The following is a 72,089-nucleotide window of genomic DNA, read 5'->3' as shown; positions in this document are numbered from 1 at the left end:
GCAGCGGTTGAGCACTGGGTTGCGATGCTGCCCGCAGCCTCTGCAGCACCAGTTCAATCCCTGGCCACCAGGTGAGGGTCCCACATGGCACACAGACCTCTCCTGCCACCCGCTGCTCCCCTCAGCAGTGTACTTCATCAGTCTGCCTGCTCTGCTCTCCACTCTGACTCTGGTGAATTCTCTCATGCTCCTGCACTTCTGACTATATCCAGTGCTTGTATAAATAAATAAATCTTAAAAAAAAAATCCTCTATGATACAGGAAAAAATGCTTTCAGTGCTAATCACAGAATACTACATAACAGTATCTATTTTAGTAGATGGTTAGGAAATGTTAAATAAATTATAAATAAATTATACAGTTCTAAGACTTCCTAACTCTTCAAATTCTTAAAAACCCATAAATTTTTATCATTTTTTTAATGAGTTAACATTGGCTTACAATACTGCATGCGATTCAGAGGCACAGGATTACACCTCAAATGTATGTCACCACATCACACCCACCACCAAGGTGCCCACAGTTCTCTACCATAGTCCATTGCCTCCCCTCCCCCTCTTGTAGCCTCAATACCATAGTCAGAATTCTAAGGAAAAACTTGCAGTTAATGAATCTTCTCATGGTTTTACCATGCTTCCTTTACCTGTCATAACAGCAGAAATTTGTTAATGAACCCAATAAACTTCATTTATTACTTGAATCATATTCAGATATTGTGTTAGAGACTGAAGGTGTAAATTGAATCAGAGGCTAATAGGTACTACAGTCAAGTCTTTTTCTGTGTGTAGAAGAATCGGGGTATAGGCCAGAGGTGCAGGAATTGACAGTATTTCCCAGAAACAGAGTGGGGAGCAGAACAGGTAGATTCACTGAAATATACTGGTAAGGGGAGCAGTGGGTGAGACAGAAGAGGTCTGCTGCACCATGTGGTTTAGCTCCCTGGTAGGATATGGAGATCAGGCAGTGGAGATAATACTGAGACTTAACCCCTAGGTTACCAGAGAGGCCCTACAGTCTAGTCTCATGTCAGTCACTGTGGTAGGCAACTGATGGCTTTACCTCTAACATTCCTGGGCCAAGTGAAGTAGGTGGTTATTCCCACTTAAGACATGAGTCAAGTAAGATTCAGAGAGTTTACATTATTTATTACACTCAGCTAATAACTGTAACTATAAGAATCAAGGTTCAAACCCAGATCTCTCTGGTGGAAGATAACATGTTCTGTTCCCTAATCTGGACAGACTGCTCTAGTTCTGAGTATGTTCTGGAAATAGACATCAACCCCTCTGCATATCCAGGTATCATAATAGAGTAAAAAAGCATCTGTACTACAGAATGGGGTCATTATTGCCACTGATACACAACAGCAATGGGTAAATAACTTCAGGCAATGCACACTGTTAGCATGGATGAATAACAAAAATGCCTAAATTCTTATCTTTTTTTCCAATTGCTTACAATTTATTCACAAAATAAGAATGGTTTCACCAGCTCACTGATAGAGTTTTGTAGTGCAAGTTGTCCTAGATAGTGAGGTGATGAAGACTCCATTAGTAATTCTAAGGATTTGTGTTTCAATTCCACATGAATGAAGCCTGACTCAAATGAGTCTTTGTTATTTCCTATCCATCTATTTCAACTTAGTTATATTCAGTGAGTCATTGCTGAGTCACTATGGTAATCCTAGTATGATGAGAATCACAGTGCAGTGACATGAAGGCTACCTTCAAGGAGGTTACTGTGAGGGGGGGACACAGTAATAGGTGTATAATAAAAATCAGTAAATACTAAACCTCTAACATGAAACTTCATACATCCATGTACATACTTCTCTGACAGATTTAAATATTCAGTGAACATGGTGGTACTCTGGGGGTTCCATTTCCTACCCTCAAAGCACCTCTAGTTCAATAAATACCTGAGTATGTGGTGTTTACACTAGAGTAATATAGTGGAAGGTACAGGTGCTGGCAGGAATGATCAAAGGAGCTTCAAGGAGGTGGTAGAGTTCACAAGATAAAATTTAAAGTATGGGGTACTTCTCTACTACCCCCTAGGAACATGTCTAGGGGGAAAATCTGCTGAGATTTCAAGAACCAATGATCAGCTATTATACTGCTATGAGCTACAGGTTTTTATAAGGGTACCATTGTGTGCAAGCTCTGAGATGTAATCTGAACAAAATAACTCAATGACACAGCTTCAATCAAAAGTGGGTTGAAACAATTAAAAGTTAGTAATCTCACATCCCTTTGATGCATAAAAATATATCCCTCTAGTAAAAGTAGAAACTATTTTATCACATCTATGTGAAAATACATCCATCCCCTAAGCATCCCAAAACACATGCCTCGAGAGACATATGTAATGCCATTGATAATATAAACTCCCATATGTGCAAAGGAGAACAGGATGCTTTGTATTTCTTTGCTATTTTACATGCATAACAACATGCTCTTTTCTATCCTTTAGTTTAAGTCTTCATTGAAAAATCATTTTAAAAGTACTTTAAACAAATCCAAAAAGCAAATTGAAAACAGAAAAAGAATGTATACAATGAAAGATACCGACATTCTCCCTATACATGAAAATTAGAATGCAATTATATCATAGACAAAATAAAATATTTGCTTTCAGTGCATAGGCCATATAATTTGGAGTTAGATGGTAAATTGGTAGAATTTGCAGTCTTAAAGTACCCTAGGACCATGAGTTCAAATTTTAATCTCGCTATTCAAAGACCAGTAATTAAACAGTAAAATCCTGTAACTCACTGGAAGGTAGTGCTGTGTATATAAAATGTAATGCAATGTAGCTTCAATAGCTACATAGCTTATTACAAACCCCAAAGGCCATTTGAACACATGTATTAGTCGACTTTGCTGCAGTAAGGAACAACTCCAAATCTCAGTGGTTTAGAAGTTTATCAGAAGATTGAAGTTTACCTGTGCTGGCTCTACTTCAGAAGCTTTCTCATTCTAGTTGACAAAATAGCCCTTACTTGTGATATGCCTTTCTTTTTTGGCAAGTGGGAGAAGCACAAAAGATAGCAGAAATATGTGATGTCTCTGAAAGACTTTGGGTCTGCCCTCTACACTTCTCACATTCCATTGGCCCACCAAATTATTTGGCCAGCTAACAATGAGATAGAAAAATAAACTCTGCCCAAAAGACTTTTTATGACAGAGTGGGATATATAATACTCTAACGGTTTTGATAAAAAGGTTTCAGGCACTCTACTGCAATAAATATAAGTATTTGCTGATTCATTAAATATTTCAAAATATGCTATTATTGATTTTTGTCATGTTAACTGGTAAGTCAATAGATTATTTGCTCCTACATAAATGAATAGGCTGTGTATGAGATATATTAGAGGTAATGAAGGCAAAGAAGTAGAGGGAAACAGTAAATAAACATACAATCCTTGTGTTGTAGACCAACAACTTGACTCATGTAAATTACCTTTAACAAAAAGCTTAATAATTAGTGTCTTGTTTTAGCCAGCAGAACTAAGAGAAAAAATTCTCCATAGTGGAGTTTAAGGCATTCCAACTTGTTAACATTCAAGTCACAATGATATTGGGGGGGAAAAAAACACAATCATTTAAATATCGTCTTTAAATGTTTAGTAAATGTTTGGTTTTGTTTAGTAAATAAATGCAAACCTCCTTATCCCCATATTTTTTGGACTTTCTCCACTTATGACTATTCATGGACAATTTAGATCTGCAAATTTTAACCATTTAACTTCCTGAGAAAGGAAATTGAAACAACAAAAGCAAATGTGTCCCCAACTCACGTATGGAAGTAGTTATTTCAGGTTAATTATTATCAAGAACTGTGCAAGACTAAGAATGCGATTAAACATTAGCCTGTGAGATATTTAACAGTGGGGTTCTACAATAAAAACAGAATATTGTTCTTTCTAGGTATTTTTTTCTAAATGGTCCCAAACTACACATGAGAATGAAACTAATGTCTAAATAATTAAATGATAATGTCATTATTATTCAATGTAGAAATACACTTGAGAATCAAATTGAATCCGTTTTTTTCCCCTTGTGGCACAATAACAATTCATGTTCAACCTTACTTAATATATTCCTTGGTTAACAGAAAAATCAGTCTGTATACTCATTGGCTTTTATAAAAGAGAACAAGGTCTATGTAACTCAGGGACAAAGCAGTGGGGAAAAAAAGCAATAGTTCTGGGCTAAACGTGAGTTAGGCCAAGAACAGAATCTCTATACCTTTGTTCTAAACTCCTTTCTCTCTCCCATCCATTTGGTTTTCAATTCCCTCATCCTTGTTGTTACCTCTCCATAAGTATTTGTACGTTCACACAAATTCCATTGTACGCTGAAAAGCTCCATTCCTTTTCAATATTCGTACAGCACTCACTAAGTGTCAGGCTTAGTCCTAAGTACATTCTATGCATGAACTCATTTCATATTCACACAATTCTAAAATAAATAATCTTAATATTGCAATTTTACAAATGAAGGAACAGTCACAGACCGGATGGATAACTTTGCTAAGGTGAACCCAGGCATACAGACATGGCATTTCTTATCACAAGAGATACATAAGAGGAAGACTCTCATACCTCCAATCCTTGTCTCCTAATCCTCTCTGTTATTATTCAGTTAGCAATTTCCAAATGCCATCAAGCAATATTCAAACCTGCAGAAAGATAAGATCAGTTTTTAAACAGAATTCATGCACAAAACCTGGGAGAACACTACCCTGATAAGGAAATGGATTTAGCAAGATATCTTCATACCCCCTGTCCAAGGATTGCTGAGTCTCCCTAATCTGTTATCCCTTGGCTGACACTAAAGAGATTAGTCAGGTTCTCCATACTTTTCTATTATGTTTGTGTCATTTATTTGATGCCAAATTTCCATCCATGATTGAGAGATAAAGCAAATCCTAAAAAGATCTGCTACAAACTCCCTTTTCCTATATGCAGCTACCAAAAGTTGTTATGGTAGAAAAACAACATAGGTCTCTGGTTTTAAACCACAGGATTTTAAAATGCAAGAAGTCAGAGGGGGAAATGCTAAAAAAAATTAGGGAAATTAAAAAAAAAAAAACTCTCCTAAAAATAAATGAGGCCCTTTAACAAAATAAATCAAGTAATATGCACAAAAATCTCTTCCCAAGTATCTTATTCTTTTTGATGCTCTTATAAATGGGATAGTTTTCTTAATTTATTTGCCTTACATTTGGTTGTTAGTACATAGAAATGAAACTTATTTTTGAATTTGATTTTGTATGTGGCAATTTTACTCAATTTATTAGTTTTAAGAGTTTCTTGGTAGAGTCTTTAAGGTTTTCCATATGCAATAACATGCCATATAAAATACAGTTTTATTTCTGACTTTTCAATTTGAATGTCCTTTATTTCTTTTTCTTATCTAATCACCTTGTTAAGGACTTTGATTACTATGTTGAATGAATGTGGTATGAGTAGGCATCATTGCCTTATTCCTGATCTTAGAGAAAAGATTTCAGCTTTCACCACTGAATATGACATTAGCTGCAGTGTAGTTATATATGCCTTTATTACATTGAAGAACATTCTCTCTATATCCAGTTTGTTGAGAATTTACATTATGAAGGGAAGCTGATTTTTGACAACTTTTTTCTCCATGAAAATATAAGTAAAACTATTGTATATGCATTTTAGAATAAATCAATATAAAACATAAAATGTCAATCAGAAGACAGAAGTTTCTCGATTATGGTAAGCTAAGCTACTATCTCTGGGTCCCTCCCCCCAAACCAAAACAACTAAATATAATGGAAATAAGGAATAATGCTTTTTCAATTTATCTTAAAAGATCAAAGGATGCACAGAGTATTGAGAACAAAAAGGCTGAAATAGAAGTAAAACTAACTCAGAGAGTTAAGTGAGGCTACTTTTGCTCAAGTTGACAAACTCTGGCTTTCTGGTCTGTCTGGGTCCACAGATGAACGTAAGTCAGTAACTGCCCAGGATGGGAGGCTAATAAGGGACTCTCTCACTAACAGAGCTGAAACTTCACATCACTACACCCTTAGTTAAAGATGAACAAGAAATAAAGCTGTATCACTTTCCCAATCCTATGTAAATTTGTCTCAACTCTGTGTGGGAGAGTACAGCATATCTGTGAGTAACTACAAGCTTATCTTCTGCATGAACTGCAATACAAAATCTCATACATTCCAAGAAAAATTTTTAAAAGTAATGTCTCATGCCATGAAACTAACTTATTAGCCATCAGACAAAAGACAATAAAACCCCTCCCTGATGCTATTTAACTCCTTGTGTGTGTGCTGAAAGAATTATTGCACATAATAATAATAAAAAGCATACCAATAAGACTGTAAGAGCAAGACATAGCAGTAGTGAAAGAAAAAATCAGACCCATGAAAGCATTAGATATTGGAATACTGAAATGAGACATTGGGATTATCAGACAAAGATTATAAATGATTGTGTTATGATGTTTAAAGAAGTAAAAGATAAGCTTAAGCATTTGCTAGGAACAAACAGCTATTTTTTAATAATACAACAAATGTGGAAAAGCATGAAGTCAATAAATGAAAAAGAAAATAAGTAAATTTTAAAACTCAAAAGTGTAAACACATATCAGACATAACTAAAGATAGAATCAGTGAACTGGAGGGTAGGTCAAAAGTAATCATCTGCAATGTGAGAGAAAGAAAAATAATGAAAAAGAAGTCACGAGGCATGGAAAATGTATGGAATAAAAAAATCAGATATATATTTAACTGTAATCTCAGAAGGTAAAGAGATAGCATATCTGACAGAAACAACAGCTAAATAAAGTGTCAGAATTTCTTATATATATTCTTATATCTTATATAATTATAAAGATTAATCCATAAATTTGGGACTCACAGGCCATTTACAGCAGAATAAATAAAACAAATCCACACCCACACACATTGTAAAATTGCAAAGATCAAAAAAGGTAAAAGATAAGAATTAAAATCAATTGACAACAAAAAAAAGTAGATTGTCTTAAAAGGAGCTCATTAAAACCAGAAGTCAGTGGAACAACATTCTTAATGTGATTGAAGTAATGATTCACAATCAAAATCTATGACAATAATATCTTTTAAGAATGAGAGAGTTAATGTATTTTCAGACACCATCCACACCCACCCAAAAAATATACACAGATATTTAACACCAAAAACCCACAGTAAAATAAATTCTAATTGACTTATTTCTTCTAGGACAAAAGTTAACTTAGATAGAAAGGATGGAGATGATAAGTAGCAAAGACGGAGGAACATGTGGAGTAATTCTAAATAAATACACACTAGAACAATAATAATGTTTTATATTTAAAAATGCAAATACAGAAATAAAATACATAACAATAATAACCTAAGTCAGGGGAGGCATAATGAAGTTAAATGTTCTAAGAACTTTGTTTTGTCACATAAAAGGTGAAGGCAATGATTAACTTTTGACTTTGAAAAGTTAAAAATCTATGTTGTAATTTCCAGAATAAGCACTGAAAGATGTATGACCTACAAGCTTGTAAAAGGAAAAAATGCAATTAACACAAACAAAATAAAGGAAGGAAAGAAAAATATAGAAAAAGTAGGACAGATAACACAGATAAATTGCAGTTATAAATCCAGTTATTATAATATATTAGTAATAACATTAAACTCAGTATTCTAGTTACAAACAAATACCATAGAGCTCAGTTTATACACACATATATATTTACATATCCACACATAATACATTTGTGTACAGAAATGTATACATTTCAAATACAGAAAATTTGAAAGTTAAGCCATGTGAGCAATATCCAAAAGCAGGCTATTGTGACTGTATTAGTATCAATCAAACAATACTTTGCATTATAAGGAAGAGTCTAGGGCTAGGTACTTAAGTTGAACAAGCTATAGATAAGATGCATGGACTAAGATATAAAGCTATGTCTCAAACAAACATTAACTCCAATCAAACTGTAAGTTCTTCAAGGGCAAAATACATGGTTTCTTTGCATAGCACTAATATTTACATAGCACAGTTTCAGGCTCTACATGCATACTCAAAAATATTTATTGATTAACCAACTGAAAAATCTCAAAGAAAATACACAGCAACTCGTATCAGTCTTCAATCTCCCATTTCTTTGTTCCTCCATCAATTCTGCCACTCTACAATTCATTTTTGCTGATTCAGTTTGACTTCAACAGCCAAATTTACATTGTTAAAAACTCTACCCTTCTAAATGTCCAGTGTAGCTGGGCCTGGTTTATATAGTCATCTTGCCAAAGATAGTTTATATGTTGAATTGGAGTGCATTAGAATTCACAAGGATTTTAATTTTTAAAAAATCAGGAAAAATATTAACTTGGTTAAGGGGAAAGCAAAATAGAGCACAATTTTACCAACCCAATTAAAAGACACAGATTTTGTATTTTTCTTACATTCGGAATTTTATGAAAGTTCATGTTTGCTAATATCCAAACACATACACATCCACATATCATTTTTAAATTTAGAACTTTTTTTTTCCTTTGAGAACTTTCTTATGTATCTATCCACAAGTAAGTCATCAATGAAATTCACTCAATGCTATTTAGTAAAGCAATTTGATGTTGAATTTAACTCTCCAATAATTTTTGGATTTTTTTTAATAGAGGTGTGTTTGGCAGAGGGACCATATGGATCAAAGGCATTCAAATGCTCAAAATCCATTTTGAAATGTGTAGGAAAGTTCAAATTCTTAAAAAATAAAGATTGGGTCAAAAATTCCAAAGTTGATTGTTTAAGCTTTATTTTACTAAGTAAATTGGTTATTTCCAGGTTAAGATCAACTTTGGAGTATGTGACAAAATACATTTTTGTAACAAAAAAAAAAATTCTTGCACATGGCAAACCAGATGCCTGGTGGACAGAGCTGTACTCCAGAGTACAACAGTAAAGCCTTTCAACTTCCTTCACATGTTTCGATATTACTTGTGATGTCCATGAAGACTAGAGAAATCGGGAAAATATAAAGCTTCCCTTTCCTTCTAAGTGAAGGCACATGCTCTGTTACTTCCTTTCCTCAAATCCCTTAATACAACATTCTCCTTTTTGTTTCATTTATCATTTCTTCCAGAAGATAATTTTTAAATTTTGATTGGTTAGAGTATCTAACCTTTAAATTTGAAAGAGAAAAGTTATCCTTTATTCATGGAGCATGAAGATGTCTAGCCCACACCCTTTGACATCAGAAATACATTCCTCCAAAGACTGGTGAGAAAGGAATTAGAAAGCAGACTATTCATAGGAGAACCAAATAAGGCATCAGGGTAAAAAAAAAAATATGAAACACAATAAAAAAAAAAAGACAACTATAAACCAGAGACATCCTGGGGGGCGGGCAGGGAGGAAGGGACTGGAGGGAGGGAGGAGCATGGGGGACTGTGGTGATGGTGCACGGGTGAGCTGGTGAAGGAAATTCTATGTGGACTACACCTGAGTGGGGGAAGCAAACATTGTTTAAAAATGAACAACGATGTAAAATACATATAAATAAATAAAATATAATTTTTTAAAAAATCAGACTATTCACGTAGCTATGGGAGACATAAAACTATTGACCCAGGAGTCAGGAGATCTAGACTAAGAGATGACTTTGACACAGCTACATGAACTTCTATAGACAAAATATGACATAAAAATAACCCATGATGCTTTATCTCATAATTGTAGTAATCAATAGAGATAATGACTTTTCAAGCGCATAGTGCTACCCAAATGTTGCCATTCTCAACACACTGGTTATCTACCAGATATCTACCTCTTTCTAAATATCTTCAATATTTATGTTAGAATTTAAAAAAAAAATCTTTCCGACTATGAATGTAGTCACTTCTTGGCATCCAGTGTTTCTTCATTTCAAGCTATAAGCCCTTCTTGATGTAATCATGATAGGTATAGCAATACCATCTGGTCTCCTTGCTCAGCTGGAATGCTCTTAGACAAAGAAGTGAGATGCCCATTATGAGCTAAAAGAGTTCATGAGTCACTGAGTAATGATTCTGGGACATCCTTGAGATCATGGAAAGATCAACTACCTGCCTGCAATTTTCACGTTTACTTGGGATATGATGACATGCAGATTAAAGAATCAGAGTCACATCTAGAACTGGAGAAAGTCACATGCTCTGACTTATAGTCAGGTTTATGCCTCAGCAATCATTCTCTCAATCTCTACAGTCAACAAAACCTCAAAGTGGAAAACGACAGTCTCCATAGCAGCTGTCAGGTCACTTCTCTGGAACACTAAGTAGTTCAAAGAATCAGGTTCCTGGCAAATGCTAAAAAGAAGTTGAAGATATTTTTATAAATATATCTGATTGCATTGGCTAATCAGAATTTTCATATAACAGCAGTTTGATTAGCTATATCATCACTTAAAAAATAAAAATCTAAGAGGAATTAAAAAATATGCACGACAGGGCCTCCCCGGTGGCGCAGCGGTTGAGCGCTGGGTTGCGAAGCTGCCCGCGGCCTCTGCGGCACCGGTTCGATCCCCGGCTGCTCCCCGGCCACCAGAGGAGGGTCCCACATGGCGTGCAGACCTCTCCTGCCGCCCGCTGCTCCCCTCAGCAGTGTACTTCGGTCCTTCTGCCTGCTCTGCTCCCCGCTCTGGCTCTGGTGAATTCTCTCACCCTCCCGCGCTTCTGACTGTACCCAGTGCATGTATAAACAAAACAAACAAACAAACCAGCAAACAAATAAATAAAGCATGCCTCTATAAAAAAAAAAAAAAAAAAAAAATTAAAAAAAAAAAAAATATGCACGACAAATCCCATATACTTTACTGCTTGGACTTATACCATGGTTCTAATGAACTTACCACACACACGGACATAGTGAGTGCCATTTTGGTCAGTCAATGAGAACACAAATATCGTTTTTTTGATTGCCAAGTAATGAGATGTAGCTAGGGAATACAATGACAATGGGTACAATGAATAACACGTGAATAACTGGATTAGAATAGAAATACCCCACACATATACCTTTAGAAGACCAGTGGGGGAGGGGGCGGAGCAACATGGCGGCGAGGAGACGCTGCGAGTAAGATCTCCCATTAAAAAAAGTTAATAGGGAGGAAAAGCGGCAGGTCCCAGTGAGAACTGGGACACGGAAGATAAACGGGTGACTCCAGCAAACTGCCCGAAGAAGAAAGTGGCCATAAAAGAGGACTAGAAGGGAGGGAAGCTCAGAACCCTGCTCCCCTCCCCCGCCCACAGAGGCGACACTCTCCGACCGGCAGAGAGGAGGAAACAACAAACCAAAACGGCCCACAAGAACAAACGACGCAGCAAGCGGGACTGTGAGTGGAAAGGAACTATTGCAGCCACCACACCCCGTGAACGGGAGCTGAGGCGAACCCTGCAGGATCCGCCACAGCGGTGAGCGAACGGCTCCTGGCGCCATTAGAGAAGAACAAAGACCCCGGGAGACGCGCACACAGCCCAGGCTGCCGGACATTTCTTAAGACTGCTTGAAAAGGGCAGAAGGTTTCTGGAGGACCCAGTGGCCAGCCGGGAAGTTATTCCACGCCAGGCCCCTTCCGACCAGCAGTCTGAGCCCACAGAGGGAGCAGGCACCCACGTCCGGGGCAGACCGGGTGCGCAGAAGAGTGTGCCTGAAACCGGAGGCGCAGGGACTGCATCCCACTTCGCCATTTGAGAACAGGGACATTTCTTCAGTAAAAACTGCCTAAAACCAGCAGAAAGCTCCCCCAGAAGACAGAGATGGCTCCTGGAAGAGCCAGAGGGGAGCGGAGAAGTTCACCCAAGATGTCAGTCAGTCCGAGCAACACAGTGTCCCAACGCATACGACAAATTAGAAAACAGACAGTAGGGAGTAGAAGAACCACACGCAACCTAAAAACTCCTCAGGAAAGAAGCACACCACAAAAAGAAAACCACTCCCCAGATTGCAACGACAGCAACTTGGAAGAACTTCTGAGCCTTCCAGAAAGAGAATTTAAAATTGCCATGATTAAAAAAGTGATAGATCAGAAGAAGGAAATTGAGTCCCTAAAGAGGGAAGTAAGAGAAATGCAGGAGATCAAAGAATTAATGGAGGAACTAAAGAACTCTGGGAAAAGCAATGAAAGCAGAATAGATAAAATGGAAGAACGAATAAGTAATCTTGAAGACACAGAAATAAAAAGAACCAAAACAGAAAAGGAAAGAGAAGTACGAAGGAAAAAGAATGAAGAAAGACTTCGGGAACTATCTGACTCCATGAGGAAAGGAAATATAAGAGTTATAGGAATTCCAGAAGGAGAGGAGAGAGATGTAGGAACAGAGAAAATATTCATGGATATAATTGAAGAGAACTTCCCAAATGAGAAGAAGGAGCTGAAAATTGATATACAAGAAGCAAGAAGAACACCAAACTTCCACGACGAAAGGAAAAACACAGCAAGACACATAATAGTAAAGCTCCCAAGAATCCAGGACAAGGAAAAAATAATGAAGCTGACAAGAGGGAAGAAACAGATAACATTCAAAGGAAAACCAATCAGGCTGACATCAGACTTCTCTGAAGAAACACTACGGGCAAGGAGAGAGTGGAGGGACATAGTCAACAGACTCCAAGAAAACAGATGCCAACCAAGAATACTCTATCCCGCAAAGCTCTCTTTCCTCCATGAAGAAAGAATATGGACCTTCCCAGACAAAGAGAAACTCCGGAATTTCATTGCGACTAAACCCCCACTCCAAAAAATACTACAAGGAATCCTAAAGCCAGAACCTCAGAGGGACGAATAACAACGAAAGAAGACCAAAAAAGAAAAAAAAAAGTTATTAAAAGAATAAATAAATAAAGGAAAGACAAACATAATGGCAAATACAGATGCTAACATATCAATATTAACTCTAAATGTAAATGGACTAAACTCTTCAATAAAAAGACACAGAGTTGCAGCCTGGATTAAGAAACAAAACCCAACCTTTTGCTGTCTCCAGGAAACACATTTAGCTACAAAAGATAAAAATAGGCTCAAAGTCAAAGGATGGAAAACAATCCTACAAGCAAATGGGCCAAAAAAGAAAGCAGGAACAGCTATACTTATATCAGATAAAACAGACTTCAAACTCAAAAAAATAAAAAGAGACCCCAATGGTCACTACATTATGATTAAGGGGACAATACTTCAAGAAGAAATAACACTCATTAACATATACTCACCAAACGAAAGAGCACCAAAATATATCAGACAACTGTTGTCCTCTCTGAAAACAGACATCAGAGAAAACACATATGTAGTGGGAGACTTCAACACACCACTATCAACAATGGATAGATCAACAAGACAAAAAATAAGTAAAGAAACTAAAGCTCTAAATAAGGACCTAGAGCATTTGGGCTTAACAGACATCTATAGAACACTAAACCCAAAAAAAACGGAGTACACATTTTTCTCAAGCGCACACGGATCATTCTCCAGGATCGATCACATACTGGGGCACAAGACAAACATCAACAGATACACCAAGATTGAAATCATACCAACCATCTTTTCTGACCACGAAGGCATCAAACTAGAAATAAATCATAAAAAGAAGGCAAGGAACTATCCTACCTCATGGAGATTAAAAGCCACACTACTGGAAGACCACTGGACTAACGAGGAGATCAAAGAAGAAATTAAAAAATTCTTTGAATTGAATGACAAGGAGGACACCAATATCCTAAATGTATGGGATGCAGCAAAAGCAGTAATAAGAGGAAAATATATAGCAATAGAAGCTCACATCAAAAAACAAGAAAGAACTCAAAGAAACAACCTAATCTCGAAGCTCAAAGATCTAGAAAAAGAACAACAAAAAAACCCCAGAACCAGTAGAAGAAAAGAAATAATAAAAACCAAAGCAGAAATAAATGAAATTGAAACTAAAAAAACAATCCAAAAGATCAATGAAACCAAGAGCTGGTTCTTTGAAAAAATAAATAAAATAGACAAACCCCTAGCCAGGCTCACAAAGGAAAAAAGGGAGAAAGCACAAATACACAGAATCATAAATGAAAGAGGAGAAATCACAACGGACACAGCAGAAATCAAAAGAATAATCAGCAACTACTATGAACAGTTATATGGAAACAAGTTCAACAATCTAGAGGAGATGGACAAATTCCTACAACTCTACAATCACCCAAAGCTAGATAAAGAAGAAATAGAACACCTAAACAGACCAATTACAAGCAGCGAAATTGAAATGGTAATTAAAAACCTCCCCAAAAACAAAAGCCCAGGGCCTGATGGATTTACAAATGAATTCTACCAAACATTCAGAGACGAATTAGTGCCTATCCTTCACAAACTCTTCCAAAAAATTGAGAAGGAAGGGACAATACCAAACACGTTCTATGAAGCCAATATTACACTTATACCAAAACCGAATAAGGACAACACAAAAAAGGAAAACTATAGGCCAATCTCCCTAATGAACACTGATGCAAAAATCCTCAATAAAATTTTAGCTATCAGAATCCAACAATGTATCCATAAGATAATTCACCACGACCAAGTTGGATTCATTCCAGGGGCACAAGGATGGTTTAACATCCGAAAATCAATCAACGTTATCCAACACATCAACAAAAAGAAATATAAAAACCATATGATAATATCAATAGATGCTGAGAAAGCTTTCGACAAAGTGCAACACCCATTCATGATAAAAGCCCTTGAAATTCTTGGGATACAAGGAACATACCTCAACATCATAAAGGCCATCTATGACAAGCCAACAGCCAGTATCATTCTCAATGGTGAAAAGCTGAAAGCAATTCCATTAAGATCTGGAACAAGACAAGGATGTCCACTCTCACCACTGCTTTTCAATATAATACTGGAAGTCCTAGCCAGAGCAATAAGACAAGAGAAAGACATCCAAGGAATCCAAATAGGAAAAGAAGAAGTCAAACTATCACTATTTGCAGATGATATGATAATATACATAGAGAACCCCAAAAGTCCACAGAAAAACTAATTCAACTCATCAATCAGTTCAGTAAAGTGGCAGGATACAAAATCAACACGCAAAAGTCAGTAGCCTTCCTATACACAAACAATAAATCTGAAGAAGAAGAAATCAAAAAAACCATCCCTTTTTTTATCGAAACAAAAAAAAATCAAATATTTGGGAATAAATCTAACAAAAGAGGTAAAGGACCTATACAAAGAAAACTATAAAACACTGTTAAAAGAAATAGAAGAAGACACAAAGAAATGGAAAGACATCCCCTGCTCATGGATTGGAAGAATAAACATTATTAAAATGGCCATCCTACCAAAAGCAATATACAGATTCAATGCTATTCCAATCAAAATCTCAATGGCATTCTTCAAAGAAATAGAACAATTATTGATGAAATTCATATGGAATCACCAAAAACCCCGAATAGCCAAAGCTCTACTGAAAAAAAAAGAAGGAAATGGAGGCATCACACTCCCAGACTTCAAACTATACTACAAAGCCATAATCATCAAAACTGCATGGTATTGGAACAAGAACAGACATACAGACCAATGGAATCGAATAGAAAATCCAGAAATAAACCCACAGATTTATGGTCAACTAATCTTTGACAAAGGAGCAAAGACTATGCATTGGAGTAAAGAAAGTTTGTTCAATAAATGGTGCTGGGAAAACTGGGTCGCTACATGCAAAAGAATGAAGCTTGACCACTACCTCACACCATACACAAAAATCAACTCAAAATGGATTAAAGAACTAGACATAAGACCTGAAACCATAAAATACATAGAAGGAAATATAGGTGAAACACTACGTGATTTGCACATCAAAGACATCTTTACAGACACATCACCCAAAGCAGTGATAGTGAAGAGAAAGATAAACAGCTGGGACTACATCAAATTAAAGAGCTTCTGCACAGCAAAAGAGACAATAACAAAAACAAAGAGAAACCCCACCAACTGGGAGAACATTTTTGCACCCAACACTAATGATAAAGGACTGATCACAAAAATCTGCAAAGAGCTGATGAGACTCAGCAACAACAAAGAAAATAATCCAGTCAAAAAATGGGCAGAAGAGCTAAAAAGAAACTTCTCTGAAGAGGAAATGCAAATGGCCAACAGACATATGAAAAAATGTTCAACATCACTTGTCATCAGGGAAATGCAAATCAAAACTACCATGAGATACCATCTCACACCAGTGAGAATGGCACATATTAAAAAAACTAGCAACAACAAATGTTGGCGAGGATGTGGAGAAAAAGGAACTCTTGTGCACTGTTGGTGGGAGTGCAAACTGGTCCAACCACTATGGAGAGCTGTGTGGAGATTTCTGGACCTACTAAACATAGAGCTTCCATATGATCCAGCAATTCCACTCCTAGGTATTTACCCAAAGGACACAGAAACATCAATTCCAAAGAGCACCTGCACTCCTATGTTTATAGCAGCACTGTTTACAATAGCTAAGCTTTGGAAACAACCCAAATGCCCAAAAATAGATGACTGGATCAAGAAGATGTGGTACATATATACCATGGAATATTACTCAGCATTCAAAAAAGATAAACACATGCAATTTGCAGCAACATGGATGGCACTGGAAGGGATCATGCTCAGCGAAATAAGCCAAAAAGAAAAAGAAAAATACCGGATGGTCTCACTCATAGCAGGAATCTAGAAAACTTAAATAAGGGACCAGGAAAATGAATATAAGAAAGTGAAAATCAAAATCAACAAAAAACTATGAACCAGAGACACTTTTTGGGGGGTGGGGGGCGGGAGGGGAAGGATTGGGGTCAGAATGGGGCGTTTGAAATTGTATGGGGAATATAAAAATAAAATTTAATATTTAAAAAAAAATAAATAAATTAAAAAAAAAAAAAAAAAAAGAAGACCAGTGGGGAAGGTTTCTAAGAAGGACTGAAGGCTAAAATGAGAAAGGGGGGATAATAAGAGACGGAATGGAAGAATAAGACCAGAGTAAGGTTTAGAATATAGCTACTGCAAATTGACATTCACCTCAATCATAATAGCTCACATTAATATCATAGTTTATTTCTGTATAGCTACTTCTTGTACATTTCAGAAGACAAATTCATGTAGGGCTAATTCTTTGAGGGATATACACTATAACACTGTGTCATACTCAACATATAAATCTATGCATCCAATACTATTCTTACCATTTCCATTTCACAGATGGAGTTAAATTGCTTGGCTGCTCAGAAATGGACTAGGAATTTAAACCTAGGTTGAATGGTTCTTAATCCATCATCTTACGGAACCAGAGGTGAAGGACTGAAAGCAAACAAGGCAAAGTTGAGGGTGCCCACAAGTCTTTCATGTATTGGCAAAAGGTTTCAGATTGCAACCTGAACCTCCATGAGCATCTCTCATCTTTAGTCGTTTCTAGCAAAGAAATAAAGAATATTTTGACATGCGAGGTGATATCCCCTGCCAACTGGTTTAATGGAATAGATATGTCCAAGTATAATAAAACATGAATCTAATGAGAGAGCCCAAAATTCCTCATTCAGGTCTTTTGGACCATCCTCAGAAAGGGTAGAAGTTGCTTTAACCTAGGTTGATGCTTGACAGTTGGCCAGAGGGCTGTGTGAATGGAAGAACAGATTCAATGATTGAAAAGCAACAAATAAAAATACAGATGGAAAAGGCTAAACTTCTCAATATAACCTTCCAATCACCTCAAAAGTTTCCAGAACCTCCTGAAAAGCACAAAGCTGTGTGGGTCTTTCTGTTTCAGTCCTCACTAAAATAGGAAGCTTTTCCATTTTAATCTGAACCTTTTCCTAGACCCTTTCCTTGGTAACTATCAATATAACTAGATATTTCTACTCTTTCAGAATCATCTGTATAAGCAGTTTCATATGCACTCTGAATTTGTCTTCTGCCTGTGGGCAGTGTTGTTAAGTCTCCAGCAAACCCAATGAAATTAAAATGGTTGAGAATGTGAGTGCATTTAAGTTGTATTATTATTACTATTTCACAAAATTAAATTTTCATTAGCTCTGTTCTAGAAGAAAAGAAATTTTAATACAAACTCATCTGCATACACGGTCCAATTGATCTAGAATTTCAACCATGACTTGCAGAAGGTAACTTAACAAATGCCATGGAGCTCTGGGAGAGGGAGCTCTTTGAGTACTCACAAGAGCCATGTCTGTTTAATTCATAATCAATATGGTTGCCTCCTCACGGCTCCAGCAGTGCAAAAAACAGCACGTTCATTATGGGGTGGCTTCCTTTTAGGAAAATAAAATCTCCCTTTTGTTTCCTCTTTCTAGGTATCTAGGAAGAAGAACAGTATTGGCTGCATCAGTTTTCCTCTCTATATACCAAAAATGCATTTGTGAAAACAAGTATGCCCAAATACAGTAGTCTGTGCTTCCTGCCACAGGCTAGTGGCAAACCACAGACAGGTGTGCAAATGTAGAATGGTAGCGCTGCCATTGTGTAAAATATGACTCTTGAGGGAACAAAGAAACCCTTGTAGTAGTTTAGGCAATTAAAAAACAGCCTACATTTAAAGATGGAGCATGGCACAGCAGTCAAAATCAGAGACTGAAGCTTCATCTCTCTGCAGATAAGCAACTCAGTTATTTTCTGTAGATAGGTTAAGTTAGTTTAGATGGCAATTAAGTGAGGAGTTCAAAGTCAGACTTTTCATAAAAGTGGTATTGGAGAGGTTCCCACTCACTGCTAACAAAATCCCACAAATAGGTTCTGTTATTTATGGATTTAAAACTCAAAGAATTTGAATTTGGATTGGAAAAGCACATAAGATGAAATCTCATTATAACATAAATGTAAGGAACAATTTGATATTCATGTACTTTCTAAAATGGAAGCATTCTATAGAAATAGGCACCTTGTTCATGAAAAAATGTCAGAATATGCATTTTTTCAGGAAGGCACAAATGAAGTTTAGGTACTGAAACTGCAATTCTTAGGATGCTTAAGTAATTTATGAAGACAAGGCAAAATGCAAAACAAAAAATTATCTCAAAACATTCAAGAAAAATGGTAAAGTAAGACATTATAGAAGAATTATATATTTATTTGACCATCTAATACAGGTTTTTATTAAAGCACTGGTAATAAATAATTTAGACTTTATAAACCATTAGGTCTGTGGTATAACTCTTGAACCCAGTTCCTGTAGAGCGAAAGATGTCATAAACAATATGTAAACAAATGAGCGTGGCTATGTTGCAATAAAACTTTATTTACAAGAACAGGCAACTAGTCAGGTTTGGCCAATGGACTATAATTTGCTGATCCATGCCTTAGTATGATATAATTTTATAGCAACTGATCAGTATTATATTATCCCTATGATTACTGGGATGATTGAAATAGAGCATTGTCCAAGAGAACTTGATTGTACTGCTTTTAAATTCATCACAAATATCAGAACATAGAAAAGAATTTTCCATTCTTAACATGTTTGTGCTACTTAGACACTTATGCTATTTAATGTCACACTTTACATGTTTCATTAGCATATAAAAAACCACTACGTGGGGAAAAAATCCATTAAATGATTCAATGTGGAAAAATCAACCATTGTAGTTTATTTCTAAAAAGATACTACTAAACTTTATCTATTTACATTTAGCCAGGGACATATAGTTTTATTGCTTGCAGAACAGAGACACAGAGTCCAACTGACAAGGATGGTATTTAAGTTTTCCTTTAAAATGGCTTATAATCAGGCCACTTGAAGTTCACAGCAATAGAACAAAAGAGTAACTCAGAGGAGACAAGAGATACAGATAAAAGTAACAGCCACATTCTCTGTAAATTAAATCATTCAATTGTGATAAAGGAAGAAAGGCTTTCACAGGTAAATAACTAATAAAGTAGTGTCACAGACATAGACTGCATCCATATCACTATCCTGAATATGATAGGAATGCTCTAATAGTATGGCATTATAGCCACATGCACGTTCTTGGTGCAGATAGACATTTTCTAGGAAGGTAAAAAAAATAATACCTAGAAGAAAAACATTGTTTTGAATAGTTTCTAAATATTAGTTTCCTATTCTATTGCTATCAAAATAACAAAATGCATCTTATTGGCTAAAATTATTTTGCAATAGGAATTAATATATTTTTATTTCCAAACTGGCTAGGCTCCGCTCCCAGTCACTTAATTGGCGCTGTGTGTGTGCATTTGTGAGTACAGATTTCTTGTGATATTTATTTGAACTATAACACATACATCACAAAATTTCATTATTTGTTTTTACAAAAAGCAAATTTCCATGTTTTCTATCTCTTTTTTTCATTTCTATCTAATATAAACTGAGCTACTATTTTTCTAAAATTTTACTGAAATCATAGGCTGTTAGTACCTTGTTAACAACTTCATAAGGCCATATTTGAAGTTGAGTGGGATACTTTCTAAAATTATGCCAATTGGAAAAATCTACAATATCCAGGAAATATAATCTCCTATTTTATAGTAATTTACTTTGCATCCTAATATTTGTTGGTGACACATACTAACAGGGATTTTTCTACATAGCCTCATTGGTAGTGATCTATGTTATTTCTAGCAGCAGTGATAATGGAATGTTTTTAATTAGGCTCAAGTGAATTTGTATAATTTATAAATTATTTATCCAACTACTTCAGTCAGTTGACATGGGAATCTGGTCCTAAACTGAACTTTCCAATTCCTTGTACCTTCTGTTTTCTCTCTATTAGTCTCTGTATATCTCTTTTCCACCTTAATAAGAATAGAGGATAACCACTCACTGCTCTGTTCCAGTTACTCCATACTTATCTTGCCTCTCTTCCTTCTGCCCATCTTTCTGCCTAAACCTCAACTCTGAATCAGTTCTGTATTTTTTTCTGTTTTATCTGAAGCAAGATACCAGAAATTAGTGACTTCAAACAAAAAAATACATATTCTCTTATAGCTCTCATATCAGAAGTCCAAAATCAGTTTCACTGAGCTAAAATCAAGATGGCAGCAGAACAAGTTCTTTCTGGAGACACAGAGGGGAGAACCCATTTCCTTCCCTTGTCAACTTCCAGTGGCTGCCTACATTCTGGATTTGAGGGTCCCTTTCTCCAATGCATCCCTCCAATCTCTTTAATCAATAATCACACAACTTTACCCTTTGGGGTCAAATCTCCTTTTGCTTCCCTCATATAAAAACTCTGTACATTGCATTTAGAATCTACCATAATAATCCAGGATATCGCTCCATCTCAAGATCTTTAACTTAATCATACCTATAAAGTTCCGTTAGCCATATCAATGTAACATTCATCTGTCCCTATATATTTCAGAGAGTCATTGTTGTGCCCACTATGCCCCAAATATTCATATCCATCCCACATGCAAAATATATTTATCCTATTCTATCCCATCATTTACAAAGGTTTTAACCCACCCTTTTGGTCAAAGCCCAATACCTACTATTTCATTACCTACACAGGGGCTGCTGGAAGCATAAATGTATAGAATGGGATCACTAAAGATTCAAATTTTACCAAGTGGGCATGGGACCACCTGAGAGATCTCCATTTCCCTGCTCAGCTCGTCCTCTACTTTATTTTGTTGTTGTTAACAACTTAATTTTTTACAATAGTTTTATAGTCACAGCAAAATTGAGTGGAAAGTATAAATAATTCCCCTATACTTAGTGCCCCCACATATTCATAGCCTGTCCTGCTATCAAACCCTCTCCCCCCATCAGAATTGTACATCTGTTACAGTTCGCAAGCCTATAGTTTATGTTAGGGTTTGGACAAATATATACTCATTGATAGCATATCCATCATTATTTAATCATAAAGATATTTTCACTGGCCTAAAAATCCAGTGCCCCACCTCTTCATCTTTTCTCCCACTCTTCCCTGCCAGTCTGGCAAGCACTGATCTTTTCATTGTCTCCAATGTTTTGCCTTTTCAAGAATGTCATCTATTATTCTACCTGGAATCATACTGTATGATGAAGTCTTTTCATTTGACTTCTTTCACTTACTCATAAGTATTTAAGGTTTCCCTATGTGTTTTCTTGCTTGAAAGTTCATTTAATTTTAGCACTGAACAATATTCCATTGTCTGGATATACCATAGTTTTTCCATTCACCATGGATAAAAATATCATGGAAAAAAAAGTATGTTTACTTTTATAAGAAATGTCCAAACTATCTTCCACAGAGGTTTTATCATTTTGCATTCCCACAAGCAATGGGAGTTTATGTTACTCCACATCCTCATAGGAATCTGCTGTTGTCAGTTGTCAGTGTTCCAGATTTTGGCCATTCTATTGTAATAGGTGTACAGTAGTAGCAACTTGTTATCATTTACATTTCCCTGATGGCATATTTATGGAACATCTTTCATATGCTTATTTGTCACCTGTATATCTTCCCTGGCACAGTGTCTAATAAGTTCTTTAGCCCATGTTTAATTGGGTTGTGTTCTTTTCATTTTAAGAGTTGATATTTTTTTTTTAATAATAAATTTTATTTTTATATTCCCCATACAATTGCAGCCCCCCCATTCTGACCCCAATTTCTCCCCTCCCACCCCCGCCCCCTTAAAAGTGTCTCTGGTTCGTAGTTTTTCGTTGATTTTGATTTTCACTTTCTTATGGTTATTCGTTTTCCTGGTCCCTTATTTAAGTTTTCTAGATTCCTGCTATGAGTGAGACCATCCGGTATTTTTCTTTTTCTTTTTGGCTTATTTCGCTGAGCATGATCCCTTCCAGCGCCATCCATGTTGCTGCAAATTGCATGTGTTTATCTTTTTTGAATGCTGAGTAATATTCCATGGTGTATATAAACCACATCTTCTTGATCCAGTCATCTATTTTTGGGCATTTGGGTTGTTTCCAAAGCTTAGCTATTGTAAACAGTGCTGCTATAATCATAGGGGTGCAGGTGTTCTTTGGAATTGATGTTTCTGTATCCTTTGGGTAAATACCTAGGAGTGGAATTGCTGGATCATATGGAAGCTCTATGCTTAGTAGGTCCAGAAATCTCCACACAGCTCTCCATAGTGGTTGGACCAGTTTGCAATCCCACCAACAGTGCAGGAGAGTTCCTTTTTCTCCACACCCTCGCCAACATTTGTTGTTGCTAGTTTTTTTAATATGTGCCATTCTCACTGGTGTGAGATGGTATCTCATGGTAGTTTTGATTTGCATTTCCCTGATGACAAGTGATGTTGAACATTTTTTCATATGCCTGTTGGCCATTTGCATTTCCTCTTCAGAGAAGATTCTTTTTAGCTCTTCTGCCCATTTTTTCACTGGGTTATTTTCTTTGTTGTTGTTGAGTCTCATCAGTTCTTTGCAGATTTTTGTGATCAGTCCTTTATCATTAGTGTTGGGTGCAAAAATGTTCTCCCAGTTGGTGGGGTTTCTCTTTGTTTTTGTTATTGTCTCATTTGCTGTGCAGAAGCTCTTTAATTTGATGTAGTCCCAGCTGTTTATCTTTGCCTTCACTATCACTGCTTTGGGTGATGTGTCTGTAAAGATGTCTTTGATGTGCAAATCACGTAGTGTTTCGCCTATATTTCCTTCTATATATTTTATGGTTTCAGGTCTTATGTCTAGTTCTTTAATCCATTTTGAGTTGATTTTTGTGTATGGTGTGAGGTAGTGGTCAAGCTTCATTCTTTTGCATGTAGCGACCCAGTTTTCCCAGCACCATTTATTGAACAAACTTTCTTTACTCCAATGCATAGTCTTTGCTCCTTTGTCAAAGATTAGTTGACCATAAATCTGTGGGTTTATTTCTGGATTTTCTATTCGATTCCATTGGTCTGTATGTCTGTTCTTGTTCCAATACCATGCAGTTTTGATGATTATGGCTTTGTAGTAGAGTTTGAAGTCTGGGAGTGTGATGCCTCCATTCCCTTCTTTTTTTTTTTTCAGGAGAGCTTTGGCTATTCGGGGTTTTTTGTGATTCCATATGAATTTCATCAATAATTGTTCTATTTCTTTGAAGAATGACATTGAAATTTTGATTGGAATAGCATTGAATCTGTATATTGCTTTTGGGAGGATGGCCATTTTAATAATGTTTATTCTTCCAATCCATGAGCAGGGGATGTCTTTCCATTTCTTTGTGTCTTCTTCTATTTCTTTTAACAGTGTTTTATAGTTTTCTTTGTATAGGTCCTTTACCTCTTTTGTTAGATTTATTCCCAAATATTTGATTTTTTTTTGTTTCGATAAAAAAAGGGATGGTTTTTTTGATTTCTTCTTCTTCAGATTTATTGTTTGTGTATAGGAAGGCTACTGACTTTTGCGTGTTGATTTTGTATCCTGCCACTTTACTGAACTGATTGATGAGTTGAATTAGTTTTTCTGTGGACTTTTTGGGGTTCTCTATGTATATTATCATATCATCTGCAAATAGTGATAGTTTGACTTCTTCTTTTCCTATTTGGATTCCTTGGATGTCTTTCTCTTGTCTTATTGCTCTGGCTAGGACTTCCAGTATTATATTGAAAAGCAGTGGTGAGAGTGGACATCCTTGTCTTGTTCCAGATCTTAATGGAAATGCTTTCAGCTTTTCACCATTGAGAATGATACTGGCTGTTGGTTTGTCATAGATGGCCTTTATGATGTTGAGGTATGTTCCTTGTATCCCAAGAATTTCAAGGGCTTTTATCATGAATGGGTGTTGCACTTTGTCGAAAGCTTTCTCAGCATCTATTGATATTATCATATGGTTTTTATATTTCTTTTTGTTGATGTGTTGGATAACGTTGATTGATTTTCGGATGTTAAACCATCCTTGTGTCCCTGGAATGAATCCTACTTGGTCGTGGTGAATTATCTTATGGATACATTGTTGGATTCTGATAGCTAAAATTTTATTGAGGATTTTTGCATCAGTGTTCATTAGGGAGATTGGCCTGTAGTTTTCCTTTTTTGTGTTGTCCTTGTTCGGTTTTGGTATTAGTGTAATGTTGGCTTCATAGAACGTGTTTGGTATTGTCCCTTCCTTCTCAATTTTTTGGAAGAGTTTGTGAAGGATAGGCACTAATTCGTCTCTGAATGTTTGGTAGAATTCATTTGTAAATCCATCAGGCCCTGGGCTTTTGTTTTTGGGGAGGTTTTTGATTACCATTTCAATTTCGCTGCTTGTAATTGGTCTGTTTAGGTGTTCTATTTCTTCTTTATCTAGCTTTGGGTGATTGTAGAGTTGTAGGAACTTGTCCATCTCCTCTAGATTGTTGAACTTGTTTCCATTTAACTGTTCATAGTACTTTCTGATTATTCTTTTGATTTTTGCTGTTTCCGTTGTGATTTCTCCTCCTTCATTGATGATCCTGTTTATTTGTGCTCTCTCCCTTTTTTCCTTTGTGAGCCTGGCTAGGGGTTTGTCTATTTTATTGATTTTTTCAAAGAACCAGCTCTTGGTTTCATTGATCTTTTGGATTGTTTTTTTAGTTTCAATTTCGTTTATTTCTGCTTTGGTTTTTATTATTTCTTTTCTTCTACTGGTTTTGGGGTTTTTTGTTGTTCTTTTTCTAGATCTTTGAGCTTCGAGATTAGGTTGTTTCTTTGAGTTCTTTCTTGTTTCTTGATGTGAGCTTCTATTGCTATATATTTTCCTCTTATTACTGCTTTTGCTGCATCCCATACATTGAGGATATTGGTGTCCTCCTTGTCGTTCAATTCAAAGAATTTTTTAATTTCTTCTTTGATCTCCTCATTAGTCCAGTGGTCTTCCAGTAGTGTGGTTTTTAATCTCCATGAGGTAGGAAAGTTCTTTGCCTTCTTTTTATGGTTTATTTCTAGTTTGATGCCTTCATGGTCAGAAAAGATGGTTGATATGATTTCAATCTTGGTGTATCTGTTGATGTTCGTCTTGTGCCCCAGTATGTGATCGATCCTGGAGAATGATCCGTGTGTGCTTGAGAAAATGTGTACTCCGTTTTTTTGGGGTTTAGTGTTCTATAGATGTCTGATAAGCCCAATTGCTCTAGGTCCTTATTTAGAGCTTTGGTTTCTTTACTTATTTTTTGTCTTGTTGATCTATCCATTGTTGATAGTGGTGTGTTGAAGTCTCCCACTACGTATGTGTTTTCTCTGATGTCTGTTTTCAGAGAGGACAACAGTTGTCTGATATATTTTGGTGCTCCTTCGTTTGGTGAGTATATGTTAATGAGTGTTATTTCTTCTTGAAGTATTGTCCCCTTGATCATAATGTAGTGACCATTGGGGTCTCTTTTTATCTTTTTGAGTTTGAAATCTGTTTTATCTGATATAAGAATAGCTGTTCCTGCTTTCTTTTTTGGTCCATTTGCTTGTAGGATTGTTTTCCATCCTTTAACTTTGAGCCTATTTTTATCTTTTGTAGCTAAATGTGTTTCCTGGAGACAGCAAAAGGTTGGGTTTTGTTTCTTAATCCAGGCTGCAACTCTGTGTCTTTTTATTGAAGAGTTTAGTCCATTTACATTTAGAGTTAATATTGATATGTTAGCATCTGTATTTGCCATTGTGTTTGTCTTTCCTTTGATTTTATTTATTTATTCTTTTAATAACTTTTTTTTTTTGGCCTTCTTTCATTGTTATTCGTCCCTCTGAGGTTCTGGCTTTAGGACTCCTTGTAGTATTTTTTGGAGTGAGGGTTTAGTTGTAATGAAATTCCGGAGTTTCTGTTTGTCTGGGAAGGTCCATATTCTTTCTTCAAAGAGGAAGGAGAGCTTTGCGGGATAGAGAATTCTTGGTTGGCATCTGTTTTCTTGGAGTCTGTTGACTATGTCCCTCCACTCTCTCCTTGCCCGTAGTGTTTCTTCGGAGAAGTCTGATGTCAGCCTGATTGGCTTTCCTTTGAATGTTATCTGTTTCTTGCCTCTTGCCAGCTTCATTATTTTTTCCTTGTCCTGGATTCTTGGGAGCTTTACTATTATGTGTCTTGCTGTATTTTTCCTTTCGTCGTGGAAGTTTGGTGTTCTTCTTGCTTCTTGTATATCAATTTTCAGCTCCTTCTTCACATTTGGGAAGTTCTCTTCAATTATCTCTTTGAATATTTTCTCTGTTCCTACGTCTCTCTCCTCTCCTTCTGGTATTCCTATAACTCTTATATTTCCTTTCCTCATGGAGTCAGATAGTTCCCGAAGTCTTTCTTCATCCTTTTTCCTTCGTACTTCTCTTTCCTTTTCTGTTTTGGTTCTTTTTATTTCTGTGTCTTCGAGAGTACTTATTCGTTCTTCCATTTCATCTATTCTGCTTTCATTGCTTTTCCCAGAATTCTTTAGTTCTTCCATTAATTCTTTGATCTCCTGCATTTCTTTTACTTCCCTCTTTAGGGACTCAATTTCATTCTTCTGACCATTGTTTTCCCTCTCTAGGGACTCAATTGCATTCTTCTGATCGTTGATTATTTTTCCCTTATCATTGTTTTCCTTTATGACTTCTGTCAGTTTTTTAATCACGGCAATTTTAAATTCTCTTTCTGGAAGGCTCAGAAGTTCTTCCAAGTTACTGTCGTTGCAATCTGGGGGCTGCTTTTCTTTTTGTGGTGTGCTTTTTCCCTGGGGAGTTGCTAGGTTGCGTGTGGTTCTTCTCCTCCCTACTGTCTGTTTTCTAATTTGCCGTATGCGTTGGGACACTGTGTAGTTGGGACTGGCCGGCATCTTGGGTGAGCTTCTCTGCTCTCCTCTGGTTCCTCCAGGAGTCATCTGTCAGTTTCAAGCAGTCTTTACTGGAGAAAGGTCCCTGTTCTAAAATGCCGATGTGGGGACACACTCCCCTGTACGCCTGGTCTGCCCCAGCGGTGGGTTCCTGCTCCCCCTCTGGGCTTGGACTGCAGGCCAGATGGGGTCTGGCGTGGGCAAACTTCCCCCGCTCACCTCTGGCTCCTGAGGAAGCCTTCTGCAGGTAGTCTTTACTGAATAAATGTCCCTGTTCTAAGATGGTGATGTGGGACACACTCCCTGCACGTCCGGTCTCAGGCACACTCTTCTGCGCGCCTGGTCTGCCCCGGCTGTGGGTGCTCGCTCCCCCTGTGGGCTCAGACTACTGGTCGGAAGGGGCCCGGCGTGGGCTAACTCCCCAGCTGGCCACTGGCTCCTCTTGGCGCCTCTGCTGGCTTCAAGTCACTAGGTGGCGCCAGAGATCTCTCCTGGAGCCCTTGGGGGGCTGATTTTCCACCCCGTGGGACAGGGAATAGAGCGGGAATGGTAGGGTAAACCTCAACGGCTTTGGGGTGCTGTGTCTGCCTTGTGCCCCACCGTCGTGGGGAACCCACGCCCCTAATTTCGTGTCCCGGGTGTCAGTTCCAAAGCCCTCAGTTCCAGGACTCAGGCTGTAGCCCAGTTCAGTGGCGCGGGAATGGCGCCTTTTGCACCCCGCTCCCGTGCCTGGGCGCCTGGTTCCTGCTCACTCAGTGAGGGCCTCCACGCGTCTCCCCCGCAAGCCTAGGTCGCAGGCGCAGGGACCTGGGCAGCTGCGATCTGGATCCTTGTTTGCTTTTCAACTGCACTGCTTTTCCGCGCGCGATCCCGATTCCGATCTGCACTTGGTTTTCCAGCGCGCCGCTTTTCCCGCGCAATCCTGACCGCGATCTGCACCTGCTTTTCCAGCGCGCCGCTTTTCCGTGCAGGCTTACTGGGGTGGCCCGGGGCTGTGTGCTGGTGCTGGTCTCCTCCTGGGCGGGGTCTCTCTTTAATGGCGCCCGGAGCTCACCTCCGCTGCGGATCCTGCAGGGCTCTCCACAGCTCCCGTTCACGGGGGGTGGCTGAAATAGTTCCTTTCCACTCACAGTCCCACTTGCTGCGTCCTTTGTTCTTGTTGGTCATTTTAGTTTGTTGTTTTCCTCCTCTCTGCCGCTCGGAGAGTGCCGCCTCTGTGGGCGGGGGAGGGGAGCAGGGTTCTGCGATTCCCTCCCTTCTAGTCCTCTTTTATGGCAACTTTCTTCTTCGGGCAGTTTGCTGGCGTCACCCGTTTATCTTCCGTGTCCCGGTTCTCACTGGGACCTGCCGCTTTTCCTCCCTATTAACTTTTTTTAATGGGAGATCTTACTCGCAGCGTCTCCTCGCCGCCATGTTGCTTGGCCCCCAAGAGTTGATATATTTTGAATAGCAGTCCTTTATCAGATGTGCCTTCTGCACATATGTTCCACCCCCACCCCATTGGTGATTTTTTAATTTTTTTGACAGGGTCTATCACAGAACAGAAATTTTTTATTTTAATGAACTCTAAGTGTATCAGTTCTTTCTTTCATGGATTATGCCTTCTGTATTTTATCTAAAAAGTTATCACCAAACCCAAGACATCTAGAATTTCTACTATGTCATCTTCTAGGAGTTTTATAGTTTTGAGTTTTACAAGTAGGTCTATGATCCATTTGTGTTAATTTTTGTGAACAGTGTACAGTTTGTGTCTATATTAAATCTGTACATGTGAATGTCCAATTGTTCAAGCACTATTTGTTGAAAAGATTATCCTGATGCATTGTGTTACCTTTGGTCTTTTGTGACTACATTTATGTGGATTTATTTCTGGGCTCTCCATTTTGTACCAACAAACTATTCATCTATTCTTTCACTAGTATCACATGCTCTTAACTTACTGTGGATGCCTTTCCTAAGTGTTGAAATTAAGTCATGTTAGTCCTCCAGCTTTGTTCTTCACTCTCAATATAATGTTGGCTTCTCTGAGCCTTTGGCTTCTCCATATGAACTTTAGAATCAGTTTCTCAATAGCTACAAAATAACTTCCTTGGATTTTGACTGGGTTGCACTGAATCTATAGATCAAGTTGAAAACTGGTATCTTGACAACACTGAGGCTTCAACCCATAAATTGGAATCACTCTCAATTTATTAGGCTCTTCTTTGATGTCTTTCATCAGAATTTTTTAATTTCCTCAAATAAATCTTGCATATATTATGTTAGATTTATACCTAAGTGTTTTATTTTAGGTTTGCTATATAATCTTTCTAGTTTTTACTACTCTTCTATACCTCCTCTGTGATCTTTTTAAACTAGTCATCCCTAACTTCCATGCCAAAGTCATTAACCCTAGTTAAGGCAGTATTCAACTTGGGCCTAACCTCCTGCTAAAGCATTTAACTAATTTCTGTTTCTAATAGTAATAATCATAACAGTAATGTGGTTGCTAAAGTGGTCCAAGAAATAAATGATAAAATCCCGAGTTAAATCCCTAGTAATAAAATGAAAATGAAAAGAAAAATTTATTCAATATTTATTGGGGAAAGTGATACAAATCACATGTGGCAAGAAGAGAGGGTTGGAAGAACCCAGGAAGACTCCTCGATTTATGGCTTGGGATTCTGGGTGAATAACTGTTCTTAGTGAAGATCAGGAAGCAGGAAGATGAATGGAAGGGGAGATGATGAATGAATACAAGATGAATGAATATAAGTTTGAAGATCCCAGGATACATTCAAGTGGTAACATCAACCAGCAGTTGGCTATATCGTACTAGAAATGAAAATAGAGATCTGAGAAAGAGATGCCAAATTTCACATCATCAGAGTATACTGATCGAAGCCATTGCCTAGATAAGTTTACCTCAGGACAGAATGTAAATTAGAAGAAAAGTGTGGAAAATAATACACCAAATACTTTGAGCTGAGTAAAAGAAATCCGTGGAGCTCTCCAAAAAGATTCCAAGAAGCAAGAGGAAAGAAAAGAATAAAATTGTCATGAAAATGAAAGTATATCCAATTACACAGACATGCCCCGTGAAAAGGACTGAACATCATCCATGAGGCTGGGTGGTTAAGAATTCACTAACTTTCAAGGAGTGGAGGAGAGAGAAGTCAGGTCATCAGGGACTAAAGAGTCAATGGGCAGTGGGGAAGTAAAGACAAAACCAAGAGAACATTAATGCCCTGACCTTTCTCAGTGATTTTACGCATTCTACAGATCAGAGTCAATGCAAGGCTATGGATTTTTCTGGGAAGTTGAGGAAAAAGGACAAAGGGGAAGAGAGTTGTAGAGCTGTAGTGCAGGTGTCTCCCGGGTTAAGTGATTAGTGTAACAAAATCAAGAAAACCTGGGAGGATAGCCTGCCGCATTAAAGATCTGACAGGATTTCCCAACTTCTCCCTTCCTTTTTTGATTATGTACAAGGCTTCCCTTAACATTCACTTTAATCCAGTAGAAATTAAAAAGTTAAATTAAAAGTACTTAGTTGAGAAACCAGATTGTGTAAAAATTAATCATTGAAATGTTCACCAAGCACAAATCATGGGTATAGATCCTACTGGACTGGAGGGTTCACATGTTTTAGAGTTCCAAAATAATTTTGGGAGATTATAGGGTCATTTCCAATTATAACACTTAAGTTCCTAGTACATGACAAACATGTCTTTACTTCTCTTATTATTGGATAATTCATTTTAACTACTGTTGCTTTTGAACTCTCTTGTGAGAGAAACCATAGCTAAAAAAGGTACCTTAGTTTACATGAGCAATATAGATATGAGAGAGAGAGAGAGAAAGAGAGAGACTCTTGAACATTATCCATAGGCATTACTATCTCTTATTTTGAAATAGGGAATAACTTAAAGAGCAAAATAGCACAATGACCAAAATATGAGGTAACCACAAACAAAGTAAAATATTATAGGTTGAAGATATACTTGACTAGAACTCCAATTTTTGCCTAAGCCAAACTTGTTTGTCATCTGTTATTTGAGAAGAAATATTCAATGTCCTATTAATAAGCATTGCAACTATAAACATGACAACCTAAAAGTTCATTTTTTCCTGGTCCTTAGGACATACAGCAACTTGTGTCACATTAGCACTGTTAATTTCATTTTAAAAACACTATTTCTAGACACTCTCTTCATTGAATCAATGAATGGTCTTTGGAAACAATGGAACTGTGTGACCTTATTGGATAATTCATTTTAATTACTGTTGCTTTTGAACAAGCAAGGATACTCCTAGATAGATATACACACACACATATTCTCACACACTCACATTTCCTTTCCTTTGTGTCCTTGAAAGGCCTTGAAATCCACACCTCAATAAGATTTTCCAGAAGCTGACCTTTTTTTTTTTAAAAGACAACCAAAGCATAACCTTAAGACCACCCTCCCAAGTAAGAGATAGAAAACGTCAAGGACTGCTAAGCACCCAGCAAATTTCCACAGTGGATCAGTAAGAAGTTATTTAGCACAGGTGTTTAATTATGATGCATTAGGGAAATGGGTAGTGTTCAATGGCCCTCAAAAACAAAGCTCCACCTGTGCAGAGGCCTACCATTGCTTCATGGAGTGAAAATATCAAGGGAAGCAGTTGTGCTCCAATCATGCTCAAGGGCCTTTCTTTTCTTGGTTGGTGCAGCCAAGTTCACTGCCAGGAAGCCATGGGTTGTCCCTACATGAGCAGGTCTATCATGCAAGTTTATAAGCTGCATCCGGGTTACCTTTATGGGAATTAATGGCTTCTGAAAACAAGTGAAAAAACAGAAAAATTCAAGATGCCTTGCAGAGAAAAACTTTCTTAGTGCTTTCTCAGAACTCTGATCTCATGATAACCAAAAGAAAACAATATACTGATTAAATGAGCAAGCAAGGTCATTGACAAATCCTCAGTTATAAGCAGTTCTCTTGAGCTAGTCTGGATAAAATTATGTAGTCAGGAATAAATGAGGCACATTTACTTAGCACTGTTCCAAGTACTTTGTGTGCATTATCTCAATTAAATGCCATAAAGTAGAACTTATGGTAATTCCTATTTTAAAGATGAGAAAATGTTAAGGAATTATTATAACTATGACATTGTCAAGCATTGCAAAGTCAGTGCTTATGATTTTATTTGAGCTATCTGACTTCCCAAGACCCTATAGTATCTTGCACAAGACTCGAAAGTCTAGAAAAGATGTGTAAGACAGTAATGTAGGCAAAGTTTATCTCCTGTATTCACAAATAAACCACCTACTCATGCCAACTCAACCTTCATTTTTTTTTCAGATGATTCCTTTCTTCCTCTCCTTAAAAATCCCCCTCCACAAAGTACAGAGTTCTCTGTGACTGCAATCTTAAGAGGACGGAAACAGATTTAATGAGTGTCATGCAAAGCAGTGTACCCTTAGTGTGAAATTAGTATAGAACGATCCTCTCTTTTAAGGGCTGGCCAATGAAAAACTGTTCATGAACTGGTAGGATTCAACATGCAGTAGTATGATTGGGTAAAACACTGGTGTTCTTGTTATCTTGAAACCTGAGTTCTTCCATGGAGTGTGAGCTGCTAGAGGTACAGGAGTAAGTTTATTAACTTGTTCCTCTAGCTCAGGGTCATGTACACATCTGAAACTATGTATGTGTGTTAAACTGAGTGGAACTAGTCTAAGTCTTCCCACACTTAAGGTTTTTATAACCTTTTACAAGTCACTCTGTAGGTCTCAGCTTCCTTACCTGTATGATGAGAAAGTTAAACCATATCAATGATGTTCAGACTTCTTCACTATAAAAACATGTATTCAAATTAAATAGTAGCCCTGAGTGCTAAGGACTGAATCCTTGTGTGCCCTCAAAATAATCGATATATTGAAACCAAATGTCCAATTCGATGGTATTAGTAGCTGGGACTTTTGGAAAGTGTTTAAAGCATAAGGATGTCACTGTCATAAATAGAATTAGTGCCATTATAAAACAGACCCCGGGGAACTAGCTCATTCCTTTCATCATGTGAGGTTACAGTACAAAGATAGCTACCTAGGAGGAAGCAGTTCTCATGAGACACCAGATCTATTGGCACCATGATCTTGGATTTCCCAGCTTCAGAACCTGAGAAATGAATGGTTATAAAGCCACTTAATTTGTGTTATTTTCTTATAGCAGCCCAAATAGACTAAGACAATGAGCATAAACACACTGCACACATCAAAATAGAACAGTTTTGGTTGAATTCATAAGCTGTATCCTCCCTCTCTTCTCTAAGCACGAACACAGATTCAAAATCACTAGAATTATTGATAACTAATTTCTATGGTGTTAAATATGTTTTAACTATGTGTTTTGAGTAGCCCAAAGGAAATTGTGTTTTAATCTAGGGTTTTTTTTTTAACTGAATTTAGTTTAATTTTGATTTACTGAATGATAGTTATCAACAAACATACTTAAGAGTTTCACTACTTAGCATCTGGATGGCCGTGGGAAGTGTCTTAATATTTCTGCACCTCAGATGCCTCATCATGAAAATGGGGATAGTATGATAAAGAGGATATAGGGATGTATCCAATCTCTACTATAGAGTAGATGTATATTTAATGTCCATATTAGAGTGAAGAGCCTTTGGACCAGGCTGCAGGGTTTCAGCTCTGCATACCCAGACACACCAGCAATGTGTCTGACACTGTGACAGACCTAGAGGTCTGCACATATGCAGATACACAGGGGCAAAAGCATACTTAGCAATGGAAGGATGAGGGCACAATGAGAATACCAGTGTCCATGATGGCAATCAGTTTCCTTCTAGGGGACAGATATAGTATCCTTATACATGGTAGTTGTGAGAACAATCAAACACAAATTTAATATTTTCTTTGGAATTCCTTTTTCCTAGTCATAATAAAGTCTAATTTCAATGAATATCAATATCAATTAAGTCTCCCAGATTTGGTCATTAAGATTTTTTGAAGTCCATCAAACCAAATATTTATAGATTTCTTCATTCCCAGGAAATCCATCAAATTGAAATTTAAGAAAGTTCTTTATTATATACGTTCTCAAGTGTGGTCATGAACTACTCTGATTACTACATAGAGCAATTTTCATTATTGATTTTATACCACTACTAATCAGCAGTGAAATACTTGAAAATATTTGAAAGTTTTGACTCAATTTAAGACTATCATAAATATTTTGGATAACAGTTACACTGTCAAAGTTCATCAAAGTGAATATTCATGATCTATTTAATTGCCTGTTAATTACCCTTCAATCAAAAAAACAAAGAAATATCACAAATATTCAAAATAGTACACACCAGAAGTTCTTAAGACTTGATACTATTCCATAGGATAATATTCCATGCAATTAATAGTGAGATAGGAGCATTTTTCAGTAGGTCTTAATGGAGATACCTAAACATCTTCTTTATCTCTAGGGATTCAAAGTATGTAAGATTCAGTACTGGGGTCAGTGACATGCTGAAACATTTGAATTCTCCCATTTGATGAAGCATCAGTCCCCCCCCCCCTTAAATTCTTTTATGTGACTGACAGTTTCATCCATTTTTTCCTGAGGCTACTATTGAAATTCCTTTGTACTTGTGGAAGCAAGTTTGCTGGTTCAAGAATTTTGTTTTACCTCTGCCTCTAAGACTTGTCAACAGCAAATTAGGACAAGGAATTCTGATTTATGTTTCAAAGGCCTTGGTTGTAGTGAGAAGTATTTTTATTTACATCCCCTCCAAAAAAAAAAAAAAAAGTGTCAAGTCAAGATGATGAACCACAACACACTACTGTACAATTATTAGAAAATTCCAGGAGGAGTTGTGAAATATGAGAAGTAAGGGCAAGTAGGGATAATGCTAGCTAATTCTAGTAAGCTCCCAGAGAGTTCAGGACAGAGGGAGGGAGACAGATTGTGCATTTGACCCTCACTTATTCACATTATATATAATCTCCACTTAAACATATATATTTAAAGAGATAAAACAAACCCTAACACTTCTATTACATAAAGAATAAACATAGTCCATATTAAATAGTTGAAGTATTGTCAGTGGTTTTATCTATATTGTTTTTGTTGATATTCATAATGAATATTTTCAAATATGTTGGAAAAAACACTACACCGAAAGCCTATATGTCCACTAAAATTCTTATAATTAAGCTTTTGCTATATTTGCTTCATCACATTTCTATCCATATATTCATCCTTCATTTATCCACCCTATTTCTTTAAATCATTTCAAAGTAGACTATTACCTCAGCACCTCTAAATCTCAGTTTTTTTTTTCTCTTTCATCTTACTGCAACTCCAGTTGTTAAATGATAACATAGGTACTTTTAGCCCTGACCTGACAAACATATTCTTTCAGTATTTAATCTCCTTCCTTGAATGAAGGTGTAAACTTACCAAATCATTCTAATGGCAATATTAGGGGAATACTCAAAGTGGGGATAAAGAGGAATAAATTTTGCTCTCAAGGTCTATGCAGCAAAATGCAATCAAATTTAATCTAATCACACTAAGGTCAATTCAGTTGCTTTTATATCACGATTTTCCTCAGACATATTAGGGTTAAACTCTGAAATTCAAGCTCCATACACTACTCTCTCCTCCTCTCTCAGGTAGACACTAAGACTGAGGTATTTTCGGAGAGAGGTGGGTGGATCTACCTCTAAATCATCAGTATTTTTCCTCTGCTAGAATCTTCTTAGATGCGTTGTGTCTTGTTTGGTCCTCAGACATATCCTCTTCTATGCCCCTACTAGTTGAGTCATAACTGGGGGTTCTTCTACTTTCTAGAAGGTTCTTCTTTTCCACATCATACAATGTGGTATCCTCTGCTAGGACAAAACTTCTGCATATTGATTGACATCTTGACTAATTTTCTTTTATACTTGGCAGGTGGTAGGGAATAGGCACAAGAACTTTTGATATTCTTCCATCTCTCTCTGTGACTGTGGAAACTTGACAATTTTTCTTTGTTCTTCTCACACCAAGACAGACCACACTGCCATTTCTACTCTCTGGCATTGAGCCTATATTGGCAAAGGCCAGTTCTCTGCCTTTTTTGGCTCCAATCACAGGCAGAGTGTCCTTTCATCTCAGCTCCTCAAATTTAAAGAAAGTTCTATTTTCCCCTCACCATCCACAAAGAATTTTCACACTTCACCTAATATTTTTGCTTCCTTTCCAAAATTTATAGCCTGCTCCTTCCAGTCCAAAGGATTTTATATTCATTCACTGTGCCAGGTAAAACAGGACAGTGTTCTTCCAAATTTATTGCTTAATCTAAGATCTGGCCTTTCTGGGATCAGAAGCTCAGCATCACCTTATTTTGTTTCTCTTTGCATTTCAGCTCTTATCTCCTTTCCCCTGGTCCATAAAGGCCAAAACATAGTTTGAACAGAAGGAAAGTAGAAGAATTCATATTTTAAAAAAAGAAAATCCATCAACTTAATATTCCCTAGCTCTTCTCCTCATATGACTGTGTGGGTTAATCTGCTGTCTAGACCATTGGTTTTCAACTTGGGGTGACTTGACCCCAGTGGACATTTAGCAGTGTCTGGAGACATTTCAGTTCTCAAGCTGCAAGGGGTAGGTGCTACTGGCATCTGGTAGGCCTCTGCCTACCCCTACATGGGATGCCACTAAACAGTCAACAATGCACAATGAACTTTCCAGACCAAAATATTATAGTACCAAGGTTGAAAAACCCAAGTATAAAACAATGCCTCTAAAACTACACAGTACAAACACACAAACATAGCTCAGCTATAAGATGACTGATCTAATGAAAAACATGATTGGTAGAGTTGATAATACTATATTGTGTAATTTAAATTAGTTAAGGGAATAGAATGTTCCTAACACCCGCCTCAAAATGATAAAATATGTGATGTGGTGGATGTATTAGTCAATTAGTCAACTAAATAGAAGAGTCCTTTCACAATGTATATGTATAGCAAATCAGCATAATGTATACTTTAAATTTCTTTTCAATTTTATGTCTCAATTATATCTCAAAAAAATAGTACACACATTATATGTAGACAGACAGAAAGAAAACAAAACCATGTTTTAGGAAGACCAAGGATTCTTTGGAAGGGCTGTCTGGGGAGTTTAGGGAAAGACCAGGAGTTTGGCCCATTCCACTTTAATAAGAGAAATTTTACTTTGTATATAAGTTTTCATATGAGATTTAATTTGGGAGTGAATAAAGGAAGGATTGTTCAGCTCTATTTCCTTTTCAAATGTTAGAACAGATGACATTTAGTGCAATGTTTTTCTTGTTTATTTTTCCACAGATTATCATAGTTTTAATGGAGGACTGAAATACTATTTTGCCAATTAATCACATTAATAACATTTTAAGGGCTCTGCTTCATTTTTAACATTCCTTTATAAAAGAAATAATTCCTTCCCAGCAAAAAGGCAGGAAATTTTATAATTTCAGAACAAAGAACAGCAATTTGAATTAAAATACTTTAGCCTTAAGGAAATCTTACAATGTTATTTTTATTTTATTCATTTTATAGAAAACCAGTAAAAACTTGGTTATAGACCAGCCCCTATTGACTGATGGAAACCTATGCCACAAACTCTTCAACTCAGGATTCAATAAAATCTATTTCATCTTTTTCCTCTAAATATTACCACAAAATAACAATAGTAAAGAGGCCTCCATTGACCAGGGATTTTCAATAAAGCCACTGCAGTTAATGTCCTGCATGGGGCGCTATCCAATTCAGCCTATGTTTCACAAATATTGTTACAAGGTAAAAGACAAATACATGATAAGAAATCATATAAATCTTTTTTTTTCATAATAGTTGTCTTCACTTTGTTCCCCCTTCCTTTATACGCAATTCAAGTTCCCAGAAATTAGCACCATAACAATTACTATTTGAGGCTAAACACAGTAACCTAAGGTATGAGGTTGATGGTCAAGTTAGTAAAAGAAGAACCAAGAATGGAGGTAGATGACATCATATCTGAATGTATGTCTAATGACCAAATGATTTGAGTGTTTCATTGGAGTATTGTTGGTACATAATAAGCCATGAAACAATAAACATGTTTTCAAGCATTTTTCTTTTCCATCATGAGGAATACAGCATTGTTCCAATGGCAATAATGATTAACAAGGGCCTATAATCTGTGGAAGTAATGACATCTCCCATGAGTTAAGTACAATTTACAAAAGATAGTTCTCCCTATCCCACCACCCAAGTGACTCTGTTCCATGAAAACTCAGAAGACAAGTGAGATCATGATCTTTCAATTTTTTTTTTAGTTATATTAACTAATAAAATTTTCTTAGCTGAGGAAATCTCATTTGTAAATGCTTAGTCCATTTTCTTCTCCCCTATTAACGCCCAAGCTCATTCTCGCATCTACCCGCCAGCATATATATTATGAAAATAATTCAGTCAATGAACAACTCATAGAAGACAGATTAAATTGTAAAACAAAAACAATTTCCCCAACATGATTTCAGTGATGTCATCGTATCTTACATGGCTGAAATAACTTACATCATTATAGCTAATATTAATTAATCACCTTCAAATACATGGTACTGAATTTAGATTACCAAGTTATTGCAAAATTCAGATATGCTTTTAGTTCTAAGGTTTTAAAGCTAAGAAAATTTCAATATAATCATGCATAACATAACTAGATCTTATCTGGCCAATGGAACACACAGGGTGAATTGCATATATGCATGCACACAGTTTTCCAATTCTACTGTGGGCTTTGATGCTATTATTACTTCATTTCACCTTTTGCTTTGAAGGGCTATAATAATAGAGAAAAGGTGACTAACAAACAGAAGTGAAGCAAAAAAAAAGGAAAGAAAATGGAACAAATGTGTGTTGCAATTACATTCTGGGATACACATTATGCTAATGTGTTTTTATTTGTTTTCATATGGTTCTCATATTTGAAGTACGAAATTAATTTTGTGTTATTTCTTCCATTTTATATATGATGAAATTGTGGCTTACAGTAAGAAACATGCCCTTTGCAAGTCTACCCAAGTAAGTCCAACTCCAAAGTTTCTAATCTTACTGCTCTATCATGCTAAAAAGAGAAGATGCATTGGGCAGGTTTTTATAGGGTGCTTATTATATGTCAGATGCTTAATCATGGAGTCATGGAACGGCAACTTGGAACACAAAGTATGTTTTTTTTTTTAATTCATTCATTCCACACATATTTATTTGGTATTTACTCTGCACCAGACAGAGCAGAGGTTCTTTCTACCTGAAATGTTGACATGTAATAAAGAACAAATATTAATCAATTGCTGAAAATTACTGAGTCTCAATCAATCCTATTGGTCATTTTCCCAGAAGGACTTCTTCACTAAACCTGGTAACATCACATTATCATGGTCTTGCAGTTCCAAAGGACATATCTGATTATCCTCAGAAACCTGGTCTCATTCTGACTTCCATGGCATGTTTCTCTCATAATTTATGTATAAACTGTAAATTACTTTCAAAAATTCAAATAATTTATTCTTTAAAAAAATCTTACAGATATGCTTTTGTATCTTTTGTAAGAGTTGCATGTACATATTTCACAGTAGCAATCACAGATGTGTTTCTATTTTCCTAGAATTTAACTAAGATAATACTGAAGAATACTGAAGCACAGAGATATTTTTTAAAAAAGATTTATTTATTTATGCATACAAGAGCTAGGGTAAGACCAGAGATACAGGGGTGAGAGGATCCACCAGAGACAGAGTGGGGAACAGAACAGGCAGACTGAGTGAAATACACTGCTGAGGGGAGCAGCGGGCGAGACAGGAAGAAAAGTGATCATCTTACTCTAAAGTGCTGCGTCTTAACCCCTTGCACTACCAGGGAGGCCTGAGAGATGACATTATTTTCTGAACTCACATAACCAGATGCTAGCATAATTAAGACACAAACTCAAGAATTCTAAATTCTGGACTAGCACAATTTTCAATTCTGAGTCCCTTACCATTTGGAATTCAGTTAATTCCTCAAACAGGGAAATCTCTTCAATGTATAGCTCTAATTATGAGTATGAGAATCACAAAATTCTCTGCCTTTTCCCATGCCCATTCTCTAATTAAACAAGTGATAAAAGATGTGACTGACGTAATGAACATCAAAAAAGGAAGAATAATGAAATAAACATTATGAGGTTATGAGTTGGCTTGAGATCAATTTTCTGGTCTTCATTACACTTATTCACACAAGCTTGAATTTTATCCAAATTAGCTCCAACTCTACATTCTAATTCAGCAGAGTGGTAGCTTCATAGGTTTTAGGCATTAAGAAAGAAAAGCCATCAGTTCAATCAAGAGTAGTTACATTCCTATATGACATGATCTTAGTTCAGTTCAGGGAGTAAAATGTTTCTATGACATAGACCTGACATTAAAAAATATTATAATCTTTTTTGTAAAAATAGAATTTCCTTTAACACAAGAAGACTCTCATAGTATGCCTTTCATTCATTCATTTTTTTCCACTGGCACCTGTTATAGGCAAGGACTATGTTAAGAGACTATCAGCAAAAAACAAGCAAACAAAAGCACAGGTATGGTTACATTATGTGTTAAATAACAAATTACTCTAAAATGCAGTTACTTAAAACAACAAAAATGTACTATCCCATAGCTTCTACAGGTTTGAAGTAAAAAGGATGACTCATTTGGCTGTCTCTGGCTCTAAGTTTCTCATGAGTTCAAGTAAAATGCCAGCTAGACCTGCTGCCTCATCTGAAATCCTAGTGATGTAGGAGGGAATTGCTTAGGATCTGCTTTCAAGCCCTCTCCTATGTTACTGACATACTTCAGTCCCACAGTATGTGGACTCTTCTCAGTGTTGCCTTATGACATGGCAGTTGGCTTTCTTTAAGGAGAGCACACTAAAACAGAACACCCCAAACAAAAAGTGATCATCTTTTTATAATCTAATTGCAGAAGTGACACCATGCCATCACATGATTATCTTGTTCATTAGAAACAAATCAATAAGCCTAAATCACATTCAAGGGGATAGAATCATAAAGTGGTGGAGGGTGGAAGGAGGAACCACTGGTGACATCTCAAAGACTGCATGTCACAGCAGATCTTGCCTGTGGGAAGGTTAGAGACCTTTTGTCTTAAGTTTGTACTGTGCTATTCCATCACTTTAAAAGGTGACTGGTCTATGGCAGGTTCTCAGTAATTATTTACAGAATAATAAATAATAAACCAAAAAGGTGGAGTGGGATAAGTCAAGGAGGTCCCAGAATGACTGGTTTAGTGGGCAAGATGGAACCATTCATAGTTGTAACATTAAAGAGCATAATAGTTAGATACTACTTTTCTTAATCTAATATCACCTTTTCCCACCAACTGTCATTTCATAGGTGCTGAGAAGAAAATTTTCTTCCTTGTTTCTATTTTTAGGTTAACCAAGTATCCCTGCTTCCCAGAGTAAAGTAGTTTCTGAGACATGGGACTTGCGGTGGCAATCTGGAACCACTGTCTATCCTACTTTCTTCCCATATTCATTTCTCCCTTCAGGAAGATAAATGGTTAATCCTGCTGATGCACCTCCCAGAGGGTGCCACAAAAATAGCCTCTCTCTCACCATCTTGGGCCACCTGTCCTTACACACTGAGTATAGGGGAAGTCACATCACACTTCAACTGTCCATTCAGGAAATAAGCTTTAGCTCTCTAGTTCCAGCCTATTTATCTATGGCTGGGAGGTAAGCTCAAAGAGAGAGAGGAGGAGTTAGGAGGCTTGGTCAATTCTCTGCTCTAGTTTTCCCACAATGAAGTAGATGCTGTACACTGCTGTATTGTGTCTACTTCTCCAAATAAATAGAACTCAGAGGGGAAACCAGCAGTTAGGATCTTCTATGGATCCAGTAATAATTGAGGATAAACCTTGAACAGTTTATTTAGCAAGTATTTTTAAAAGCTTCTGTACAGAAAAAAAAAAAGGCAGTAACTACAACAAAGAGACAGCCTACTGAACAGAAGAAAATATTTGTATACCATATAGCTGATGAGATTAATATCAAAGATTTACAAAGAACTTATACAACTCAAAATCAAAACAAACAAACCAATCAAAAAAAATGGACAGAAGAACGAAATAGGCACATCTCCAAAGAAGACATGCAGATGGCCAACAGACATATGAAAAAATGTTCATCATTACTTATCAGAGAAATTCAGATTAAACCCATGATGAAATGCCACCTTACACCTGCAAGAAAAGCCTGTGTTGGGGGAAAAAAGGCTGGTGAGTGTATGGGGAAAAAGGAACCCTCTTATACTGTAGTAGGACTGTGGACTGGTCTAGTCCCTATGGGAAGAACTGTGGAGGTTCCTCAAAACACTAAAAATTTATCTGCCATATGACCCAACAATTCCACTCCTAGGTATGTACCCAATGAATACAAAAACACTACTTTAAAAGAAAAAAAAAATCTGCACTCCTATGTTTGTTGCAGCACTAATTACAGTAGCCAAGATTTGGAAATAATCTAAATGCCCAAAAACAGATGACTGGATCAAAAAGATGTATCTATACAATAAAATACTACTCAGTTATGAAAAAAGACAAACACAGGCATCTGTGGCAACCTGGATGACTGGAAAGGATTATGCTAAGTGAAATAAGTCAGAAGGAGAAAGAAATACTATATGGTTTTACTTATATGTGGAATATAGAAAAAAACAAACAAAAGGTCAAAGACAAACCTTGAAAGCTGACCACAGATCTGAGGCATCCAGGAGGGGAGGAGGAGGGAGAGAGGAAAACAGGAGGGGAAGAGCACACTGGACTGTGACTAAGACTACCAGAAAGGGAATGTGGCAGGGTGGGAGCAAGGGGAATGGTGGGGTCGAATAGAGTATTACTGGAGCTTTGGTAATGGATGTAGTAATGGGATTTGTAGAATTGTTAACCTACACCCCCAAAGACATAGATTGTGCTATATATCAACATTATCTCAATATAACTTTACCAAAAATATGTCTAGTATGAGCCACTAGCAGTATTATGGAAACAAAGGAATAAAATAGCATTCACCCTCCTCACCCTATGACACAGTTGCTTGAGAAGACTAAGTGTAAAGTGACTAAGAAAAATATTTACAAAAACTAGCAGACACTAATAAAAAAAGGTTTCTGAGGTTAAGGAAGAATGGGGACAAAGGGTCAAAGGGGCATAACAGACGGTGGTGGGAAAATATATACTATTCATCTTAACATATAATGGGCTTATTATTTTAAATAAATGAATAGGGCCTCCCCGGTGGCGCAGCGGTTGAGCGCTGGGTTGCAAAGCTGCCCGGCGCAGCCTCTGCAGTGCCGGTTCGATCCCAGGCCGCCGGGCAAGGGTCCCACATGGCGCACGAAACAGACCTCTCCTGCCGCCCGCTGCTCCCCTCAGCAGTGTACTGCGTCTGTCTGCCTGCTCTGCTCTCCACTCTGGCTCTGGTGAATTCTCTCACCCTCCCATGCTTCTGACTGTACCCCAGTGCTTGTATAAATAAATAAATAAATCTTAAAAAAAGAATAAAGATTTTTAAATCTCAAAAAAATAACAGTATTGAAAACCACCATATTAAATTATATCAGTTATTTTTAATGTTATAAAAGAGGAGAAGAAAGGTGTTTTTTCTTAAATCTCTAATTGGTATGGGCGCAACTCTCTTCTGAACTGAATGGTAATAAAGGCCTCTTTACAGGATGACACTTGAAGAAAGTATTGAAAAAGTTTGTGAGGCAAAAAATGTTAGAAAGGACATTCTAATAAAATATTATGTGCACAACATGGAAGTGTAGAAAGAAGATGGAAATCACAGGAAATAGTAATTTAGATTGTTCCCATCAGTAGGAGAATGTGTAAACATGGCAGAAAAAGAGGTAAGAGTTTATCTGGGGGCTGGGCATTCTGGAATTAGATTATGGGAAAAGTCAGAGATACCCAGTTACAGACCAGAACAGAGCCTAGAGGTGGAAACAACTGTCAACTTTGAAACTGGCTGAGGAGAGCGTGGAAACTGGAGCTAAAGTGATTGCCATGGTATGAGACAGGGGAGCAAATTAGGCAGATAAAAATAGAGAATGGAATCTGTGGGACATCCCACCGGGGAGGGAGGAATAGGAACACAATAATCAAAGGTGATACCAAGATCTTGCACTAGGGAACCAGAGGAGAGACATACTCTCAATGGAATTAGAAAAGTGAGAAGAAACTGATCTTTGAAATCTGGTGCAGCTGAAAAAATGTTTAGTGTGAGTGGCAGGTCGGGCACCTAGCTATGCATGTGGAACAAGCCATTAAACATGTGCAACTGTATCATGAAAAAGATGACAGGGTAATAGATACATGTGTATCTAGAAATAATCGATGATAGATAATATCCAAAAAAGAGAGGAAAGAAATTAAGGGAAAAAGAGAGACTGATTATTTAGGAAAACCTGTATTTGTTTTTTTTTTTTTCTGTACTTTATTTTTTTTTAAATAATAAATTTTATTTTTATATTCCCCACACAATTGCAATCCCCCCATTCTGACCCCAGTCCCTCCCCTCCCGCCCCCATCCCCCAAAAAGAGTCTCTGGTTCATAGTTTTTTGTTGATTTTGATGGAAAACCTGTATTTGGAAGAAATATTGCAGAGACAGTTCAGAGGTTTAACTTAGAAGAATAAGAAGAGACTTTCAAAGAAGAGATGGTCAGTTGGGTTGAAGCTATTGGAGATTTCAGAGACTTTATGGTGACCATGAGAATATGGTCATTCACGAAAGATTGAGTAAGGATAATAAAGATAGTACAGATCTAATGGAGGGGGAGGACGTGGTGTTGCAGGATAGATAAGATTTGTTGCAAGTGCATCTTTTTAGCATCTCAAGATCTATGAAAGAAACTGCTTCAGACAAGCTTTTTAGTTAAAACATCATTTACACGACATCAAACATTAGGCCTAAATTTCTTATTCATATATTCATTCATCAATTCATTCACCCATTTTCCATCCACTCAAATAAAGACACTACCATGTAGTGGGAATGCAAAGCAGGGATTATTTGTGGTTCTATCTTCAAGAAACATTAGTCTATCAGTCTGAGCTAGCAGTATAAGAATACTCCGTGTTCAGCTGCTGCAGCAAAATTCAAGAGACAAAATTCAAAGGACAAAGTGGAATTTCCTCCATTTTCAGAATTAAAGTTTGCTAACAAATGACTCAAAAAAAAAAAAAAAAAAACCTGAGGAATCAAATAAGCAACTTTCTTCTTTTTATCAAAAATATTTGCTTTATTCACAATGTTTCCTAAACATGTGAAATGTATAGGGATATTTTACAGGTTTTGTGATGCTATAAAGATTTCCACAATCTCTCTCTATAAATAGATCTCACAACAAAGGTGTTGTCAAATAGATAAGGCCCAATACAGTTCAAGCATGAAAACCATATGACTTAACCGTATGGCCCAGCACAAGCTAAGGACAGAAACTGTGATTACTTCTTTCACAAAGCAGAGATAAGGCAAGATTGCTAATGTCATCCTGACTCACCAAGTGCAGCCAAGACTGTTCTCCTTTCAGCAAAATTGCTGAACTGTGTGGTTGAGGCTGGATGATTCCCACACAAAAGGACTCTTCATCACACAGAGCACTGAAACAGGAGAAGAATCTGTGAGACTACAACAGATGTGCCATGTTGAAGAGTCCTCTCCACATGGACAGGTGCCAGAAGAACAAGTGGAAGAACAGTTCAGCTTAGTGAGGCACTTGTACTGACTCGAATCTGCCAGACCTGGTGTTCACAGGCTGTGAAACAGAAGGGAGCAAAATTCAATTATACATTATCATAAAGAAATAGCACCTTTCTGGGCAATCCTCAGGCTTCAAATCACCTGCAAATATCATTACCATGACCAATAAGTCTTGACAAAAATCCACAACATACCAGTACTTCACTGTCCAACAGAACTTTCAACCTTCTAGCTCCTGCTATGCTGTAACTCCTGTTGTGTAGAGATAACGTGGGTGACCATTTGTCATTTCTTTCTAGGACAAAGGGCAGCTTTGGAAGAAGGAAAATAAAACCAAAAATGAATTATACATGGGAGGATATTCCCCCCTAAGAGAGAGGCTTTCCATACCATCAGCTGAGGATGGTATGCAGAGACCAGCCAGGAAAATTACCCCATGTTCCTACACTCATCAAACACAGACTATGAGTGGGTAAACCTATGTCACTCAACTTCATTTTGTGAGTCTTCAGATAAAGCACTCTAAATGAATGTCTGAGTGAATGAATACAGCTATTTCAAAGAACCAGGAGAGGTTATGATCCCCATTATGCTCAGAATCCATAATTTGTGTGGTTTAAGAGGACTTTTGGGGCTTATCTGCTCAAATGTCTTCATTATAGCAGTTAACTGAGACATATTTAACATGACACAGAAGTAATTTAAATATGTAAAAGATAACATTTACCTGGTTTTATTTTTCCTCTACAAAACAATCTAGAAACTGATGTTACCAAACGTATAAAGTTAAGTGGAGGATTTTGGGGAAATGTCTGACCTGATACTCTTAAGAATGGCATATAAACTTCCTAAACATATTTAATAAATGTAAGAAAAATAAGCTGAATATCAGTCTCTAGTGCCTTCACACCAAGAAGAGGGGGTGCCTGGAGCCTGAACTGGGATGATGACTATTTGCTGCAAGGACTTCAGAATAGACTTCAGTTGATGAGGTGCCTTTGCTTTTGTTTTGTTTTCTTTTTCTTTTTTTTCTCTTTATTATTATTTTATATAATTCTTACATCATTTTTCATTTTTGCACAATGTATGCATTTTCATTTTGGTTATATTCCTTGTACAATTCCCACCCCCCCCTTATTTTGACCCCAATACCTCCTCTCCTCCCTCCCCCCACCCCAGTAGTGTGTCTCTGGTCTACAGTTGCTTGTTGATTTTGATTTTTTCTTTATTATAATTACTCAGCAATCAAAAAAGATAAACTCATGCAATTTGCAGCAACATGGATGGAGCTGAAAGGTATCATGCTCAGCGAAATAAGCCAGAAAGAAAAAGGAAAATACTGGATGGTCTCACTCATAACAGGAATTTAGAAAACCTAAATAAGGGACCAGGAAAAAGACTAATTATAATAAAGAGGTGCCTTTGTTTTTAGCCTTCTGAATGACATTCTAATCCAACCACGCAGCAAGAATTCTCTCTGAGTATTGAAGCATCACTGGAAGCTGTTATCTTTGATTGTATGGTTATGTAAAGACCTTTTTGATAGGATGAGTAAAAGTAGGAAGAAGAACAGCTAGAATTCAGTGGGCTGGTTCTAAGGCCAGATCACCTGGGTTCAAATTTCGGCTCTACCACTTGCTGTCTGAGAAACTCAATTGGCCTCTTATTCCTTCCCTTTTGGTCAAAGGACATGATAATCATAGTAGTAACCAGTGAAAATTAAACAGACTAATACAGAGAATAGTGCTTGAACATAGCTTGAGGCCTCAAAATGAAAATAGTTTTCCTTATGAGTGCACTGCCATAAAATTTCCTGGATCAACATTTTCCAGGGGTACCTTGGGCATTACTTCTTACCTATCATTTGCTTAATATAATAGATGTTTCAGATAGTTACTGACAGAACCAGGAATAGAATCTATAGAACTATCCTTTAATGTAGGTGTACTTAGTGTATTGTCTTTTGGTAATTCAATCCCAATTTTGTAAGATGTCAATTCCAGTGGTTTCTTTTCAAAGGGTACAAATTTACACCCTTAAACATAATCCCAAATTTCTCTTTCTTCATACCCATGAATATTATATAAATCAGGTTTTCTGGGACTAAATGAGGATGATTTGATAAATACTCGTATTACGAAGTCAACTGACATTTAGCTGTGACACAATTCTGTTATTTTGATATTTTTATAAATAGGTCCATAATAAATAGGTCCACAGCTATTTGGCAGTAGGTCTGTTTTAAAACTCTTTAAAAGAGGGAGAGAGAGAGAAAAAAGAAAGAGGGAGGAGGGGGGAGGGGAAAGGCAGAGAGAGCACTTGTGCCAACCATATTATCTAAAAGCAGTGACGAGCTTGAGCTAGTGGTTATGAAATGAGCTCAGCATGTTTGTTCTTGTATCTAGGGACTAGGATATATGCTTTATTCTGCACTGAAATTTTCATTACAGGGGACTGTCAAGTAAGTCAGGATATCATAACACCCTGTCACCTGGCATGGTACATGTTCAGGTCAAAAACAGCTTTCAAGGAAGAATATATACTATCAAGCTATTAATTTCAGTCCTTTTCTCTAGAAAAATATTCCATTTTTATCATATAAAAATGAATAAAAAGTATGTATTATCAAGTCTATCCTAAATTTTTATTTACTAGTTGGCTTATGGAGGGGCATACTTTGGGCTTCTACCAAGCAGAACACCAAATAATCAACTATTGAGTTTAGTTCATGTATTTAAAGGATTATCACTGAAGAACATTCACTTAGTTGCTTTATTCATAAAAGAAACAATTATTACAACATTCAACTTTTATGCAAAAATTCAAACTATTCAAAACCAGCTTAGCTTTCCTCAATACAAGCCAACATATTTGGCTTATTATTGCTTTTTATTTCACTCCAATAGTTTCAAAAATGCGTAAGATCATCTTTTATATTTGAACATGCCAAAACCATATGCCAATCATCCCAAAGAACATTTGGGAAAAACTGTTTGAACATCAATCTATTGTTCCAAGCACAGTTATATTTTCACTTACGCAAAGTAAATACATACAGCTATCGCCTTAAATAACACAGGAATATGTTAGCATTTGCAGAGTACTTTTTCCAGAACAGATAAAATATGAGAAATGAATAATGTAAGAAAGATTTGTTGCTGGGGACATTAGAGGATTTTTTCTTTTCCTTTCTCTGGATCTAAGAAAATCTAAACTCCATTGGTTCTGTCTCCATTCTTGGATCACGATTCTCCAATCAATTCAGAAGTTCTTAGCATCTGCCTCCCTCATGTGTAAAAAGTATACAGAGTGAGATGTACCCCCAGAGATTTCAGAGAGATGAAGATGCTCTCAGTAGCGGTGCAGACACTGGATCAGCAGGTCAAGGGTCTCCATCAGTGCTTTCAATGCTCAGTTTAGATATGGTAATCCTACAGCTAATTCAACCCTGGTGTGTTCTCTCTCTCTCTCTCCCCCTTCCCATATCAAATCAGATAATGAAAAAGAAACTTCCAATTCAGTCAAGAATACTTGAAAGGAAACATTTTCAGGCTATATATGATGACAGATCTTAACAGTCCCTTTGTTTAGTGATCAGTCACTCTGATGTTAGAAAAGGGGAAAAAGGCTGAAAAAGGAGAAAAGAATCTACAATTGGGGACTGAAACATGAAAATAAGTCTGGCTTTCCCTTTCACCATTTTCTCTACTTCAGCATTTTCCATCCCCTTTAGTAGCCACTCCATCATTTTGGTGTGAAAGTATCTGTAACATAAACGTTACCATTGTGACCATTATTAAGTACCCAGTTCTGAGGTGTTCACATGGTTGCACAATCCTCACCCCCCTCCATCTCCAGCACTTTTTCATCTTGCAAAACTGAAACTCTGTTCCCATTAAACAATAACTCCACCTTTTATTTTAATTTTCTTAATGGCCAACATATGTCAGTCAGCCAACCTTTTTAGCATTTTCTATCTACTTATCTGGTAATGAGGGAAGTCAAAGATGACGTGTCTGCCCCCAGGGAGTTGACACGTTAAGACAGAAGATGGACATATCTGCTGCCTCATAAGGCCACTCATCCAGCACACACCTGATTTTTAGGTAGGTGTTGCATTTAAGTGAATTTCACAGTAGAATAACTGATAGTTTAGTTTCAAAGTTCTTACTGGTAATGAACGATACATAGCTCCAGTCCCAGGTAACATGCTATTTTAAAATATGATAAATTCTTTCAAAGAGAAGGAGTGGTTCTGATCTTTTAACGGCACTTCTCAGAATGCTGTTTCAGAGTGTGCATTGGTCTTTATTTTACAAATCATCTGGGAAATTTTTAAGCTAACTGAGATAGGCATTGCTAATTCCTAAAAGTCCAAATTATCCTAAGCCTGTACTTCTGTCAGCTACTATGAACAGAGGTAGGGCTGTAACAGAGAGTCCAGGTGTCCTTGGGTCTGTGTGTGGGTCACAAGCCACTCTACTCTCCAAAGCTGTCATATCGGGATGTGACTAATAGCACTGTATAACTCCTAAGTCTGACCTAGCAAGAGGTTAAAATACAATTTACCCTTATTAAGAAACATTGCATTTTTCTGGAAAGTGGTTGCCCCACTCACAAATGAGCACCTTTCTGTCTCAGGAGGACAGGATTGCAAACCTACAGTCCAATTTTTCTTTTTCAACTGGAATCAGGTGTTGCTGTTGTTTTTAATTGTTGTTCTTGTTCCATTCACCAAACAGAAAGAGACATGCTGATATATTCTGAATTGACTATTCTTATTCTCCTTGCTAGAGATCATTAATTTCAGTTGGACAGTTATTCATGTAAGCAATTTGCCACCATGATGACTGAGAAAAAATATTGAAGTGCAAGGCTTTTAAAATGGTAATATGCGGAAAGAGATATAATTCTTTTGCAAAACGTATTCCTCAAGTTTTATATTTGGTCTCTGGTGATATGAACCATAAAATTGTGGTAGCTAGTTCAAACTGCTTTTATTGAAATTTTGGTTTCAGATAACAAGGATTGACTCCTTTAAAAGCTCATTTGGAATACAAATATTTGGGCTCTGGCAATAGTACATCTATAAAAATATCTAGGATTGAGAAAGATAACACCAATGGAAAAGCATATTTCTTTGGTTCAATTTACTCATGGAAAAAGACCTACATGCTACTTTAAATAGCTGTCACTGCTTCATGAAATTCTTCAAGGAATGAGCTCTTTCAAAGGAATTCGTTCAGCCCACTGTTTCTGCTGGTGCTTCAAGCCCGTTATTGAATCGTTATTGAATTTATATGGAAATGAAAGATGGAGACAGCAGTGCAAATCTAGTGTTTTACAAATTCACCTATGCCTGGCCTCACATAAAGCCATGCAACTGACCTCATTAGATCTGTCACTGACTGCCTTCTCTCTGGCCTCTGTTGGCAGCCTAAAATAACATCAGAACTATCCAGGTATGAGACCCCAGACACTATCTTTTTAAAAAAAAAATTATTTATGCATCCAAGAACTGGGGTACAGGCCTGAGGTGTTGGGGGGGTGAGAGGATTCACCAGAGACAGAGTGGGGAACAGAACAGGTAGACTGACTGAAATACACTGCTGAGGGGAGCAGCAGGCGAGTCAGGAGAGGTCTGCTGCACCATGTGGTTAGCTCCCTGGCCGGGGATTGAACTCATGCTGCAGCAGTTGCGGATAGGTTGTGTCTTAACCCCTTGCGCCACCAGCGAGGCCCCCCAAGACACTATCTTAATAAAACGTATCACTGAAACAGAAGTACCTGGACCCCATAGCAAGAAGCCAAGTAGGAAAACTGCAGAAGAGCCAGCGTGATTCACACAGACCAAAGGACACCCTGCAATCAGGCTAGACTTACCCAGTATTGCTAACTCTTGGTATTATCTAGTCCAGTTCTCTGGACTTTTGTTAACTTCCATTAATTTGGGCTTGTAAATCATCACTTGTCTCTGCCTGACAAATATACAATATGGAATCTTAATGTCAAGACATAGCTTGGAGAAATATCTCCAATATTTCAGTCTTATATCTCTTTACTGTAGGTGAAGAAACTGAGACCTAAAATGTTTAGTTACAAATATAAGCCCAAACTAACCTGAGTGTACTGATCTGCCATTTATTATCTTTTCCTATAAGTTATTTATGTATGCCATGTATCTGGTACTTTTCCAGGGAAGGCAAATTATTTTAATATATAATAGGGACTAGAAAATTGTCTTATACATAAAGATATAAACTGCATCCTCAAAGGGTTCTTGTTTCCTTTAATCCTTTTAAACCATCTTTTACCATCTGTACAACATTAGCTTCTCCCCAACAAGCAAATGTATAAAATAAAATTCCTCTATCTCATTCTGTCAAATTAAACCACACATTAATTGAAAGCTTAAAGAATTATTGTAATCACTTACTATTTTCCTTTAATGATTTTCAAATTTTGAGAAGGAGCCAAATACCTTTCTGAGTACAAAAATAGAGCAATTTACAGAAGTGATAGATATTTGGCAAGATTTGCAGGTAAAACAGATTTTGTAAATGTACATGCTTGAGAAGGTTCTCTCACAGAATATATTTAAAGACATCATGCTTAAAAGAAAGCTCCAAGCAATATCATGTTCATAAAAATTAACTGCTCTCTTTGCTAATGTACAAGACCTGAATTCACGTTTCAAAGTGCTTCTTTCCTAGCTAATGCTTTTGGAGTTAGCTAAAATTCTGAAATGAATTTTTGTGTGATGTAAGATTTAAAGAGTTATCAAAAGGTTCAATTTTTATTTCTTTACATAATTTCTCTACTCCAAAGGTGGTTCCTCTGTTAACAGATAATATCTATGAAAGCAAGCAACTGGCCTGTTATGGTCAATATACTGCCTTAAAAAGACTTTCTTACTGTTGTGGTTTTTGGAATCTATGGGTTTGGGGTGCGGGGTCCTTGGATTCACTCTGGGAAAGGTGTCACCAGAGTTCCCCTTTCAGCAGCACGCAGCGAGTTTCCCAGGTGAGTTTCTCCACGAGACAGAGACATTGGTTATATTTAAAGGGCAGGTTAGAAAAGGGACAGGACAGTAAAAGACATTTGCATAGACACAAGCAGGCAGGAAGAACAACCCTGGGAGGGACAGGTTTGCTGAGAGAGGCCTGCATAGTTGCAGGCAGGCAGCTTTGAGAGTGGCCTCCGCTGACGAAGGTCAGTGAGGAAAAGCCGTGGCCTGGTACAGGTCATGGGCATGGCTGCTGCCCTGCAGAGGGAAAGAGTTGGTGAAAAGAGGCACCTGCTTAGTCACAGGTGGGCAGTGAGAGAGCTGCCCTGAGCCTGTGCAGAGACTGCACTGATATAGTCTTTTCCTGTTTGGGAGGGGTCACTCCTTGTGAGCCTTTGGTTAGTGCTGATTTGGGATAACTATGCAGAATCTGAAGGGGACCTGAGATTCCACAATGGGCTCAATCTTCATATTTTTACCTTTGGATGCACCTCGATACCTGCTTGGATCTTATGCTTTGTGATCTAGGCGTTGATGCCTAAGGCTCTTGGTTTCCAAGCTGTGTCAGTGGCTATGCTAATCCCTTCTACCCCCACCTCCTTGTGTGAGCCAGGTTTCTGGTCTTGTGTGTACCTCCTTTACAGATTTTTCTATTCCTGTCCTCAGTCATTACCAAAAGACAACAACAAAAAAAAAAAGTATTCTGGTATTCACCATGGCATTTGTGTTCCCAGCTATAACCTGAATGGGCAAAACTTATTTCCTAGATTTCATGCATGTCACATATGGTAACAAGAAACTATTTCTGTACTCACCCATCAACCTATATAATTACAGGTATGTATGTTTTAGTGTCTATTATCTTCTAGACACTGTGCTAGGCACCCAAAACACATCAGCTCTCATCCTGGTCAATCCACAGTCACTGCCATTGCACAGTTAAGAAAACTGAGTCTTCAGTTGAAATGACTTGCACAAGATCTTGCTAATAACCACTGGTAGAACTAGCATTTGAACCATCCTACATTCTTTACCCTTTTCCACAGCTTGCCTACATTATTTACTTTACCCTTTTCCACAGCTTCCCTAGCAGATACATAGCCTGAAGGAACCAAGATACAGATCCATTTTGATGATAAGAAGAATGTTAAGACCAAGTGAGCCAGTAGATACAGAGCATGTGGCCTCAGGGACATTTGACACTTTCTGACATATTTTACCTATGGCCATCTTTGGTCGGGACTGATTATTTCAGAGGATTTTTGTTTTCTGTACACCTAAATCTATTGATCAAGAGGTACCAAATGCCCAGTATGTAAAAGGCCCTGTAAGTAGAGTTGCCAGATAAAATACAATACAAATACATCCACTTCCAAATACTTCCAGGAAACATAATTACACTAAAAGAATTCTTCATTGTTTAAATCCAGTCAAGTAATGGGCAGAACAAAAATAGATGACTGGATCAAGAAGATGTGGTACATATACACAATGGAATATTACTCAGCAATCAAAAAAGATAAACTCATGCCATTCACAGCAACGTGGATGGAACTAGAAGGAATTATGCTCAGTGAAATAGCCAGAAGAAAAATAAAAATATCGGATGGTTTCACTTATAGCAAGAATAGAGGTGAACCCAATAAGACATCAGTATCAAAAAATAACAGTACAAAACACAACAAAGCAAAAATGGACAATTATAAATCAGAGACATCTTGCAGGGGAGGAGAGGGATCAGAGGGAGGGAGTGAGGAGCACAGGGGACTGTGGTGATGGTGCACGGGTGCATTGGGGAAGGAAATTCTATGGGAACTACACCTGAGGGGGTGGGGGGAAGCAAATATTGTTTAAAAATGAACAGTGATGTGAAAAATAAAAAAATTAATATTAAAAAAAACAAATAAATAATTCTTCATTGTTTATCTAAAATTCAAATTTAACTGGGTATTCTGTTTTTAGCTTAGTTTTCTTTTATTTATTGCAAAGTCTAGCACCCTTGTCAGTAAGACATATATACAGTTCCTTTGATTCATTTTGCTTTTAAATATCCTCATTCTTTTGATGAGACAACCCATAAACACATAAAAAGGAAGTCAGCAATTCAATGCAGAATTGGTTAAGTGCCATGTGATCATTGCATGTGTTAGGTTGATCTTGGAAAGTTTCCAAACCCCTCTCAGAAATGCCTTTAAGAACATCCACACTATGGGGCTTCCCCAGTGGCGCAGCAGTTGAGAGCTGGGTTGCGAAGCTGCCCGCAGCCTCTGCAGCACCGCTGGTTAGATCCCCGGCTGCTCCCCAGCCACCGGAGGAGGGTCCCACATGGCGCACAGACCTCTCCTGCCGCCGGCTGCTCCCCTCAGCAGTGTACTTCGGTCCTTCTGCCTGCTCTGCTCCTCGCTCTGGCTCTGGTGAATTCTCTCACCCTCCCACGCTTCTGACTGTACCCAGTGCTTGTATAAACAAATAAATCTTAAAAAAAAAAAAAAATTAAGCAGCTGAAAATACTTTATAAAAAAAAAAAAAACATCCACACTCCCTGGTGGCACAGGGGTTAAAGTCTCAGCACTATCAAGCTATCACCAGCCACTGCAGCGCCAGCGCCAGTTTGATCCCAGGCTAGGGAGGTGACCCACATGGTGCAGCAGACCTCTCCTGTTTCGCCCGCTGCTCCCCTCAACAAAGTATTTCAGTAGATCTGCCTGTTCTGCTCCCCACTCTGTCTCTGGTGAATCCTCTCACCCCCCACACCTCCGGCCTACACCCCAGTTCTTGTATGCATAAATAAATAAAAATAAAAAGAACGTCTGCACTCCTGCCCATATGTCTTTCAGTTTAGATAAGTTCCTGTAGTCGTGGTCCTTTTTTGAAGTGATTCATCTTTTCATTTATTCAATCAGTTTAGAGTCAGAGACCCAGCAGAAAAGAGATGACACACTCAGAAGGCATAATTAAGGAGAGTGTAATAAAAGTGCAGGCAGAGTTAAGAGAAACCAGCAAAGAATGAGAGAAGACCAGGAAAGCTGAAACATTGGGAATGCCTCCAGGGCAAGAAAAGGGAGCCATTACTGGGACTGAATGAGAGCTTAGCTGTAAGAAAGAACTAAAAGTCAAAAGCTGGTAAGAAATGCAGTCCATAGTAAACTGTGGCCCAGCAGGGCAGGAGCCAGGGAAATAAATACCTTGACCTTTCTCACCTTGCACCTGCCGGTGCCACCCACTGACTAAACCCAAGCACAATCCAGGGGGTGGGCAGGAGAAGTCTGCAGTCAAATCCATAGAAGTCAGCTTCAGCTTCCAAGAGCAAGGAGAAAAGGATGGCAATTAGATCTGAATGGGACAAAAAGAAAACAGCATATTCTCCCACATGGAGTATTACTTTGTGTGTATTTCCCTTAGTTTTTTATGCATGTGTGCATGACATTTGCAGTGTCTTAAAATTTTTATTTATATATTCATTCTTTTTCTCTCAATAGTCTATAAGCATCTCACACAGAAACTGATGAGAAAGCTCTGTGTGATGTTGGCCATTTCAAGTCTACCAGCAGGGCAAAGAAGGTAGAACAGAGGCTCCCAAATCCTGATCGCCAGTCTCAAAGGAGGAAAGCAGTGAAGTGGACGGCATTGCTTTTCTTTCTTTCTGGAGTTCAGGAGACAGCTTGCTTATTGGGCAGCCCAGTGAAAACACAGTAAGGTGAGACAAGGCAAGTTCATGTTACACTCTTGGAGAACCTAGAGAAAGGTTTTCTACCTCATGCCCACTTGTCCTTGGAGGCAGCAACTCCTTCGAGAGGGGTGGTGGGTTTGTAACAGTAAAAAAGGGAGGATCCAGGTTCCCTGCCCCCCCCCCCCACGGAAGGGTAGAGCTGAGCTGGGAGGAGAAGCTAAGGAAGATGAGGAGAAGGAAAGACAGAGATCAAGAAGATGACTTGGAAAAGGCATTTGGAGCAGAGAGACATGTAAAGAAGAAGCTGCACTTGCTTCTAGGCCTTGGGATTGTACCAGGAACTTCAGCATGAAAGGAGACACTTGAAAGAGAGAGATGTGGGTGAGAGACCCTTGGGGACACTGCCAGTGGCAAGCTTTATCTTCACTTGGAGTTTGATTTTCCTCTTTCCCTCCCAAACTTACCTGGCCCCTTCTGCCCCTTTCTTATGGGTGCCCACCAGAAAATGCCTGAGAGTTGCGACAGGCTTCCGGGCCGCAATAGTCATGCTTTGGGCCAACCCTATTTGGCTGGGCATTTACCCACGAGGGGATGGGGAACTTTGGGTGCTTGATTTGGAAACTGTACTCTTCCTCTTTCTCTTCTTTCTATTGCACACTGATTATTGCACGCTAATTGTATTGAAGTTCTTTTCCATTGAAGGTCTTATGCCCTAGAGTACATTTTGTCTTGTTATGATGGATGGCAAATTTATGGTGGATGCCCAATTTAGAGTAGGTAGGTTTGGGGGTTCTGGGATACCCTTTATTCTGCCCTGTAACAGGTTAACTACTACAGTAGCACAAATCTATCTTTTATTTTTGATACTTTATAGCTATGTCCAACATAAAAAGCTTGTGCTGTACTTCACAAATTCACAATCTTATTCCACAGAACTACCTTTTTCCATTGAAGCTCTTGTAGCATTGGTGCCCCACAGAGCAGGAGAAAGGACCTACGAAAGAAATGCATACTGCAAACAAGTGCTGTTCTGAAAATCTGAAACTATTCTAAAGTCACTCGCACCTTGTTAGCTGCTATATACATGCAAAGATCTGTTACATGCTGGAGAAATTACAGATGCACCTCTCAGCATCCCATGAAAAAATATTATTTTGTCTTGTACAGCAGAACTCTGTGAATATGTGATGTGTAATTTGTTAATTAACCCTTGTCTAAGTTCTCCTAAATTATATCAGATGAGTTTCTCATAATGGATGCTGACCAAAAGCTTCTATGTAACATAATCAGATTGCTGAATGGTGGCAAAGCTTTCTTAAGGAATTAAGCAAATTTAATTTTGACAAATGTACAATTTGCATACACTTAAAAATTAAAAGTAGGCATTGGAACACGTTAATTAATTTGTACTTGTGATTACCCTTCCCCAATACATATTATTCAACTCTGATTTTAAAGTTTGTTTGAGATTGCATATGGCATTTGCCGTGGATTGTGTCTTTGTCTCTTCTGGGGTATTTTCACTGAACTGTTTTCTTCTTCTCATTTCATTAGAAATGAGTGGGAATGTTGACTCAGTGCTTTTTGTTCTTTGTTTGAAGACTACAGTGATGTCACAGTCACCTGGAAGTCTAACACTTGAAATTCAACTCAAATGTAAGCTAAAATAAACAACAACAAATCTTTCTGAATGTCAATGCAACACCCTGACAAAAAAAAATAAGAATATATCTTTTTTAATTTCTCTGAAGTCACCTAACATGCTTAACTCCATAAGAGAAGTCTTCAAGAGTGCCTATTCATAGTTTTTTTTATATTTCTCCAGAAAGTCAGATATCTATTTTCCTAGCACACAACACATTTTTGATTACAAATTGCCAAAAGCTGAAGTTCTGATTCACATGGGCTACTGTGCAATTTAGTATCAGGTTGCTCCCCTCATTCTCCTTCGCTTTTTTCTCTTTGCAGTAGGAAGCCTCTGAGATGTCCCCACTGATTCCTGCATCATTGGCATCCATGTCCTTATGGAATTCCCCCCATTTGAATATGGGCTTGAGGTAGTTACTGACTATTATCAGAATACACAGCAGCAATGGGATGAGGCTAATTTCCATTCTGTGGATTCTCTATCATATTCTTTTTAATAGCAAATACTTCATTCTTGGGAAATCAAGCAGCCTCATGAGAAACCAAACGTGGCAAAGAATTGATGTCTCTCCCACCAACAGGCGGAAAGGACATGACAACTGAGTGACCTTGGAAAAGGATCTTCTATGTCCTTCCAACAGATGTAAGAGTGAGCTTACAAGTGGCTTTACAGGTGCCTTGGTGGTGGGCGTGGTGTGCTATTGCACACCTGAAGAGGTATAAACCTGTACCTACAGCACTGTAAACTAATGTTACCTCAATAAAAAAAATTCAATAAAAGTATAAGTTAAATAAAAATTTAAAAATAGAAAGTCTTTCTCTAGTTAAAAATGAAATACTATTAAAATGATGTACCCTTTTGTAATATAGTATGTTGTAATAAAGAATTTACACTCTGGAAACCGATCTTGTTTGAATCCCAGTTCTGCAACTAAATGATAGAACATCCCTGAGCAAGTTATTTAAGCTTCTCAAGCCTCAATGTCCTCATCAGTAAAATGCAGATCATAATATAATAACAGTACCTATCTCATTGAGTTGTGAGCACTATATTGTACAAAGCATGTAAAATGCTTCTATTGCCATTTGTTTTTTTTTTTTTTTTTTTTAATAAATTTTATTGTTATATTCCCCATACAATTGTAGCCCCCCCATTCTGACCCCAATCCCTCCCCTCCCACCCCCGCCCCCTAAAAGTGTCTCTGGTTCATAGCTTTTTGTTGATTTTGATTTTCACTTTCTTATAGTTATTCATTTTCCTGGTCCCTTATTTAAGTTTTCTAGATTCCTGCTATGAGTGAGACCATCCGGTATTTTTCTTTTTCTTTTTGGCTTATTTCGCTGAGCATGATCCCTTCCAGCGCCATCCATGTTGCTGCAAATGGCATGTGTTTATCTTTTTTGAATGCTGAGTAATATACCATGGTGTATATGTACCACATCTTCTTGATCCAGTCATCGATTTTTGGGCATTTGGGTTGTTTCCAAAGCTTAGCTATTGTAAACAGTGCTGCTATAAACATAGGGGTGCAGGTGTTCTTTGGAATGGATGTTTCTGTGTCTTTGGGTAAATACCTAGGAGTGGAATTGCTGGATCATATGGAAGCTCTATGTTTAGTAGGTCCAGAAATCTCCATACAGCTTTCCACAGTGGTTGGACCAGTTTGCACTCCCACCAACAGTGCAGAAGAGTTCCTTTTTCTCCACACCCTCGCCAACATTTGTTGTTGCTAGTTTTTTTAATATGTGCCATTCTCACTGGTGTAAGATGGTATCTCATGGTAGTTTTGATTTGCATTTCCCTGATGACAAGTGATGTTGATCATTTTTTCATATGCCTGTTGGCCATTTGCATTTCCTCTTCAGAGAAGTTTCTTTTAAGCTCTTCTGCCCATTTTTTGACTGGATTATTTTCTTTGTTGTTGTTGAGTCTCATCAGCTCTTTGCAGATTTTTGTGATCAGTCCTTTATCATTAGTGTTGGGTGCAAAAATGTTCTCCCAGTTGGTGGGGTTTCTCTTTGTTTTTGTTATTGTCTCTTTTGCTGTGCAAAAGCTCTTTAATTTGATGTAGTCCCAGCTGTTTATCTTTGCCTTCACTATCACTGCTTTGGGTGATGTGTCTGTAAAGATGTCTTTGATGTGCAAATCACGTAGTGTTTCGCCTATATTTCCTTCTATATATTTTATGGTTTCAGGTCTTATGTCTAGTTCTTTAATCCATTTTGAGTTGATTTTGTGTATGGTGTGAGGTGGTGGTCAAGCTTCATTCTTTTGCATGTAGCGACCCAGTTTTCCCAGCACCATTTATTGAACAAACTTTCTTTGCTCCAATGCATATTCTTTGCTCCTTTGTCAAAGATTAGTTGACCATAAATCTGTGGGTTTATTTCTGGATTTTCTATTCGATTCCATTGGTCTGTATGTCTGTTCTTGTTCCAATACCATGCAGTTTTGATGATTATGGCTTTGTAGTATAGTTTGAAGTCTGGGAGTCTGATGCCTCCATTCCCTTCTTTTTTTTTCAGGAGAGCTTTGGCTATTCGGGGTTTTTGGTGATTCCATATGAATTTCATCAATAATTGTTCTATTTCTTTGAAGAATGACATTGAAATTTTGATTGGAATAGCATTGAATCTGTATATTGCTTTTGGTAGGATGGCCATTTTAATAATGTTTATTCTTCCAATCCATGAGCAGGGGACGTCTCTCCATTTCTTTGTGTCTTCTTCTATTTCTTTTAACAGTGTTTTATAGTTTTCTTTGTATAGGTCCTTTACCTCTTTTGTTAGATTTATTCCCAAATATTTGATTTTTTTTGTTTCAATAACAAAAGGGATGGTCTTTTTGATTTCTTCTTCTTCAGATTTATTGTTTGTGTATAGGAAGGCTACTGACTTTTGCGCGTTGATTTTGTATCCTGCCACTTTACTGAACTGATTGATGAGTTGAATTAGCTTTTCTGTGGAGTTTTTGGGGTTCTCTATGTATAATATCATATCGTCTGCAAATAGTGATAGTTTGACTTCTTCTTTTCCTATTTGGATTCCTTGGATGTCTTTCTCTTGTCTTATTGCTCTGGCTAGGACTTCCAGTATTATATTGAAAAGCAGTGGTGAGAGTGGACATCCTTGTCTTGTTCCAGATCTTAATGGAATTGCTTTCAGCTTTTCACCATTGAGAATGATACTGGCTGTTGGCTTGTCATAGATGGCCTTTATGATGTTGAGGTATGTTCCTTGTATCCCCAGAATTTCAAGGGCTTTTATCATGAATGGGTGTTGCACTTTGTCGAAAGCTTTCTCAGCATCTATTGATATTATCATATGGTTTTTATATTTCTTTTTGTTGATGTGTTGGATAACGTTGATTGATTTTCGGATGTTAAACCATCCTTGTGCCCCTGGAATGAATCCAACTTGGTCGTGGTGAATTATCTTATGGATACATTGTTGGATTCTGATAGCTAAAATTTTATTGAGGATTTTTGCATCAGTGTTCATTAGGGAGATTGGCCTGTAGTTTTCCTTTTTTGTGTTGTCCTTGTTCGGTTTTGGTATTAGTGTAATGTTGGCTTCATAAAACGTGTTTGGTATTGTCCCTTCCTTCTCAATTTTTTGGAAGAGTTTGTGAAGGATAGGCACTAATTCGTCTCTGAATGTTTGGTAGAATTCATTTGTAAATCCATCAGGTCCTGGGCTTTTGTTTTTGGGGAGGTTTTTTATTACCATTTCAATTTCGCTAATTGTAATTGGTCTGTTTAGGTGTTCTATTTCTTCTTTATCTAGCTTTGGGTGATTGTAGAGTTGTAGGAATTTGTCCATCTCCTCTAGATTGTTAAACTTGTTTCCATATAACTGTTCATAGTAGTTACTGATTATTCTTTTGATTTCTGCTGTGTCCGTTGTGATTTCTCCTCTTTCATTGATGATCCTGTTTATTTGTGCTTTCTCCCTTTTTTCCTTTGTGAGCCTGGCTAGGGGTTTGTCTATTTTATTGATTTTTTCAAAAAACCAGCTCTTGGTTTCATTGATCTTTTGGATTGTTTTTTTAGTTTCAATTTCATTTATTTCTGCTTTGGTTTTTATTATTTCTTTTCTTCTACTGGTTTTGGGGTTTTTTTGTTGTTCTTTTTCTAGATCTTTGAGCTTCGAGATGAGGTTGTTTCTTTGCGTTCTTTCTTGTTTCTTGATGTGAGCTTCTATTGCTATATATTTTCCTCTTATTACTGCTTTTGCTGCATCCCATACATTTAGGATATTTGTGTCCTCCTTGTCGTTCAATTCAAAAAATTTTTTAATTTCTTCTTTGATCTCCTCATTAGTCCAATGGTCTTCCAGTAGTGTGGTTTTTAATCTCCATGAGGTAGGAAAGTTCCTTGCCTTCTTTTTATGGTTTATTTCTAGCTTGATGCCTTCATGGTCAGAAAAGATGGTTGGTATGATTTCAATCTTGGTGTATCTGTTGATGTTTGTCTTGTGCCCCAGTATGTGATCGATCCTGGAGAATGATCCGTGTGCGCTTGAGAAAAATGTGTACTCCGTTTTTTTGGGGTTTAGTGTTCTATAGATGTCTGTTAAGCCTAATTGCTCTAGGTCCTTATTTAGAGCTTTGGTTTCTTTACTTATTTTTTGTCTTGTTGATCTATCCATTGTTGATAGTGGTGTGTTGAAGTCTCCCACTACGTATGTGTTTTCTCTGATGTCTGTTTTCAGAGAGGACAACAGTTGTCTGATATATTTTGGTGCTCCTTCGTTTGGTGAGTATATGTTAATGAGTGTTATTTCTTCTTGAAGTATTGTCCCCTTGATCATAATGTAGTGACCATTGGGGTCTCTTTTTATCTTTTTGAGTTTGAAATCTGTTTTATCTGATATAAGTATAGCTGTTCCTGCTTTCTTTTTTGGTCCATTTGCTTGTAGGATTGTTTTCCATCCTTTAACTTTGAGCCTATTTTTATCTTTTGTAGCTAAATGTGTTTCCTGGAGACAGCAAAAGGTTGGGTTTTGTTTCTTAATCCAGGCTGCCACTCTGTATCTTTTTATTGAAGAGTTTAGTCCATTTACATTTAGAGTTAATATTGATATGTTAACATCTGTATTTGCCATTGTGTTTGTCTTTCCTTTGATTTTATTTATTTATTCTTTTAATAACTTTTTTTTTTTTTTTTTGGCCTTCTTTCATTGTTATTCGTCCCTCTGAGGTTCTGGCTTTAGGACTCCTTGTAGTATTTTTTGGAGTGGGGGTTTAGTTGCAATGAAATTCCGGAGTTTCTGTTTGTCTGGAAGGTCCATATTCTTTCTTCAAAGAGGAAGGAGAGCTTTGCGGGATAGAGTATTCTTGGTTGGCATCTGTTTTCTTGGAGTCTGTTGACTATGTCCCTCCACTCTCTCCTTGCCCGTAGTGTTTCTTCGGAGAAGTCTGATGTCAGCCTGATTGGTTTTCCTTTGAATGTTATCTGTTTCTTCCCTCTTGCCAGCTTCATTATTTTTTCCTTGTCCTGGATTCTTGGGAGCTTTACTATTATGTGTCTTGCTGTATTTTTCCTTTCGTCGTGGAAGTTTGGTGTTCTTCTTGCTTCTTGTATATCAATTTTCAGCTCCTTCTTCACATTTGGGAAGTTCTCTTCAATTATCTCTTTGAATATTTTCTCTGTTCCTACATCTCTCTCCTCTCCTTCTGGTATTCCTATAACTCTTATATTTCCTTTCCTCATGGAGTCAGATAGTTCCCGAAGTCTTTCTTCGTTCTTTTTCCTTCGTACTTCTCTTTCCTTTTCTGTTTTGGTTCTTTTTATTTCTGTGTCTTCAAGATTACTTATTCGTTCTTCCATTTCATCTATTCTGCTTTCATTGCTTTTCCCAGAATTCTTTAGTTCTTCCATTAATTCTTTGATCTCCTGTATTTCTTTTACTTCCCTCTTTAGGGACTCAATTTCTTTCTTCTGACCATTGTTTTCCCTCTCTAGGGACTCAATTGCATTCTTCTGATCGTTGATTATTTTTCCCTTATCATTGTTTTCCTTTATGACTTCTGTCAGTTTTTTAATCACGGCAATTTTAAATTCTCTTTCTGGAAGGCTCAGAAATTCTTCCAAGTTATTGTCTTTGCAATCTGGGGGCTGGCTTTCTTTTTGTGGTGTGCTTTTTCTCTGGAGAGTTGCTAGGTTGCGTGTGGTTCTTCTCCTCCCTACTGTCTGTTTTCTAATTTGCCGTATGCGTTGGGACACTGTGTTGTTGGGACTGGCCGGCATCTTGGGTGGGCTTCTCTGTTCCCCTCTGGTTCTTCCAGGAGTCATCTGTCAGTTTCAAGCAGCCGGGCGGCCGGGGCTGTGTGCTGGTGCTGGTCTCCTCCTGGGGGGCGGGGCTCTCTTTAATGGCGCCTGGAGCTCACCTCCGCGGTGGATCCTGCAGGGTTCGCCTCAGCTCCCGTTCACGGGGTGTGGTGGCTGCAATAGTTCCTTTCCACTCACAGTCCCGCTTGCTGTGTCCGTTTTTCTTGTTGGCCGTTTTGGTGTGTTGTTTCCTCCTCTCTGCCGGTCGGAGAGTGCCGCCTCTGTGGGCGGGGGAGGGGAGCAGGGTTCTGCGCTTCCCTCCCTTCTAGTCCTCTTTTATGGCAACTTTCTTCTTCGGGCAGTTTGCTGGAGTCGTCCGTTTATCTTCCGTGTCCCAGTTCTCACTGGGACCTGCCGCTTTTCCTCCCTATTAACTTTTTTTAATGGGAGATCTTACTCGCAGCGTCTCCTCGCCGCCATGTTGCTCCGTCCTCTTTTGGAAGGGAAACACACTACCAGCAGCAAATTGCCCGATCCGATGACCTGGAAACCCAAAGTCACTCCCAGAGCTGGCCCAGAGCCCAAAATGGAGAGCCTCTATTGCCATTTGGGATACATCCTCTGAACTTTATTATACATATCATAGGATAAAATAGCAACAAAGACATTGCTACTAAGAGTTTTTATTCTATTAAGGAGAATTAGGCATGTGAAATTCTAACTATAAATACAGTGAGGGAGCATGAAATAATAAAGTATATGCAAAATGATTTTGGAGAATAAAGGAGCAATAACTTCTGTCACAGAGGAACATATTTCAGTGATTATAAACTTTCGGGAAGACATATTTGATGCTCCAGTTTCTTCATTAATGCAATGGGTAGTCTGGGAAAGCTTATTTAGAAGCAGTGCCAACAAAGGGTCTACTTTTGAAAAACCAAGTATCCAGGAAAATCCCTGGGAGACATTTCAAAGAGCATAGTCCAAAATTGTCCCTCTTCTTACTCCTCAGATATAGAGGAAATTATCTTCTAAGTTCTCTAACAAACAAACTGACAGCTCTCTAAAGGAGAGTGCCACATGCAGAGGTAAAATGAGGTGCAGGCACATACAGGTGCCTCCAGTCTTGCTTCTCCTGCCTTCACAGGGGGCTGGCCTGTGTATATATTCTGGTTTGGCCCTGGAAATGTGAATATGCATGAGGGAGAATGAGACTCCATTACATAACCTCTAAATAGCTTTCTGACTTCTATCATTTCTTTCCTGGAGTAAAAAGATGCTAATTAAAATTATCTACAAAGTTCATGTGTTCTATCTCCTAGTATAAAGTTTGTTTGCTATTTTGTCTCGGTGTTATGGCACTAAAAATGAATAATTACTTAACACTTAAGGGAAGAAATACTCCTTTAAAAACACAAAGCAAGCATTGCTGTGATGAAAGGAAAAAAATGCATATTACTGCTTGGATAACAACTGATTCAACACATCAATATTCAAATCTATTATAAATGCTTTTGTTTCAAGTAAATCTCTTTTTCCTTTTTCCTTTGGAATATATAGTATTAATTGTAAACTTTTATCTTTCCTAATAATTAAATAAGTACAAATTAAGGAATTGACATTTCAAAAAATTAATAAATGAGAAAAAATTATGTAATGCCTAACACTCAGTGCTGGTGATGTAAAGCTGGATTTGGAATTCTCATTGGCGGCAAAGTGCCACGCTTTGGAAAAGTGAAATAGTCAAATATAACAAATGACAAAGAATATCAACCCCTTTGACTCCAAAAACCCTATCTTTATTGCTTTATGTTCAGGAAATATTTCAAAAGAACTGAACTATTTTAAGGATGATCATAGCAGAATATTTATAATATGAAAAAAATAGAGACAATGTAAAAGTTCACAAGATAATGACATATTTTAAATATAGAATTATTGTGCTATTAAACAGTCATTAAACAAATAGTCAAAGTATGTGGACACAGGGAAATGTTTATTAAGAAGCTGACTATTAGATGATATGTTTATTTTAGGCAATTACATTATATATAAGGAATCAAGGGCTAATAATTTAATAAAAATATAATGTATGATTATATAATAAAATAAAAAAGTGTGGTTATGAGATCATAGATGTTTTCCTGTTTTCAAATTATTTTGTACTTGTACATCATTTGTTTTCAAAAATGAGATCCATGTGAAAACCAAGAAAAAAATCTAAAGCTTTGCCCTTAAAGTATCCTCGTGTAAGTTTCATTTAGTCCATTTATTAATTTCTTAGATCTTATAGTTATTTTATCTTATTTCTCACACTTCAGCTGCTTGAGAAAACGAATAGTTTTATTAATTAGCCTCTGTTAGTATGCATCTTTTGAGAAGCGGACTCCAACACAAAAATTTTCTCAGAGAAAATACTTGTGTGAAAGGAAATAGGGAGGGAGTCAGAAAAGGTCAGGGGAGCTATCAGACCGTGAGGGAAGGAGAGAGAAAGATCCCTGGGGGAAATAATCTGATTGCCTGCAGTCTCAGAAAGGTGGAGAAAACCCCTGAGAGCCCTCAGACAAAATCCACTGAAAAAGCAACACTGTGTCTCCCGGGATCCCTGCAGCACCTAGTCTTTGCAGGGAGTAGCCATGGAACATGTCGCCCTTGGCATAAAAAGAGATCTGGATTTCAGAGCACCTGGGGCCCTTGATCAAGTATTTCCCTCTGAAAGGGGGTGTTGGAAGCACATTCTCCAGGCTGCCATGGAGCCCAATCATGATTTAAAGAAAGCAACCTGTACAACAATATCTCAATGTAAGTCTATCATCCTGAAAGTTGCATAATGGGTAGTAATACTAGTGAATCATCGAAGGAGAAAATCCAAAAATGTTTAAAGTCAAAAGAGGAGAGTCAAAGTGAAACACTACTTGGAACTATTTAAAGAACCTAACTTCCATTTTGTTCTATCATTTTAACCCATCATAGCTATTATATATTAAAACTGGCAAACAGATGCTAAGGAGCTTTTCCTAGGTTATGTGTTAAATATCTAGCTGGCACGTTGTACAAACTAGTGAGACATAATATTTAAGTGATGAGTCACAATTCTCCCCCTGAGATCTCTCAGGGACAATGGTGCCAACTAGTCAACATTCAGCAACTGGTACAATAACTTACTAAACAGTCTTACAGAAGGAATATGCTTTCTCTCAGACTCACCATTCATAGAGCGGAGTAATTATACCCACCTCAAATAATAACACCCACTTTACAGTCATATCTATGAGGTTTAAAGACATAAATATTTAAAACATTTTGCATATATATCAACACATATTAATTGCCTTCCTTTATACACACCAAAACACACACACACACATCAGAATAAGTGGATCTTTCTTACAGTTGTGGTTTCCAGTCTAAATACTGCCTATATAGAATCTCCTCTACAGTCATATTTTCTCAAAACTCTTACAAGCAACTATATCTCCTGTTTTGCCTAATCCAAGTTTTCTCCTCAAATCAAGCTCACCCCCTTCTCTCCTCCCTTTTGTTTTTCTCAATTATACTCACACCTTACCTTCTGATGGAGGCATTAATCTCTCACTAACATTTTTCAATTTGGCAGTAAATAATATATGATTATCTTAAAAACATCTACCATCTTTTATCCTTCTTGGCACCTACTTCTTATTTAATGAATAGGTTCACACCCCACAGGGCTATATGCGCTGAGTTATCTATACATGTGAAGGTGATTTAAATGCTTGGAAAGTATTTAGTTTGCAGTGGTATGTGTATAAAGGGACAATTAGATGTGATACTCAAAATAATACTCTACAACATATCTGCAATGTTATAAATTTAGAAGAAATTAATTGAAGACCTGCAATTGTGCACATGACTAAATGCGTTTTCAGGGGCTTCCATGGGACCTGAGAAATGCAGCTCTGACAACCACTGATCTAAAACAACTTTCTTATCCTTTCTTATCCAGTAAGAATCCATTCAACATTTAGACACTTTGAAGATAAACTAATATCTGAAAACTATCAACATCATATAACACATATATTCAGTTAGGACCCATTCAAGATCCACATGAAACAAATTATCTAGTCTCAGCAACAGCTTATATGCCTCTAAATTAAAATGGGTAGTATCTAGAGATAGTATCTATACCTTTAGAAAAGCCTACTGACCAAGTGAATCATATTAATGTATGGCAAAGAAATATTGTGGCAAGAGGAAACATCCACTGGCAAAATGTCTGTCAATAAATATTTGTTGAAATGGGAACACGATATGATACGAGGTGGCATGACATGATAAGATATGATGTGACATGACATTTTGTTATTTCAGTTGTCCATTGCAAGTCTTATAGCAGATATATATGGTACAAACAAGAGGCAAACCCAAGAAAGAAATGACTCTACCTTTCTAACTTGGGATTTATTTTATGTGCCTAACATTACTTGGTATGATTAACTTCTCTCCATCCATCAGCAAAAGGCAGCAATAAATAAGAACATACACTAATTGGCACACTAAGTGTAAATATGGCACTGGGAAGCTACCAAATCAAGAACGGTGTATGTTTGCCTAAAACAAATACCTCTGGGGGAAGGGAGGCTAGTGTGTCTGAAAAAAGAGATGGACAAGAGAGGCCTGGAGCTGTATGTTGGAAAATCTTCAAGCTGTTGGTAAAAAGAATACTATGTTTACTGATGGGTCTTTCATAAAGATGAAAAGTAATGTTTGTACAGTAAGCTTTATATTCCTTAGTCAAAGGTGTAATATAGACTTGAATAAGCAAACAGTGAAATCCAAATGCAACATTTTGGAGTGGGGTTGAGAGGTGGGAGAGTAGTCTTATCTAAGCAGCAATCCTTTTCCTCCTCTACTAGTTTTCCTTCAGAATCAATTACACTTGCCCGAAATTCAAAAAGAGAACACCTCATGATATTGAATGCCCCTGCAGGTCAGCTGTCTTTTTTCCAGTAGTCATAATCTGACAAAGTAAAGGAGAATTTGAAAATGTGAAGCTGTTTTATAAGGATGGGTGCTTAGGAGTAGAGCATGGAAAAGTAGGAAAGAAAAGTCTTTCCTTTGGCCATTCTGTTTCACTTTTCACAGGGGGGACGATTTTCTTCATCATTTATCCCCACTGACAAGTACAAGCACTTTGGGCCCTAACTAAATGTGAACATTGTCAAAAGGAATTGGGCTAACGGGAGGCATCTGCAGCTCCGTTCCCATTGCATTCAGGTGGGGCCACATCTGCCCACATCGCAGAGAAGCTGGTGGGCAGACACCCCCGCAGACGGAGCCTCACACTGCATGCATCATGACCAACCATAAAAACAGTCACAATGAATCAGCTGTGCTGTGGAGAGGCTCCTTGGAACCTTCACATTCGATTTTCATCTGGCTGACATCCGCAGGTTGTAGTCAGCGGCACGACGAAGCAGAGATTTGGAACTCACCCACAATCCCCAGCCAACATAGACTAACTCCCAGGTCCACGTCACTGGTTTGAAAGGTTTTACTGGTTCGAGAGGACTCATGGTAGACTGGACTCTGTTTGCAAATGGGAAAGGGCTTCATTTTTTAAATAATATATATGTATCAGTGAATGCTTCCTGACCTCTTGAACAAACAGTTGCTAGAAGGGGCTGAGAGCTTCAAGGGCAGAAAAATCCATTCAGTCAGGAATTCCAATACAAATACCAATTTAGAAAACGAGCTAATCCACCTTGACAACATGTTGTCACTGCAGAGTTGCAAAAAGGAATTATACATAAATACGACTTTAAAAATTAGAGGCCCCATGATTTAACAGCTTAAGTTTGCTTCAAAGGGACGGCAGGGAAGCAGCAGTGCGTTTCAGGTGACAGCTTGGAATTCGCTGGTCTCCAGTCTGTTCAGGTACGGGTCTGACGGTAACACGAGCTTTCCAACTTGTTTCAAACTGAAGTATTATGAAAAGGTAAATTATGTTTTGTATTCATGACTGAAAGCATTTTATTTTAAAGCCAGTGTGGCTGACGCTGTCAAGGTAGAGATTCAAGTTTTATGTACAATGCCTCCAGCCCAGCCAATGTGAGTGAGGCAACATGACAGCTTGTAATAAGTAATTTTTATACAGTTACATTTATCACTCACATAGGCTTGGCAATATTAAACACAGACCTTAAAATACTGCTGAAGAGGAAGACTGCAGCTGGAGGCCATGAGGCTTTTCTCCCTTCTCAGTGCAAGTGTGGGGGCAGATTTGGGTTCTTTTAATTTTTTTTTCCAGCATGTATTCCTGTTAATGTGGCACTTTTTAAGATATGCGTCCAAATGCTTTCCTACGGTTAATATATCACGAAGAGGTTAAGAATGGAATGACCCCATTTGGCCCAAAGGATGTTATTTCAGGCTTTAATGAATTAGATATTGCTACCATTTTCAGGTGAAAATCAATTGCCTCAATTAACAAATTTCCACCAATCCAAATATTTACAATATGGAAGGCCCCGAGTCTGCAATTTCTGCTACATTATACCTTTGTTTCCCCTAAAGCTGTTCCCTTTGTGTTCTTCATTAGAATCTCATTTTTACTAAAGCCAAGAGGCCAACTATGTCTTTGCAATGGCATTGAGACTTTCATGCCTTGAAAAGCTGACAATTTGAATATTCTTTCTCTAGGACTTTCTACAAAGTGGGGCTTTACTTTTTTTAGTCAATTATTCAAATATGTTTAAAGTTGGGAAAACAGGACTCAATCTAATTCATATATACATATTATATACACACACATATGTGTATACATATGTGTGTGTGCAATATACATATAAATAGATAACAGATCAGGGTAAATAAAGGGGAGACTAATCAAATAAAATAAAGTCAAATATTCATTGCTTTCAACTGATTTAAATATAGGAAACTCAGTTCATTCAGAGAAAGCTGCTCGTACCAATTTGCACCAATCTGTCAGAAGATGTTGGTTACTTTTGTAA

This window comes from Talpa occidentalis, unplaced genomic scaffold (genome assembly GCF_014898055.3).
Source record: "Talpa occidentalis isolate TD23 unplaced genomic scaffold, MPIMG_talOcc4v2.1 talOcc4.2, whole genome shotgun sequence".
In the NCBI taxonomy this organism is placed as follows: domain Eukaryota; kingdom Metazoa; phylum Chordata; class Mammalia; order Eulipotyphla; family Talpidae; genus Talpa; species Talpa occidentalis.
This window is presented reverse-complemented; position numbering follows the sequence as displayed.